Source organism: Dipteris shenzhenensis, chromosome 14 (genome assembly GCF_047967505.1).
Source record: "Dipteris shenzhenensis isolate YYH24624 ecotype China chromosome 14, Dip_SZ_1.0, whole genome shotgun sequence".
Lineage (NCBI taxonomy): Eukaryota > Viridiplantae > Streptophyta > Polypodiopsida > Gleicheniales > Dipteridaceae > Dipteris > Dipteris shenzhenensis.
In genome coordinates, this window is record NC_141609.1 from 44,422,132 (window position 1) to 44,494,220 (window position 72,089).

At 46.0% G+C, this 72,089-nt stretch overlaps 2 protein-coding genes across 3 annotated transcripts in view; one reads left to right on the top strand and one right to left on the bottom strand.

Annotated features, from left to right (window-relative positions):
* The first annotated feature begins 905 nt into the window (after positions 1–905).
* On the top strand, positions 906–52,074 carry LOC147894687 (Ribosomal protein L18e/L15 superfamily protein). Its single transcript, XM_087384917.1, has 4 exons — positions 906–1,436; positions 51,100–51,183; positions 51,333–51,422; positions 51,703–52,074. Exons 1-4 carry the CDS (start codon positions 1,071–1,073, stop codon positions 51,955–51,957), a joined length of 795 nt encoding a protein of 264 aa, XP_087241043.1. The 5' UTR covers positions 906–1,070; the 3' UTR covers positions 51,958–52,074.
* Positions 52,075–69,979: 17,905 nt separating this feature from the next.
* Positions 69,980–72,089, bottom strand: part of LOC147894688 (uncharacterized) — a 5,325-nt gene continuing 3,215 nt past the window's right edge. The window contains exons 7-8 of one of the 2 annotated variants that reach the window (XM_087385055.1): positions 70,438–70,534; positions 69,980–70,238 (exon numbers count right to left, since the gene is read on the bottom strand). In XM_087385055.1, coding sequence (XP_087241181.1) covers positions 70,452–70,534 — 83 coding nt within the window. In that variant the 3' untranslated portion in view covers positions 69,980–70,238; positions 70,438–70,451. The remainder of the gene's footprint in view (positions 70,239–70,437; positions 70,535–72,089) is intronic. The other variant, XM_087385056.1, reaches the window with a different exon arrangement.

Genomic DNA, 72,089 nt, shown 5'->3' on the forward strand with positions numbered 1-72,089 from the left:
TATTGTAGCCATCTCATTGACATTGAGAACAACGAAGCATCCTAGGGCTTGTTGACATTGCAAAATAAGCTGAATAACCATCTAAGGTCTCACACACACACAACTAATGATATTCACAAGCAAAAGAAGGCATTTTGTAAAATTTGAAATATCATGTTAAATTAGTTTAGTTTCTAAATGCAACTTCATTTGTTTATGCTAACTGCATCGGTTCACCATCCAAACACGAGCTGCCAACCAGATCGTAAGCAACAAACACGAACCAGGTAAGCAACAAACACCATCTTGTTTTCAAGGACATCTCTTCCTTTCTGACTATATCAATAGATAATTATAAATGAATTCAAATTAAATTTCTCAAAATAGAGCTACCCTTTCATTCTTTAAACACACGTTTGAAATTCAAAAACATAGTGCAGGGAGGTCTAGTCATGTGCTACTAATCTCTCCAAACACACACACACACACACACACACACATGGCCATCTATGAGGGGGCAACTCAAGGGATTCAAATGCAAGCAACAAGCTAAGATGGATGAATGTCCAACCGGTTGTGCTCCACATCGAGCGGTGGCCATCCCTCTAACTGATATGTGAAGGGATGCCATCATAGGTGGACCAATGAAGCGCATCACTTTACACGTTGCAGACAACTTAGGCAAAAAAAGTTGGGCGGCCGGGGGGGGGGGGACAAGGGATGGGTGTCGATTGTGATTGGTTTACCTTGCTGTTGCACACATTACAGATGAATCAATTGTCTGATGAAAATGTGATGGGCAGGATGGTCTGTGAACAACAGCCATTCGTATTGCTCATCGCAGACGGGTACTTGGCGGTCTGAACCCACCCTATTGCGAAGGTTGAGTCACTCGACTCGTTGGTTAAGTTGACTTGAGATCGTCTTCTCTCCTTAAACTCTACCTAAACTCTTCCTGTGGAAATGAGGGCTTACTCCGAATAATTCTAAACCTCACAAAATTTACAGATTTCTCTGTTCGAGTACCTGTTGGAAGGAGATATGCCAACAAGATTTCGAAGCTAGAATGCTAAGAATTCAAACACGCAACAATGAGATCATGGTTGCAGCGGCAAGCTTGCCGAGCAGTTCGTGCTTTCTCTGCAAATCTAGCTTCTCAGCAGCTTTCCACAGTCGCAGACTCCACTGCTTCTCCTATCGTTGCTCATTCGAAGCCCTATGGCATTAGACTTTTGCCTCTAAATGACCTTCGTGACAACAAAGGAGCCACCAAGCAGAAGAGGCGCGTGGGTAGAGGCATTGGTTCAGGTCGAGGGAAGACTTGCGGGCGCGGACACAAGGGGCAGAAAGCCCGCGGTAGTGGCAAACCTAGACTCGGATTCGAAGGTGGCCAGACTCCACTTCGCTTGCGCCTTCCACGTCGTGGCTTTCACAACAAGTTCAGCTTGACATTCAAGGTATTTCTCTGTCCTTTTTGTCCATGCATTAATACACGCGTGCCGAGCTCTCTTTTTGTACACTGTAGCCTCGAAATGGAAAGATAGCATGCAAGGGAGCATTGCGATACAGTAGTGAATCAAATTTAACATAAACATTCGACATTGCACGCATATGTTGCAACCCGCGTAGGAATAGCCAATAGTCCGTGACGATCGTAGGATTTTCCAACGTGAATTTAGGGCAGAGGACAGGCCAAGGGAATCTTCGCTCCGCATTCACGAGGTAGCCTGCAATAATTCAAGCTATTCATGTGAGAAAAGGAAGTGTAAATGGAAAATGGGCTTTGTTATAGCTCGTTGTGTCTGGTCCAATTTTGGGAAATATGATGTCTATTTCATTAATGCAGGATAATCAATCAATAATGTCAATATGAAATAATTTATAGGCGAACAGCCAAGCTTCATGTCAATTTCAGTGATAGGAGCTGACAGACCATATAACTCTCTGTCTTCTGCACCATTTCTTATGTCTTGTAAGAATTGATTTTAATCATGCGACCATAAGATCGGATGGTGCGGACTGGTAATGATCTGAATGCCTTAGACATCAAGTTTGTAGTGAACTGGAAAGGCTTAACTTCGTTCTATGGACACGGCTCCAGTTGTTATTGGGCAAGAAGCCATATCCACCACTGAAGTACCCAATGAAAGGAGGTGCTTTGGATGCAGAGGAAAGCAGATTGGAGTAGCTTACACAATTGATCTACTTGCTCTTGAGAGGTTTGTGGGTTTCTCAGGTCTTTAGATAAAATCCAGAGGTGATATGGGAAAAGCTCTGCTATATACACATGAAGGGAGAGGTTGGATGACTTAGAAAAGGAAACTGATCATTTGAAGACAATATTAAGCATCATGTCGATTGAATGCTGGGCAGAATAGAGATGGTGAAGGTGGTGGGGGCAGCAGTATGTGAGGATATTCTTGCAATTGCACCTATCTTAAGATGTTTCTTGGAGATATCCAAATGAATAAATTTGCCTATGCAATACCTTATTTCTGCCGTATTAGCGGACATGCAAATTTCACCTTGTGAAGTTTTTGTCCATGTTGGGGCCTGCTGATATTGCGATAAATTCTTTTTGTCTTAAGTGGTGCGTTGCCCTATTAGCTAGATGGTATAAACAATTTTTTTGCTTAGATGCTCATTTTGGGGGAGACTAAAATGAAATTGTATAGTCTTCACAAGCAGTTGTAGCTTGAATGAAGAGAATGTGGACTACTTTTTTATTAGCCTTCTCCTTTAGTGCTAGCCTTTGTCACGGCTGAGTCTGCCCTTCACCTCCGGAGTGCTGACAGAAACTCATTAGGAAGACCTTTTGTATAAATGGATTCTCAAGTATGTGTGGGCATGTGGATTTGTGTGTTTGAGCATATGTTTATAGTATGGTCTACACCCACTGTTGGGCGCTGATGACGTCAGTGGGGATGTCAAGTAGCTAGTCCCTGCTATACTTGATGGAGTTTATGATTTTCAACCTTATGAGTGACTATCATGAGATTGAAACTGCACTGTCTTATATATTTAAAGGATGAGTTTGGGCATGTTCCTGGATTCATCTAGATAGCTGCTTCTGCTGTATTAGCGGACATGCACATTTCAAAGTTTTTGTCCATGTTGCGGCCTGCTGATATTGCGATAAATTCTTTCTGTCTTAAGTGGTGTGTTGCCCTATCAGCTAGATGGTTTGAAGCAAATTTTTTGCTTGGATGCTCGTTTGGGAGAGACTAAAATGAAATTGTATAGTCTTCACAAGCAGTTGTAGCTTGAATGGCGAGAATGTGGATTAATTTTTGATTAGCCTCCTCCTTTAGTGCTAGCCTTTGCCACGGCTGAGTCTTCCATTGACCTCCGGAGTGCTAATGGAACTCAGTACGAAGACCTTTGTATTAATGGATGCTCAAGTAAGCGTGGTGTGTGGATTTGTGTGTGAGAGAGCATATGTTTATACTATTGTCTACACCCACTGTTCGGCGCTAATGACATCATTGTGATGTCATAGTAGCTAATCCCTCATATTTTAGGGGCCAATTGTGAGAACAAGGTTGGGGCAAAGAGGGCATTAAGAGAAGAGGAGGGAGAGGAATCCTGAAAGGAGGAAGAGGAGGAGTTCGTGGCCTTTATTGTGGCTGAATCTACCCTTCATTTTTGACTCATGTTCTCTTTCATTACTGGCCTTTATTGTGGCTGAATCTATCCTTAATTTTTGGACAGGAAATTAGTTCGAAGACCTTTGTATACATTTATGCTTGCTTGTCCATGTGTATGTATGTAAGAATAATCATGGCATTCATGTCAGCTGTATGTGTAGCTGACAACTTCGGTAACGGGCAAATTGCCTAGAACACTCTCACATTAACTGCGTGTTGGAAAGGTCACCTCCCCATTTGTAAGCCCCCAAATGAGGAGAGCGTGGGGGAGGGAGACCTAGGGCAGGATGTGCCCAAAGAGAGAATACCTGGATGTGTGGATCTGGGACAGATCTGGAGCATTCATGGTTGGCGGGTTATCCCAAGGTACACAAGCCTACATGGAGAGCTATTGAGCGAGGTTTGTGGGCAGGCACATGGCCTGCAACATGCTCTGGATATGGCGCAATGAAGGCAGGTGTGCAGCAGCAGGGTCGGCCTGTGTAGATAGGCTGATTGGACTGGGTATAGCCAGCCAGACAGGCCTGGTTATGGGCTGGCCAGTGGAATGCCCCCTGCATAAGCAAATAAGGCAGTACCCTGCCCTTTATATAGGGCTAGCAGGCTGGTCGGCTGGCCAATCAAAGTCGGCCAGCACACAGCCCCAAAAGGGCAGCCCACAGCCCCATAAATGGGGAGCTGTGGGGTTGGTTGATGGACAGACAAAGTCGGCCAGGAAGCCCCTTCAAGTCGGTCAGTTTTGAGTCCCTTTGGGGCCTATAAAAGGAGCCCTTCGGCAGGGCATTCAACATCCAACAGTTCAGCAAAAGCAGGAGCAGACAGGAGCAGCCAGAGCCACTTCCTTGGGCCTCACACTGGGGGTGAAGGAGAGTTGAAGGTGAGCTGCAGACTCAGTTCCTAGAGGCTGGACCTTGGCTGTCTTCTAGGGCAGCAAGGTGTTGTGATCACATTCTCTGGAGCAGCCCTCTGACAGCAGACAAGAGCAGCAAGAAGGCAAGCCTTGGGCCTATACACAGCAGGTGAAGGTGACCCTGAAGGAGCTGCAGACTGAGCTTGAGTGGCAGCCCACCTAGGCTGGTTTCCAGACAGCAAGGTGGAGAGGATCGTTCTGGACGGAAAGTCTACAGACGCTCGAGGTGGAGCACGCGGACTCAAGTCTAGAGATAGCCGGCAGATAGGATAAGGAACTTGTGGTTAGATGAGAGGACCACACCCTTGGTGGGACTCTGGATCTATCTCTTTTGTATTGTCCATAGTTTTGGATGGAAATATATGAGTTTTGGTGTCTTCTATATCTGGCTGGTTCATTGTCTATTGATGAGTCTGCACACCTATTTTATGCACATTAAGTAAAGAAGTTTGTGATTCCACACCCACACCACACTGTGTGAGCTCCTGGGCATTACTATAAGTCTTCCGCTGTGTGTACCCTCTGTTGGGTAATTTCTAACATTGTGCCCGTCCTAACTCTTGAGTGCGGAAGTGTGGAACGCTGACCATAGAGAGTGCAACAGAAGGTTGTGGACAACATGGTTATGGTAACAACTATCTTCATTCCTTATATTGGGGCCTGGCAATCAGTCCCATTATGTAATGGGCAAGGTGCCTAGAACACTCTCTCACTAACTGCACCTGTCCCAACTACTGAGTGCAGAGCGTGGAATGCTGACTAGGTTGGGGCCTGGCAATCGCCAGTGATACTCCTATGTACAATTGCTGGACCCTCATTGAAGAGGGCATGCATCTGAATCCCCACTGAAGGGCTACGCTGGAGCTATGGGACTATCCATGACTGAGGCTATGCTACAGAGGCTAGGGGAGAACTGCCCCCATGAGAGGATGGAGCTATGGGGGCTGCTGCTGAAGGATTGTGTACTGCTGTTGGTCCATGGCCCGCGGTGGCTTTGGACACGAGCTATGGGGCTACTGCTGAAGGACTCTGTATTGCTACTATCCATCTGCCTGTGGTGGCTCTTGGGACAGGAGGAGCTGCTGCTCTGATGTTGCTAGAACGCTGCTGTGCTGACTGTGGCTGGAGGTGGAGGTGGAGCTGATGGTACGTTTGCTGCTACTTCTGAGGGTGCTGCTGCTGTTGCTACTGGGACCCCTACTAGCTTGGATGATCCTGGAATGAGGGAGGGATGCCCATTTATACATACATAGGGCTGCTGAAGGGCCGGCTCAGTATGGCACCTGCAGAGTGCCATAGGCTGCCCCGATGGTACTGTCTGGCTGCCGATGCTGCCACAACAGGATTGGGTCTGCAAGGTCCTGACCAACCTCATCTGCCACGTGGCTATCAGGGATCTACTGCACCTCTCGTGCTTGCTGTGTGCATCCATCTGGCAGTCTTGGAATGACTGCCATACTGTCCTGTCAACTGCAAAGACTGGTGCTGACCTGTTCCACTGACACAGCAGGGACAGGATGACATTAGTCAGTACAGCGGCTAATGTACTGTTGGCTGACTTGCTGTTGTGGGTTGCAAGGCTGCAGACCTGCCATGTAGGCAGCCATGCTATGGGCTGCAGTAACGGATCTGGCAAGTCAAATACTCACATAGGCTCAGACCACCTAGCTGTCTTGCTCCTTAGGTCAGAAGTATTGTAAAAATACTCCAGAGAAGAGTTATCCACATAGACCACAAAAGTAAATCCATAAGATAATTTTGTTAGAAATGACCCAATAGAGGGTACACGCAGCGGAAATAATGCCCAGGAGCTCACACAGTGTGCGGTGTGGGTGTGGAATCACAAACTTTTTTACTTAGGTGCATTCAATAGGTGTGCAGACTCATCAATAGACAATGAACCAAACTAGATAGAGAAATCACCAAATAATATATTTCCGTCCACAACTATGGACACAATACAAGAAAGACAGATCCAGAGTCCCACCAATGGTGTGGTCCTCTGATCTTACCACAAAGTCCTCCTCCTATCTGCTTGCTGTCTGGAAACCAGTCTAGGTGGGCAGCCTCCTGCAAGCTAAGTCTGCAGCACAAGGTACTTCTTTCTCCTCCTGACTGTAGGCCCAAAGGTAGCCCTGCTGCTGGTGGAATTGCTGCTCCAGATGACATCAGCAACCTTCTGCCCTAGAAGACAGTCTAGGTTCAGCCTCTCCCTGAGCTAAGTCTTCAGCACCTCAGCACAGTTCACCTCCTGGTCATAGGCCCAACTGCTGCTGCTCTGCTGCTCCTTCCTGCTCCCTGAAGTGCTGCTAGGCTGGATGATGAAATGAGGCCTGAGCCTCTCCTTTTATAGGCCCTGAGGCCTGCTGTAGAAAACCGACCAGTCTGCCCTGACTGGGCCGACTGGACAGACTAGGTTGGCTGGCCCAACCGACCTGGTTGGCTCAGCCCAACCAGCCCTATATAAGGGCCCTTTGCTGGCCCTTTGTTCCATGCAGGGTCCAGCTCCTTTGCTGCTGTCCTGCCACCTGCCAGCCCTGCTTGCAAGCCATAGACCTGCCCATAGACCCCCACTATACTGCACCTTGCTGCAGCCCTTTGCCGGCGCCTTGTCCTTCCCGTACACGTCCGTACTATTGCTGATGTCATCGTGCCTTTTACCTGGGACACCCCGCCATGTCTGCTGTTCCAGATTCACCTCTTCCCGGCCAGATCCTGATGCTGAATGCCTCGCCATCTGCTCCTGTTGTTGGCGCCATCTGTTGCAGCCACCTTGACTACAGGTGTGTTCCCTTAGCTGGCTGCCCACATGACAGCCTATGTGCTGCCCATGTGGCAGCCCCCCCTCTCTCTCTTCTCTGGACATATTCTGCCCTAGGTCTCCCTCCCCCACGCTCTCCTCATATGGGGGCTTACAGATGGGGAGGTGACCATTCCAACAAATTTCTCCACTTTTTTAACGCATGAATACTAGTGCACAGCTCCTTTTCATGCTTTGGCCTCTTATACTATGGCTCGGCTAGCTTTTTACTCTTAAAAGCTATTGGTCTCCCGTCTTGGAGGCTGGAACAATGCTGCATCAACAGCATAGTCACTTGCATCCATTTCAACCCAAGTGGTCTACTATGATCCACGATTTGAGCATAGGAGCTGATTACTTCTATCGAACTTGTAAAGGGGTGGAAAAAGAAAAGCACAACAAGTACTGGCCATCTTGTGGATTGAAGATCTTGATGCATAATTGAAGCAATTGGAACATTAGGTGACAATGCTATCCTGGCATAATTCTAGATGAAAGTTTGGAAGAAATCGACGAATTTACGAAAGGATTTGACCTCGGTGATCATTCTCAAAATAGGCACCTCACATATCTTTCTGATTTCTCATCACACCTCCGAAATGACATGTCCAAGGTATGTGTGTCACTGGCCTTCGGAATTCCAAAGGGTGGTAGATGCAATTACTGAGCAGTTAACAGAAATTACAGCCACTTAGAAAATTCAGATTTGCAAGAAAGAAACTTTGAACAACAATCCCAGAGCTAGATTGCCCCGGGGTCGCACCTAACACCGTATTGGCCGCAAAACATGGTGCCCCTTGCGGTATTTCTTTAATATTATCAGAGAGATCAATTTTAAAACAGAGCCATAGTCTGGCCAATATCTGATAGATCAATCAATGAATACCTGTTGGAAATAGAGGATAGAATCACTCACACCTCACTTCCTATCTAGCGCATACAACACTCAGAAAAAACTGAAAGAGAGATGGGACAAGACTCAGATATATTCCTCCACAATCGTGGGCAACAAAAGCTCAAGGATGAGCGTGTACAAATAGCCCGAGATGCTGTCAATGATGCTGAGCCTATTCCTCTCCCTCTGCGCTTGCCTGTGTGCAAGGCAGTCTGTGCAGGTGATGAGGAATGAGGGGGGAAGGGAGGCGTTTTATAGGAGGGGCTAGGCCCCCTCAATCTGGCCGACCAGGGAGTTGGCTCCCTGCCCAATGCACCGACCTGCCAGCCCACCAACCGACCAGACTGGTTGGCCTTTGCTGGCTGATCAGGCCGGCCTGGGCCAGGCCTATATAAGGGCCCATAAGCTCTGTTTATGGGCTGCTGTTGCAGCTCCCAACCATAGCTGCATCTGTACGTGTACGGCCCTTTTTTCCGTACATACGGACGTCCGCATGTGACTTTTTTGGGGGGGGGAAATCGGGATGCATACCTTATAGTATTACTTGGCTCCTATTTTCTAATCCGTACGACATCCTTGTGAAGGCTCCCAAATCCCAAGAAAGGCCGTATGTACTACAGTCTACGCCCATGAACCGACTCTCTGCTTGCACACCGACCTTGCTGCCTCAAGAGCCTATTTAGGCAGCTGTTTGCCCTCTTCTTCAGCACCTTGCTGCCCTCTTCTTCAGTCCGGACTTCCGAGTCCCCTCAGCCCTTCACTCTTCTTCAGTTTGCCCTCTTCTTCAGCACCTTGCTGCCCTCTATTTAGGCAGCCCTTTGCCCTCTTCTACTTGCTTTGGAGGTGAGTGGTCATCGTATAGTTGCAGCCCGCAGCCTGCCACGCTTTGCCTGCTTTAAGCGTCAAGGTAATTGCAATGGCTGCTCTTTTTTCCCGTTTTGCAGCAAGTGCTCTCTCTTTTAGTTGATGCCATCTAATAGGGCAGCCTGCAAGGGCTTCAAGCCCTCTTTGGAAATTGTTCCTTTGCCCAATGCCTTATTTGCCCTCTTTTGCAAATTTGCAGCTTGCAGATCTGCAAATGGGAAGACAAAAAGGACCAGAATTTGTAGAGGCCTTAAAGCCTTTGGGGAAGGGCCAATACACTTGTAAATGTAAATATTGCCCTCATTCATGGGATGGAGGACTGACCCGTATAAGGGCACATTTTCTTGGGCTCACAGGCTTGGGGGTTGACAAGTGTACCGTATGAGAGGATCACACATGGTTGACTATTCAAAGGGCACTCTCTATATAAGAGGCCTATCATGTATTGTTGAGCATAAGAGAGAAATGCACATTCACTCAAGATTCTGTTTATGAGTCTAAGCTAATCTATCTTGGAACCTAATTGACTTGAGGTACATGTCATGAGCATTCTCTTCATCATGTTTACACACATGTTCCATCCCTCTTAGAGCGCTCCATAGATTCTGAGGCACACATGTTTTGTCATGGTATCAGAGCATGGTTCTGCCTTTCGCTGAGGTGCCATCCTTGAGAGAGTGATCGAGAGATTGAGTGTTCATTTGTCATTCCGTTGAGTGATAGAAATTCTGTTCATGTGAGAGAATTTTCGTTCGTATATTGTGAGAGGATTCCTTTGAGAAGCTTTCGTTCATTCCACTTGGGAGATTCATTGAGAAAGATAGGGAGAGTTCTGTGATATTTCTGAGAGGAAATCTTGTCTTGAGAGATTCCTAAGAAAGAGAACAAGTGACCTCTCCAACTACTCCAAGGCCTCGACTTCAACAACTGCAAAGTGCTCAGCCCAGCTGCTTCTACATCGACAAGAAACCAGCTGCTGCTGCTTAAAGCGAGCTCCAGTCTTGGACCTACAACGACCATGCAACATAATTTTGTGGAGGGATCGGAGCGAAGTACTGCCTTTTCGAGTTCTCAATGTAGCTACCACTCTGAAAATCCGCAACAGTGGAATCTGGTTCGACACACCTAGCGGATGGGATTTCCATGTCGTATATGAGGGAATTGTGTGCAAAGATCTCTACGACTTCGTCACGTACATTTGTAGGGTGCTAAAAGGGGATTCAAGATCTAGAATTGATCACCAGTGTTACAGCAAAGCAACAAACTAGAGCAGTCTCCATTCGATGCCAGCGGACGGGCACCTACGTCTAGCCACAGCAGAGTGCAGGGACTCCAAGCGCACTGGCTCCTCCAATAGCCTCCATCAGAGCCTCTATGCACCAGCCTCTACAACGATTGTAGCTTCATCCAACCGGCCTCACCCTCCACGCATTGCCAAGCAACCTCCAGCACTCAGCCTCGACGGGATACCGGATCTCCTAGCTTCCTCCACAGTCAATGGCTGCCTTCCAAAATGGCCTCTACGGCTCTCCAAGCGACCTTACGAGCTCATCTCTGATCATTTGAGGCACGAAGCGACTCACAATGCACTCCTCTAAGGCTCCTTGCATAGCCAACGACCTCCAAGGCCTTCTACACAACAACTGGTAAGCCTCCACGAAGAGCTTGATGCAAGCGAGCCGCGAGACGAGTTGCGACTCCTAGCAAAGCAGCAATGTATTGTACAAAGTCGCCCCGTTGAGTAGGTGATCTACGTAGAAACGATCCCGGACGAATTGATTGTTATTGAGGACGCAGAATCAACGATCAGCGAAGCGGCGATCTTCTGCGAAGGCAACCATTATCTCTCTCTACACAAGTCCAAGGTTGAACCTTAAGACACGTGGCAGTTCCTTGAAATGCCACGTGGTAGATAGATGTAGTCAAGGTAAGGTTGGATTAGGTAAAGTTAACCCATGGTTTAGAGGCTTGGTCAGCTTCTTGCCATATGGCAGATTGGAAGTAGCTGTGGGTAAGCATGCTTAACCTTGGTTGACAGAATCTGGTTCAGTTTGTGGGTAAGCATGCTTAACCTTGGTTGACAGAATCTGGTTCAGTTAAGTCACCAACAGTCAAGTTTACCACAAGCTGGTTTAGGTTCAGGATTGGTTAACTGTCACATCACCAAGTGTCACCTAAGCACATAGCTTCTTGCCAAGCACGATTTGCAAGTAGCATGTGAATCTCTGTGCCACATCATCAAAGGTCCTTCTTGAGCAAAACTTCGACAAGTTGTAACTTCCAATCTAGGAGGAATTTGCACATGCTCCAAAAAGGAAAAATGATCGTCTTTTCGAACTCTACGCGCCTATTAGATCAGAATCTCTGTATGCAATTAGACACTGCCATTGAAGCAAAACGAAACTCATGGTAAGACCTTTGCAACAAATGGAAAAGCAAAGCATGAATGCACATAAGTATGCCAAAAGCGCAAGTGCATGAGATGACCATAGCACGAAGCATGGCATCCACACATAAAGCATCAAGGCACATGGAAGAACAAAGCATCATGCATGAAACTACACAAGGAAGAAAATTGCAGATTGAAGAATCAACAGGTCGACTACGTGGAGTCATCATCAAGCCATGAGCAGAATGACAGGAACAACATATATTGAGAAACAACAACCTTGCCAACCTTGCCTATATTTTGTAAAACAAGCCTGACCACCTGAGAGTAGCTATGAAAGCACCTAGGGGAGGTATTGACATGTAAAAGCCACACTTGACTACCTTAAGTAGCAATGCATGCACTAAGGGGAGGCGATGGAATGTAACTCACTTCTGACCACCTTGCAGTAGCCAAAGGATCATGGCACCAAGGGAAGGTGTTGAGAGTTGTGGTGCCATGAGCACATAGATTAAAGGGCAAAGGTATGTGATAAGGAATGTATTAAAGTAGCCACCCTAAGATGTGGACTACATGATGTGGAGATGTGGATTGAGGATATCCACAAGGAGAGATGTGGATGAGAGGATCACACATGGTTGACTATTCAAATGGCACTCTCTATATAAGAGGCCTATCATGTATTGTTGAGCACAAGAGAGAAATGCACATTCACTCAAGATTCTGTTTATGAGTCCAAGATAATTTATCTTGGAACCTAATTGACTTGAGGTACATGTCATGAGCACATAGATTAAAGGGCAAAGGTATGTGATAAGGAATGTATTAAAGTAGCCACCCTAAGATGTGGACTACATGATGTGGAGATGTGGATTGAGGATATCCACAAGGAGAGAGGTGGATGAGAGGATCACACATGGTTGACTATTTAAAGGGCACTGTCTATATAAGAGGCCTATCATGTATTGTTGAGCACAAGAGAGAAATGCACATTCACTCAAGATTCTGTTTGAGTCCAAGCTAATCTATCTTGGAACCTAATTGACTTGAGGTACATGTCATGAGCATTCTCTTCATGATGTTTACACATAGGCTCCATCTACCTTAGAGCGCTCCATAGATCCTCAGGCACACATGTTTTGTCATACCGCTCCTCCCGAAAATGTGAAAGATACTTGTCGAATATTGCAGGCAAAGGCGGCCTTGAAAACTGCTGCAAAACAGCTTGTTGAAGATGTGGCTGATTTGGGAGATGCCTCAGTGAGTGGTACTGCAAGTGGAAATGCATTTGGCAGTGCATATGAGCCAAAGCAAAAGAAGTTGAAGATGTCAAAGGGAACCTTGGCCAAGGCATGGGAGTCAGAGGCACGGAAGGATGCATACATTGCTCTCCATCGTTTTTTTTTTGTAGAGGATATTCCTCATTGGAAGGTGAGGAGCCCTTATTTTTTGGAGATGGTTCGTGCCATTGGCCAAGTTGGGCCTACCTTCGAGCCTCCATCCCACAATGTTTTGCGCACAACGGAGCTAACTAATGAAGCAGTATGCATAGATCAAGAGATGCTACAATTCTGGGATAAGTGGAAAAAATATGGCTGCACCATAACTTGTGATGGCTGGTCTGACACTCGGCGCCGGCCTATAATGAATATTATGGTCTCATGCATATTTGGTTCAGCCTTCTTGAAGTCCGTGGACACAAGTGGGCAGTATAAGTCAAGGGAGTACATCTTTGGGATACTGAAAGATGCCATTCTTGATGTTGGGGCTGAAAATGTGGTGCAGGTGTGTATGGACAATGCATCTAACTGTGTGCGGGCAGGAGAATTGGTGGAGGAAGAGTGGCCAAGAGGTGAAATGGAGGGAGACATTTGGGGCTCACACACCAAATTTGTAGTGGTTAGCTCTTCGAGTGCTCTCGCAAGGCACATGTGCCTCTCCTTGTGAGAGGAATTGGAGCACATTCTCTCTTATCCATACTAAAAGAAAGAATAGGCTGCTTCCAAAGAATACCGAGAAATTAGTATACATCCATACTAATTTGCGCCTCATTTCCAAAATCAAGGAAAGGGGATTTGAGAAGATAGAAGTGACCCTAGAAATGATCAACAAGGAGAAGGATGATGATAGGCTGCTAGCGAGGCAAGCAGAGACAGAGGGAGAAGATATTGCAGCCCCTATTGTTATACTTACAGGAACGATGGATGTTGCAGCTTCAAGCAGCTCTAGTCTTTTGGAGTTCCATGGCGAGGCAGATGAGGATGATAGTGATGATGAGGAGGGGGGTGCGGGCACTGATGCAGATGATGATGAGGATGAGGATGAGCAAGAGGATGAGGATGAAGATGCAGCTTGAGTTGAGCCTCATTGGTTGTGAATTGTCATGCATGCTTTATTTCCAGGCTGTGACACACTGGCAGCCTTTTCTTTAGGATGTTTTGCCTTTCATGTTTTGGTGTAGTTACTAGTACCTACTTCCTTTGATCATGATGTTTTGGTGTAGTATTGATTATTGATCTATGATCTATGATTCCATCATTGACAGTGGACACTATGTATGATGTATCCAAATCTAGAATCCAAATGACTATGGTCTCTGGAGGCTGGAGTCTTTCATGAATGATGAATCACGATTCACGACTCATGAGTGATGACTTTAAAATTAATATAAGTTTCAAGTTTCAGTTTAATACCTCTCTGTCAATTTAATGTGTACAATGATCAATGATCAATCTATTTTTTTCTGAAAAATTTTGGGTAAAATTAGGGTCACGTATGTTTCAGCCCCAGGGGCTGAACCATACTCCAATCATACTTCCGTACTCGTATGACGTATGTGTATGGTAACGTATGGAAAAAACTATGCTCCCAGCTCCGCCCGTGTGCAGGTCTAGGAGGCGCCTAGGATGCCTTGCCATCTTCTTGCTGCAGCGCGGGTTCCCTGCCAGGTAGGTCTTCTGCCTTTTGCCTTCCCCTACCCCCTATGGTCTCCTGCCTCCTTGTCCCCTCAAATCGGGGGCTCATTTTTTGGGACAGTGACTTTCTAACACCCCCTCTCAATGTCACAACTGTGGGCCGATCCCCATTTGTCGAATGAGGTGCTCTAACTGCTCCCTGGGAAGCACCTTCGTGAAGACATCTGAGATGTTGTCGTTGGTTAGACAGTATATCAACTCTATGACTTCTTCGTCTATAAGTTCTCGAACAAAGTGGTAGTGGACCTCGATGTGCTTCGTTCATGCGTGAAACATGGGGTTGTTGGCGATCGCTATGCAACTCTAGTCATCTTCTTGGGCCACATTCATGTCCTCCAAGAGGGTCGGTCTGTTTTATAGACTGGTTGGCCTACAACCAGCCTATAAAAGCCCTCCCTGGCTCATTTGCCAGGGGAGTTTTTGGGCAGTCTTTGCAGGCTACCTTCCCTGCTTCCCTGTCCAGCCTTTGGGGGCCCTAAAGGGGTCCTAACCTAGGCTAAGACCTAGCCTATAAGATGGAAACACTTAACCTACTGTTCTCCAGTGGGCACTAGTGAACAAGAACTGAATTACTGACTTGACCTAAGGCTGAGAGACTGACCTACGTAGCTTGTGCCTGACTGTCCCTGGACAAGGGCTCACAAAAGGGTCACAGCATACGACAAAATCTCCTATCTGGGAACTAAAATGCACTTGTCGATGTAGCCAGTGTGTCACCTTGCACCCAAGTGCAGGGGTGCATGTGACATTCCCTCCTTAACTTGGCGGTAGGTTGATTGCTTCCAAGTAGTCCGCCAATATCTGGGGAAACTCCTGGAAAAAATCTTCGTCCAACCACACTGCTTAATGGGTACCTCGATCATGGAACTTGGTGTAAAACTCACGGATGGTGCATCCTGACCCTTGCTTAAATTCATGAAGAAGGATCTGTTCTGGCTGCAAAACTTCGGCTTCATCAAGAACTTCAGGTTGTTGCTTGTCGGAAATCTCTGAAAGAGAAGGTTCAAAATATGGCTTCAACCAAGCTACATGGAACACGTTGTGCATAGTCCAACTGTCTGGTAGGCGTAACTTCATTGAGACATCATTGATCTTTTGAATAATAGAGAATGGTCCGAAGCTCATGAAGGATAGCTTAGGGCATCGCTTGCCCACCTGCTTCAATCTTTGGTTGATAATGCGTAAATACACCCATTGACCCTCTTTATACTGGACATCTCGTATGGACTTGTTAGCCTGGTGCGTATACAATGCTTGAGCTTTGGCGATGTGGCCTTTCACGGACTCCATAATCTCTGCCATTGATTCGGTGGTTTTATTGGCTTCAAGAAGTGGAGACACCATCCGGGTGAGGAGTGAGATAAACCGCCGTCCAAACGCCGCTTCATAAGGTGTGCGACCAATACTTGAAGAATAGGTATCGTTTAGAATGGCCTGCACAAGCGGAAGAAACTGCTCCCACTTTCCCTGAGCATCATGACAATATGATTTCAAAATATCAAATGCCATACCATTATACTTTTCCGTCTTGTCATTTGATTGTGGATGGAAAGCGTTGGACATCTACAGCTTCGTACCAAAATTATCAAACAAGGCTTGCCAAAAGTTAGACGTTAACTTTGAGTCCCTGTTGGATGTGATGGTCTTTGGCAACCCTCCAATGGGATACCAATACTTGATAAACAAACGAGCTACATCTTTAGCGATGGTTGTCTATTTGCAGGGAATAAGCATACAATATTTACTAAAGCAACAAATAATAGTAAGACATTGAGTATTATGCGTACGTGCGGATGTTGGAAGTGGCCCCACGAAATCCATACCTGTGTCCTGAAAGAGACCGTCGGGGATTGGCAATGGCGTAAGTAAGCCCGCCACTTTCTTGTGGGAAGCCTTGACCTTTTGGCATATTTGACAATTATGCACATAGCCGTATACGTCCTTCCGCATCTTTGGCCAATAGAAATAGCGCTGTAACTTCTCCCAAAGTTCCATTGATACCTCTGTGGCCATCGGTAAGGGCGTCATGGGCATCATGAAGAAGCAACTGCCGTTTGTCTTTGAGCACACATAATCTTTTCTTATAGAAAAGCCATCCGTCCTCTAATGAGTAATGGCCTGGAGCAAGCGTCGTGGCTAATTGGAACTGCATGCCAAACTCTCCTGACTCCGCTTACTGTGCCTTCATGCTATCAAGATCCTTTTCCTTTGATTTCGAGTCTAGATGGAACCTTTCCGACTGAGAGCGTCTACAACGGGGTTGTTTTTGTTGGGAATGTACTCGATCATTCCCCCAAACTGCTTGAATATCTGGCTCCACCGTTGTTGCCGATCGCTCCATTGCGTACTAGGCATTGTCTGAAGCCACTTAAGGGCTTGGTGATCTGTCTTTACCGTGAAAGTCCGTCCGTAAGGGAAAGGCTCCCAATGTTTTAATGCCTGAATGACATTGAGGAGCTCTCTATCATACACTGAATAGTTCTTTTCGGCATCTTTAAGCTTTCTGCTGTAGTATGCCATGGGCCTATCCTCTTGTTGTAAAACTACCCCTATGGCGACATTGCTAGCATCTGTGATTACCAGAAATGGGATCATCCCAAGAGGCGATCTTCATAATTGGTGCTGTCGTGGCCAACCGTTGCAAGTTGTGAAAAGCTTGCAAAACTTTGCCTGTGACTTGAACTTTTTGTCTATGTGTCTTTACCCCCTCGAGTAAATCTGTAAGAGGGGCTGCGTATGTTGAGAAACCCTCCATGTGCAAGCTATATGCTTGACAAAAACCCACAAAGGATCGGATCTCTTGGGCCGTCGTGGGGACAGCCCAACTTGTGATAGCTTGGATCTTCTCAAGGTCCAATCGAATCCCTTGAGCACCAATGATGTAGCCCAAATACTAAATTTTCAGCAATCCGAATTCACTTTTTTTGTGTTGAGATATAGTTGGTTATCACGTAATAACTGTAGGGCACATCGCACATCCTTAATATGTTGCTCGGCTGTCGCGGAAAAGATAAGGATATCATTGAGAAAGATGAACATGCACCCAATATACTCTACGAATACCCGGGACATCATCTTGTTGAATGTTGGTGGTGCATTATTCTGATCAAAGGGCATGACGACGAACTCGTAATGAGCTCGCTCAGTACGGAAAGCTGTCTTTGGGATGTCAGCTTCAAAAATCCGGACTTGATGGTGGCCACTCTTGAGGTCAATCTTTGAAAAAAATCTTGCACCATTGAGTCTTTCCAAGATGTACTCGATGCGGGTAACGGAGAGTGTGAGGGAGAGATAGAGTAGGGAGTAGAGAGACACACTCACAGTAGTCACACACCAGTGGGTGGGGATAAAAGAATGAGTGGTACCTCCCCAAGTACACACAAGTATATATATATATGGATAAGACTAGGGTCACTAAGTACCTAAGTAGAATGTGTACTTAGTGTACTTAGTAGTACTAGATTAATACTGTTACAAGGGTGGCCAGTGCCTTTACCCCAACAACCTCCCACTTAAAGGCAGTGTGCCCATAAGAGAGAGTAAAAGAAAAAACAGCAATATACATCATTATGTACAGGACCAGTTGGTCTGCTTATCCAATACCCATAAGCCGTCTGCAGTGTGCAAACCGCTCAGCAGCCAATCCTTTTGTCAACAGATCTGCTGGATTGTCATCAGTGTGAACTTTCACAAGCTGAAGTTGCTTGTTCTCAAGCACCTCCCTGATAAAATGATACTTCACGTCGATGTGCTTCGTTTTTGCATGAAAAACAGGATTTCGTGCCAACTGTATGGCACTCTGACTGTCACAATGCAACAATGGAGTATCACTAGAGTAGCACAAATCTGCCACTAGCCGAGATAGCCATATAGCTTCCTTGCACGCCTCAGTGGCTGCAATATATTCAGCTTCTGTAGTAGACAAAGCAACGCATTGCTGCATTCTAGATACCCACGACACTGCACCTCCAGTGAAAGTGAAAACATAGCCGGTAGTAGACTTCAGGGTGACCGGCATAATCAGAGTCTGTATAACCCTGCACTTTTGCATCTTGACTGCCGAAGCATATACACAAGTCCTGTGTACCCTTTAGGTATCTCATGACACCTTTCACTGCATTCCAATGCTTCTTGCCAGGTTTAGCCATGTATCTGCTAACCACTCCCACTGCAAACGCAATATCGGGCCTGGTTGCAACCATAGCATACATGAGACTGCCACAAGCTGATGCATACGGAATCTTTGACATCTCAGCTCTCTCAGCATCTGTCTGAGGGCTGTCCAAAGCGCTGATTTTCACATAAGGAGGTAATGGAGTACCAATACTCTTCCCCCCCTCCATGTGAAATCTCTGCAAGACCTTGCCAATGTATTCCTTCTGAGACAAGTATAGCAACCGCTTTTCCCTATCCCGAAGTATGCGCATACCCAATATATGGTTGGCATCACCAAGATCCTTCATATCAAAGGTCTGGTGCAATCTCTTTTTCAAGGCATTCATTTCCTTATGAGATTTTCCAGCAATTAACATGTCATCCACATACAAAATGAGGATAAGTAAACTGCCATCTGAAGCTTTCTTGGTATATAAGCAGTGATCAATGTCACTTCTCCTGTAACCCTGGGTTCGCATGAATGTATCAAACTTATGATACCATTCCCTGGGTGCCTGCTTTAGACCATAAAGACTTTTCTTCAGTCTGCATACAAGCTTTTCTTTGCCCTTCACTGTAAAACCCTCTGGCTGCTGCATAAAAATCTCCTCATGTAAATCACCATGAAGAAATGCTGTTTTGACATCCATTTGGATCAAATCCATATCTGCATGTGCAACCAATGCTAATACAGTTCTGAGAGTTGTCATCTTGACAACGGGAGAGAATATCTCCTCAAAGTCAACACCATATTCCTGCTTGAACCCTTTGGCAACCAGTCTGGCTTTATGCCTTGGCTTTTCACCAGGTGTGACTTTAAGTCTATAAACCCATTTGCATGGCAGTACCTTCTTACCAGGAGGCAAGGGTACCAATTCCCAAGTGCCATTCTTGTGAAGACTGTCCATTTCAGACTTCATAGCAAGATCCCATTGAACCTTGTCTACCCTCTGCCTAGCCTCTCTGTAGCATGAAGGCTCTCCACAATCAGTAAGCATCAAATAATCAATGCCTGGAACAAATCTTTCAGGCTGCCGCGTCTGTCTGGTTGACCTTCTAACCCAAAGGCCATCATCTTGAGCTGGCTGTCCAGCCTGTTCATCACCCAGATAAGGTGGCTGTTCCATGATTCCTGGCTGCATTTGCATGTCAGGAAGATTACCTAACTGTGCCTCATCCATTGGGATGTTTTCTGCCATAACTGGCTGTCCATTAGGATCTGCTGCAGCATCATTTAATGGCTGATTATGCTGCTGTTGTGGCTGATTTACAGCCTGTCTGTGTTGCCCATGATGCCTGTCATCATCAATAGTTACTTTTAAAGGTTCCTGCTGTACAACAGGTTCCTTGAACATGATGGTTTCATCAAACACGACATCATTGCTGCGTATAAGTTTTCTGTTCTTGGGATCCCAAATCCTGTAGCCCATCTCACCTTTGTCACCGTAACCTAGGAATATGCATTTAAGAGACTTTGGATCCAGTTTAGTTCTGTCCTCCCTGCGTACATGCACATACGCGACACAACCAAAGACCCGTAGGTGTTTGTAAGACGGAGGCTTGCCCGTCCATGCTTGTTCAGGCACACCACCACATAGTCTCTTGTTTGGTGACCTGTTAATAAGGTGCACAGCTGTCTTTACAGCTTCAGCCCAAAATGTGTGGGGCAATGCAGCATGTGACAACATGGATCTGACTTTCTCTTGAATGGTCCTGAACATTTTTTCAGCTGTACCATTCTGTGGAGGATCATATGGTGCAGACAAAACTCTTTGGATACCCTTTGCCTCACAGAATTCTTGAAATTCTTTGGACAAGTACTCTCCACCATTGTCAGATCGTAAGGCTTTCAGTTTTTTGCCTGTCTCATTTTCAACTAGTGCAACAAACTTAGTGAAAGCCTTGAACGTATCACTCTTCTTTCTGAGAGTGTAAACCCACACTTTGCGGGTGGCGTCATCTATGAATGACAGTATGTACTTTGAACCTCCTAAAGAGAGTGTAGGCATCTCACACACATCTGTATGTACTAGCTCCAAGAGCTGTAATTTCTGATTTGACCTTCTCTTATGAGGTATCTGTACTTGACGACCGTAGAGACAAAATTCACATTTCTGCAAATCTGAATATTTTAGACTCGGCAAGTAACCAAAATGAGCCAATTGCTCCATTCCCTTAATACTCATATGGCCAAGCCGGCTATGCCACAATGAAATCTTTGGCAGCTCGGTGGCATTTACATCAGAATGCGGACAATGTCCAGCATGAAGTGAGTACAAAGTATCAACCTTAGGACCCCTGGCAATAGCCATTGCCCCTTTGCTGATTTTCCATTTCTGATTACCAAAGGTGGTAAGATAACCATCATCATCCAACAACCCTGTGGAAATCAAGTTCTTCTTCACCTCAGGAACATGCCTGACCCCTTTAAGCATTAACTGCTGGCCATTTTCAAGAACAAGCCTGACATCACCTATACCAATGATAGAACATGCATGGTTATCACCAAGAAAGACAACTCCCTTCTGCCCTCCTGCATATCTGACAAACAGATCTCTGTAGGATGTCACATGAAAGGAAGCACCTGAATCTATAATCCAGGAAAACATATTTGATCCATCACCAGCATGAAGTGTATGAGCCTCCAGTGAAGAGGTGAAACATATCTCATGTCCACTGTCACTGTCACTAACATAAGTAACATTCAGCTCTTCTTTTTCTTTGCCCTTAGACTTGCCTTGAGCCTTGCCTTCTTTGGCTCTCTGGTCATTCTTCTTTTGAAAACACTTTTTCTCAATATGTCCCTTCTTGCCACAATAGTTGCATACAAGATCACTCTTAGAGCGGGACTTGCTCCTCTCTCTTTCTTTGTCTTTACCACGTGTTTTGGACCTGCTGCGTGCATTCAAAGCATTTGACTTCCCAATAGCATTGTTCTTTCTGTTCATCTCTTCCTGTAGAAGAGCACTCTCCACATCTGCAAATACCAGAATGGTTTTTGAGTTGCTGGTAGAAGTCCTGAATGTGTCCCATGACTCAGGTAGAGAACATAGGATGAGTGTAGCTTTCAGCTCATCATCGAGCTTCAACCCCTGGTTGATCACCTGGCTGAATATGCTGTTAAACTCAATAATATGAGTGGACATAGCTGTCCCCTCCTTCATTTGAAGACCAACAAGCTTTTTTAGCCAGTAAGCTTTTCCCGTGGCACTTTTCTTGGCATAAGTATCCTCAAGACGTTGCCACATCTCCCACGCAGTAGGTTCATCCCTGATGCCTACAACCAGTGAATCAATAACTGTAAGCATAATGGTCGACCTGGCCAAACCGTCCATCTTCTCCCACTGCTCATCAGTAATGTTGGAGGGCTTAACACCCTTCTCCTTTATAGGTTTGTACTGGTCCTTCTGCATCAACACATTGTAGCATTGTGTCCTCCATATGTCGTAATTTTTAGCTCCTTCGAGCTTCTTTATCTGAAACAAGGACGACACATCACTGCCGGAACTCATGGTAAAGAGAATAGAGTTTGACTCCCTGTAGTCGTGCAATTAAGCACTAGTTACTCCAAGAAAAATTCCCCCGCAGCGGAAGTACGATCAGAAAATGAACTTGGTACTGTTTCAGTGGCATAAAACCGACTGAAAGTCTTTCTTCCACTTGCTGCAGAAACAGTACAGCAATCTGTTCCTGTCTTTTTTGCTGGCGAAAGTGCGGTACAGCTCCTTCAAAGGGCTCCAGAAAAAATTCCAGAACTATTTTCTGAAAAATAGCAGTACTTTTTTGACCTTTTTGACAGTGAAATCTGGTCAAACTTGCTGGTTGACAGTCCCGGACTGTCAAAAAAAAGGTGAATCTCAGATTGTGGATGAAGATCTCTGATTTTAGACCTCCATATGCTCCAGAAACTTCCCCCCCAACTGAATTCACAGTTTGGAAGTGAGATTGCTCAAAAGCCCTTCGAAAGCATGAAGAAAATCAGAGATTTGACCCCAATTAAAAGATTGACCTTTGACCAAAAAAAAACTGTAAGTCAAATTTGCACTTTCAAAGCATAGTAGTGCTGTACAAGATAGCCTGATGCATGTAGAGTGCTCCCACTTGACAGATTTCTGGTCAGGCTACAAAAGCCCCAAATTTGACTAAAGTCAAACTTGGTCAAAATCGACCAAATCTGTACCAAATGTGGATGTACTTGCAGCAACAAACTAAAGCATTTGTCCCAAGCATAATAGCATCAAAAGCCCCTTGAATTGCTGCACATTCCGTGCATTAACACAGTAAATGGCATCAACTGCTACTGCTCACAAGGCATGTGCGGGTACACACTGACAAAAGCATAAACCTCTGCCCAAGTGTCAAGCATACACACTTCTAGCACAGAAACTTTGGTAAGCTGCTCTGCAAATCCACAAGAACCTTCACAGCATAATCACCCTCTTCGGGCTGTCCCAGCATCAATTCCCAGACACAAAAGGCCTGCACACAACCCGGAGCTGTTACTGGAAGCCCAACTCAGTCACACAGCTCTCACAGGCTGTCACTAATGCCAAATCCCTGAAGTTCTGGTCTGCGCAGATGCAGCCCTTGGCTGCGATGTGCAGCCACGCCCTACGTCCTGCAGCTTTGGCTCTGGTCGACCTGTTGGTCGTCGTTCGCACGCTGTGACTTGCAGATGCGCCGCAGCCCGCGCTCCCACCTTGCAGCAGCCCTTGGCTGCGTAGTGCAAAGTCGCGCACTGGCTACGCCACACGCGCTCTTTCTTGCAGCAGCCTTTGGCTGCGACGTGTAGCCACGTGTTGGCTGTCGCGCTCCCGCCTTGCAGCCACCGCACGCGCTCCCGCCTTGCAGCAGCCCTTGGCTGCGCGCCGCCGCTCCACGCTCGCGCCTCGCCTTGCAGCAGCCCTTGGCTGCGACGTGCAGCCACGCGTTGGCTGAGCGCAGCTACCACTACGCTCCCGTGTCCTGGCTATCGCTGCCCGAACTCCTGCCTTGCAGCCGTTGACTGTGTTGATGCGATCCGTCCGTACGGCTGTACGGACGATGTACGGCCGTACGGACTTGTCCGTACGGGAGGGAGTAGGCTAGGGAGAGAGGGAGTGGAAGCAGAGGGAGAGAGCCCGTTGGCTGAGGGAGAGAGCCCGTTGGCTCTGATACCAGTTAACGGAGAGTGTGAGGGAGAGATAGAGTAGGGAGTAGAGAGACACACTCACAGTAGTCACACACCAGTGGGTGGGGATAAAAGAATGAGTGGTACCTCCCCAAGTACACACAAGTATATATATATATGGATAAGACTAGGGTCACTAAGTACCTAAGTACAATGTGTACTTAGTGTACTTAGTAGTACTAGATTAATACTGTTACAAGGGTGGCCAGTGCCTTTACCCCAACAGCGGGGCATAGGAAACTTGTTGCTTACCGTAAGCTTGTTGAGTGCTCTGTAGTTGACCCATAGTTGTGCGGACTTATCCTTCTTTGCCACAAATAGAATGGGTGCAGCAAAAGGCGAAGAAGGAGGTCTAATAAACCCTGCGCGCAGTAATTGCGATAATTGCTGCTCTAACTCCCCCTCCATAGATTGTGAAAGTCAATAAGGGAACTTACTTGGAGGTGTCGAGTCCGGAAGTAGATTGATACGATGGTCTTCCGGTCGGTTGGGAGGCAGTTGGGTGGCAAATCGTCCCGAAGCATGATGTCTTTGAACTCTTGGAGTAGATCCACCATTGCTTGCCCCATCGGAGGAACAACTTGAACTGCAGTGATTTGGCACTAGACGTAGACAAGTGCACACATGGCACCCTTGCGGGTGGCGCGACCTGCTTGAATGTGAGAGATTAACGGAATCTTTGGTATGCTCTGATCACCGCGTATTACGGCGGGCGCAGGTAAACCTTCCACAATCGTGAAGGTGTCTTGCCATCAATTAGGCGTCGGAACATGCTCATGGAACCACTAAATCCCAAGGATCATGTCGCACCCCATCATAGGAGTCAAAATAAAATCCTGGCCTTCTGAACTGAAAAAGTGAAATGGATGGCTTTATGCGTGATGTGTGTGCACAAGTTGGGCGTGAACCCGTCCACTGTTAGCTCGTGAGGCACCAGGGTGCATCCCACTGTCTTGGCAAGTTTGAGGGGAGACGGCATCTTTTGAACTCCCCATATCAAACAAGACAATAAACTGATGCCCGTTAGCTGTGCCGTACACTCGAATGAGCACCTTCTTTTGATCTAAGAACTCGGCCTCCTTCTTACCTTGAAAGACCACCGTGGGAACGACGTTCAAAGCAGGAAGACGGCATTCATAAGTGATGATGGAGGCGGGGTTGGGAGAGCCAATACATTGGCGACGGACGAAGTGTTGGAAAGGTCACCTCCCCATCTGTAAGCCCCCATATGAGGAGAGCATGGGGGGGGTGAACCTAGGGTTTGAGTGTCTGTCACATGGGCATCTGATTGGATGCCATGTGGGCAAGCATCAAAGAGATGGAGGGTACCTGGAGCTAGGATGGATCTGCAGTAGCAAAAGGCGAAGCAGTAGCCAGCACAAGGAACCCAGAATAAATAGCTATCACATGGCGCGGTACAGGCGGGTCAGGACAGCAGGATGTACAGGACAGTACGGTGCAGGACACGTGGCTGGGAAGGGCCTGGCAGAGGCGCAGGAAATGCAGGCGCAGATGTGGAGCAGCACATGTGACTGTCAGTGGGCAGAAGGCATGCCTTATATAGGCTGGACCCCTGCCTTGAATGGAGGGCCAAAGGCCCTGGAAGTTTGGGCCATAAAAGCCCCGGGCTGTGAGCCCTTATAGGGCTGGACCAGCCACAGACTGGTCGGCCAGTCTGCTGCAGGCTGGTCGGTTTTTTTTTTCAGCAAGGCCCTAGGCCTATAAAAGGAGAGGCTCTTGCCTCATTTCAGCATCCAGCAGTGCAGCTTCCAGCAGAGCAGAAAGGAGCAGCAGAGCACAACCCTTGGGGCCTACATCAAGAAGCTGAAGGAGTACCAGTGTTGCTGCAGACTTAGCTCAGTGTGAGGCTGAGACCTTGGCTGTCTTCTAGGGCAGCAAGGAGCTGAGGTCAAAGGACGGAAAGTCTACAGAAGCTCCAGGTGGAGCACGCGGGTTGAGTCTAGAGATAGCCAGCAGATAGGAGAAGGACCTGTGGTAAGATCAGAGGACCACATCATTGGTGGGACTCTGGATCTGTCTCTTTTGTATTGTGTCCATAGTTGTGGACGGAAATATATATTTTGGTGGTTTCTCTATCTGGTTGGTTCATTGTCTATTGATGAGTCTGCACACCTATTGCATGCACATAAGTAAAGAAGTTTGTGATTCCACACACACACCACACTGTGTGAGCTCCTGGGCATTACTATAAGTCTTCCGCTGCGTGTACCCTCTGTTGGGTCATTTTCTAACATGGTATCAGAGCCCAAGTAGGAGGCTCACAGGTGTGGGAGCCTAAAGGCAGGGGCCTTGCTGAAGGACGACCGTGATTCAGAAGCTCTAGGGAATCGACTTCCATGACTGGAGGATTGTGCCCTTGCGAGAAGGAGGGTGACTCAGGTTCAGTCAGGTGCGTTCAAAGTTCTGGTTTACTGAAATTGAGTTTGGTTGACTTTGCTGTGTGGTATAAACAGCAGAGATGTCGACCTCTACAGCCTCTTCAGCCCTTGCTTTCCCTTCCTCCTCCCCCAGTTTTCTCTCTTTCACTATCCCTAACTTTGGAGAGTCTGGGAACCTGGACGGGACTAATTACCTGATCTGGAAAGTGAAGATCCGGAGTCATTTAGTGGCTCGGAAGTTGTGGAAGCTGACCACGGGAGTGGAGTTGAAGCCGGAGGATAGGAAAGGGGAGATACTCATGGCAGTAGACAGAGAGGAGCTTGAAGCTTGGGAAGACAGAGATGCCCATGCCCTGCCAATAATCATAGGGACTACGGCGGACTCCGTTCTTCCACATATCCAGTTGGCTGAGACGTTAGTAGAGGCATGGGCCACCCTGAAGGATCTGTACGAGACGGACAACACCTCTCGGATTGTGCTTCTTCAGCATCAACTCTACAATCTTGATATGGAAGAAGGAGATATGGTACATAGCCATTTGACGAAGGTCAAGGTGGTGAGGGATCAGCTGGCAGCAATTGGTCAGAAGACAGACTCATGCCATTTGGCCTTGATGGTACTGAGGAGATTGCCTCGGAGTTTCAAGAGCTTTGTTACGGCTGTGACAGTAGGACAGAGGACCAAACCTCTGACGTTTGAGAAGTTGGGTCCGTTACTGCTACAAGAGGAAGCTCGGGAGAAGCTCTATAACGAGGACAAAGACGACAAGGCGATGCTGGCAAAGGATTCCGCTGGCAAAGGAAAGGGCAAGCCTAACGGTGGCAAGTCCAAGAAAGACGACTCTGACGACGAGGGGACTTCGAAGAGGAAGCATAAGAAGAAGTGCTTCTACTGTGATACGCCAGGATATTTTGGAAAGGACTGCAGAAAGAAAAAGGCGGATTTGAAAAACAAAAAGGAGTCTGACTCAGATTCAGAGGGAGAGGCCAAAGCAAATGTGGTAATCAAAGAGTTGTTCCTGGTGACATCACCGAGTGTTACCGAGGTCAGATATGTTGATTCAGAAATCACAGTGAGGATGTCTGACATAGAGATGTGGGTCGACGAGGAGTCAGATGCCTTTGTGAAGGTGAAGGACAGCATGGAGCGCTTGGTACCTTCCAGGTGTGTGGCTGTTGACACTGACACGAGGGTGGATTCCATGGAAGGCCCTCGGGTCTCATGGTGAGATGGATGCTGGAGTTCAGAAGGGGACAGTAGAGGATTACACAAGCGCTTGTGGGTGCCTCAATGAGAGTTTGCTTTCAGAGCGAACATTCAGGCAATACAACAGTCTGGTATGTATTTGATATTCTGCATTTGAGCCTTTATAGCATGCTGTGGAGAGACTTTGCTCTTCATTTGTCTCAGGTGATAAGAGATTGGAAGGAATTGGCCTTCTTCAAAGACAGAAGGGGAAGTATTGGTGCTTCTTCAAATCTTGGACGCAGATTGCTAGAAGGTGATGGACAAAGAGTATTGAAGCCAGAAGAGTACCTGCTTGAGAACTCAGCGAGAGTTCATGGTCCAGGTTATCTGGAAATATTCATTGGTTGCAGACCTTGCCAAAGGAAGGACGGGTTGAAACAGACCCTCAGAGCATGGTGCCTGGAAGACTTCTGGTTGTTCACTCATCATGAGGGGGACGACTCGAAGATCGTGACGGCTGGATTGCTCGAGTTCAGAGGCGGGAATGTGACTGAAGGAGATGGTACCAGGAGGTGCTACCAAAGATGGACCTGTGTACCAGGATGGTGTGCGGAAGCGGAACTGGACCTGGTGGAGCAGGAGCCACTGGATGAAAAGCAAGGAAAAGATTTTGACGCCGAAAGGTTCTAGAGGACTACAACCAGGGAGTTACTAGAGCATCGTCATCGACGTGTAGGCATTGGGCCGAGATGTGTCGGTGAGGGGGGGTGTTGGAAAGGTCACCTCCCCATTTGTAAGCCCCCATATGAGGAGAGCATGGGGGGGGTGAACCTAAGGTTTGAGTGTCTGTCACATGGGCATCTGATTGGATGCCATGTGGGCAAGCATCAAAGAGATGGAGGGTACCTGGAGCTAGGATGGATCTGCAGTAGCAAAAGGCGAAGCAGTAGCCAGCACAAGGAACCTGGAATAAATAGCGATCACATGGCGCAGTACAGGCGGGTCAGGACAGCAGGATGTACGGGACAGTACGGTGCAGGACATGTGGCTGGGAAGGGCCTGGCAGAGGCGCAGGATGTGCAGGCGCAGATGTGGAGCAGCAAATGTGACTGTCAGTGGGCAGAAGGCATGCCTTATATAGGCTGGACCCCTGCCTTGAATGGAGGGCCAAAGGCCTTGGAAGTTTGGGCCATAAAAGCCCCGGGCTGTGAGCCCTTATAGGGCTGGACCAGCCACAGACTGGTCGGCCAGTCTGCTGCAGGCTGGTCGGTTTTTTTTTTCAGCAAGGCCCTAGGCCTATAAAAGGAGAGGCTCTTGCCTCATTTCAGCATCCAGCAGTGCAGCTTCCAGCAGAGCAGAAAGGAGCAGCAGAGCACAACCCTTGGGGCCTACATCAAGAAGCTGAAGGAGTACCAGTGTTGCTGCAGACGTAGCTCAGTGTGAGGCTGAGACCTTGGCTGTCTTCTAGGGCAGCAAGGAGCTGAGGTGGAGCACGCGGGCTCGAGTCTAGAGATAGCCAGCTGATAGGAGAAGGACCTTGTGGTAAGATCAGAGGACCACATGATTGGTGGGACTCTGGATCTGTCTCTTTTGTATTGTGTCCATAGTTGTGGACGGAAATATATATTTTGGTGGTTTCTCTATCCGGTTTGTTCATTGTCTATTGATGAGTCTGCACACCTATTGTATGCACATAAGTAAAGAAGTTTGTGATTCCACACACCCACACCACACTGTGTGAGCTCCTGGGCATTACTATAACTCTTCCGCTGCATGTACCCTCTATTGGGTCATTTTCTAACACGAAGTAGGTGCTTTCACAGCCTTTTCAGCAAGCCACTTGAGACAATCCTTCTTGCCATGCCGAGCGATGTGGTGGCAATGAAAACAATGATGTTCTTGGTGGTACCGCTTCTGTTCGTCGGGCTGTAGATAGCCTCACGTAATACCCACTTTAGCCTTCTCATTCGGAGTCCTTTGGCTTGGACTCCTTCTGACTAGAAGCTTGGCCGTCTTTCTTTTGGAAGTGGTTGTCTTTCTGATGATCCTTACCCGCTGTGTTGTTTGACTGCTGCAGGGCTTTGGAATCTTTCTGGACCTGCTTAGGCTTTCCCCCGTTCAGCATCATCTCCTGATTTTGTGTGAGAGTCAGCGCCCGCTCGTAATCCGGCGGGTCGAAGTTCCGAATGGTAAAACGTATGTTCGTGTCCAATCCCCGAATAAATTGCTTCATCTTGGCGCTCTCCATTATGCCCAACTGGTGCGCCAACGTGATGACCTTGTTACTGTATGTCAACATAGGCAAACCATTTTGGGAGAGATGAGCGAACTCATCCTCCAGGTTAATCATATATTGGGGTGGGAGAAAACGGGCTTTGAGGTCGGCCACAATTGTTGCCCAAATGAAATTCGTCTTAAACGTTTTTGGTCAGTATGCTTACTAGCCCAATGCTGTCACCAAGTCACCACCTCACTTGTAAGATGAGGGGCTGCAAGGTGGACTTTATCTTGCTCACCTTGAATCCGTGCTAACGGAAAATGAGCTACGAACTGATGAGTAAATTGCAAAATTGCTGAATGGTCACACTTACCATCATACTTAACAAAATTTGGAGTGGACCGAGTGAGTGGTGCTACCTTTGTCTATGGCAAAGCTGTGGGGGAGACAGCTGCTGCGCTCAAACTTGCCTGCATAGTGGCTAACATCTGTTTGTGTTGGAGAAGCATCGCCTCTCGGTCTAGCTTTTGTTGCCTCTCTGTCACCACAATGTAAAACTCTGATTAAGTAAACCTGACTTCGGTCAGGGAGACTTGGTTTATTACCAAGAGGGTTAACTGCGGTTAACCAGAGAACCATAGAGTTGACTACGGTTAGAGAGTGTTGACTTCGGTCAACGAGACTTGGCATGTGCCAAGAGGGTTAACTACGGTTAACCAAGATGTGCCAACTTTCTTCGGTTGGAGAGACTTGACTATAATTAAGGCGCCTCGACCCTTGGTCAAAGCCCCTTAATTATAATCAAGAGTGTTGACTCCGGTGAACCAGAGAATAAATATATTTATATATTTGTTATGTGTGCACATGTGTTCAGTGGGGACGCCCACCGTGAGTAGAATTAGTCCACAGTGTGTTATTTGCATGCAAAGCGCTAACAATTAATGGGTACCATGGTGGTGCGCTTTAATTAATTGTTGCAGGTACTAGGAAGAGTGATTTTCCTAAGCGCAATGGAGCCTAACAAGAGTCTAGGAGGCGGTTCGCGTGACCAAGTGCTTCGAAGACTCGAGAGTTGCCCTTAGTGGCATGTAATTAGGAAAGTAATGTAGAAATTGACAAGTGGCTTGTTGCCAAGAAGGGGAGCCTGAGAGCTCATGTAATTTGAATTCACGTTTGGATTTTGTATGAACAGCTTTCACGCTGAACTCGTACTGCATTTTCTCTCTGATGAATAAAAACCTTTGGGGGGTTCCTGCCTGACGATTGTCTTGGGCCCTAGTGTATGTGTTGAGAGAGAGAGAGAGGGAGAGAAAATGAGAGTGTCTTTGCTGTCTTTTACGAAGTGGGATTTCATTGGTATCAGAGCCTGTTATCGAGGCTTTTTCAAGCTTTGACGATCGGGCAGACAGAGTGTTAAGCAGTAAATGTGCATTAGATTAACTTTTGTGCATAGGTTGCCTACAATGAACAAGGGACTGCTCCGCTACGTGTGACGCCAAAACGGTGAAAAAAGGGCCAAGGTGTAGGCTTGGCATAGGAATGCTGAGGTTGTGTGGTAGATTGTCCCTTACGCATCAGAAGGGCTCATGAGAAGGACGTGATGGCGACTCCAAGGGTTTGTGCTCTCTGTGCTTCGGGGTAGATCCAAGAGGCGCCTAACGGAAGAATTCGAAGCATAATTTAAGCATAAATTTAAGCGTAACCGATGGATACGTCACGGGGTCATGCAACGTGACGAATCTTTACGCAATCCTTAAGTTTAGTGCTGTGAAGGTGCCGGCCTGCGGGCATAAGCCAAACTACTTCTGTAGCTAGTCTGATATGTTGACGGAGCCCGCGACGGACGACACCGGCCAGCCAGCCAGGGACGCTGACGTCATCTGCTAACGTGGCACACACGTGGCAGAGGGGGTCCTGACAAGTGCTGACGTGGCATTGACACATGGCAGGGTAGTCTTGACAGGTCAGCAAACACGTGGCACACAAGTGATGTGGCGGCCACACGTGTGAGCTGACGTGGCAGCCAAGTGGCATGCATGTGGTGGCACACGTGTGGATGACATGGCAGTCCATGCTGGCAGACAGCTCAGTGGATGACGTGGCAGGACATGTGGCAGCTGACCTGGAGATCCAGCTAGACAGCTGAGGTGGTAGACTTGAGGTTAAGCTAACCTAACTTTGGTTAGTCGATTGGTTAGAGGTCCAGTTAGTTGACCCAACCAGACCAGTCTGGTCATTGTAACCAGACTGTGACCAGTCCAGTTAGTCTAGTTGCAGACTAACCAAACCAGAACCAGTCAGTCTGGTTAGAATAACCAGTAGTTACCCATCTGGTTACTGTTAAAAAAAAAAAAAAGACAGTTGCAGAGACTGTTTCTGCTAGCAGTTTTCACCTATCTGAGAGAGTATTTATTGTCAGAAAAAGCAGAAATCAGAGAAAAATCAGAGATTTTCACAAGTAAAGGAATACATGCCTTTGTGCTTAGGAAAAGGGAATCAGATGCATACTCAGTGCTTTTTGCAGCAGCCAGAAAAGGGGCAATGTAGTTGTTGATGCCTTGGCAACTTTGACAGCCCGGTGCTTGGTATAGATTGTGAATGCAAGACACCTCTTGTTGAGGTAATTTTTCTCTTTGAAAAGCAAAGGTTGCGTGCATCAGTTGCATACACAGTGTGTGTGAGAAACTTGCAGATCTCAGACGAGTTGTAAGAAAATGGCCCAATCACCTATCCAGTGGGATTCACAAGATAGGGACATCCAAGACAGAGAAGTGTGCAGCAAAATCAACAAGTTCAAGTAGAAAATATGCCTAATGCCGCTTATGATGTGCCATGCCAAAGGCACACTCTTGTGTACAGCCAGAGAGAGAGATCTCATAGGGGACGGTCTCATAGCAGGAAGAGATCGAAGCATCATCACTGATCTCCCAGTCCTTCACCGTTTACCTCGAGCTCGACTTCTGTATCTTCTTCTTTATTAGATAAACCATCCAGGAAAAGAAGGAAACACAAGAAGTCTAGGAAGAGTAAGTCTTCCAGAGAGACCAAGGAATTCAAAGAGGGAGGTAAATCTGTCAAGTTTATGACCTATAATGGACAATATGGTCATACAAACAAAGCATTGCAGTTCATCAGGCAGTTTGATGCTACATTCAGTACAGAAAAGTTTTCAGAATCCTCCAAGTTAAGAATGGTCAGTTTGCACTTGACAACGACAGCAGTGTATGGTGGAGTGCACAGACCACAGATGGGTCAGCCCTAAAGAGGTGGAAGGACTTCAAGAAAGCCTTCTACCAGCAGTTTATGCCTAAACAGTTTAGAGATCATGTTCTTCAAGATTGGGACAGTTTGCATATGGATGCAGGAGATACAGTGAATGTGTACAACCAAAAGTTTTGGGATGCTTATTTGCAGGTTGCACCTTTCAAAAAGATCTCCAAAAGAACCCAAATGAGAAAGTACAGAGCAGGTCTCAGTCCAAGAATTCAGGCAGTAGTGAATGCTTTGGGGGCAAAGAACATTCAAGACCTTATGCATTTAGCTTCAGTGGCTAGTCTTGTGCCATTACAAGATCCATCCATGGTACTATCCTTGCATGTAGGAGGTGCTGAAAGAAAGAAAATTGAATTTTCAAAATCAGAAAAGAAAGAGTATCCCAAGGTTGAAAAGAAAGGGTTTCAGCCTCAGAAGCCGAGGGGTACTCAGTTTTCAAAGTCATATAAAGGCAAATCCTCATTCACTCCTGAACAGATAGTTGAATTCCGCAGAGATGGAAAATGCTTTAGATGTGGGAAAGAGGGGCGTATGGCTGCCCAGTGCCCTAAGAAGCCTTTGGGTTCTAAGGAGCAGAAAAAGCCACAAGTACCACCGAGGCCAATGGTGGGAGCAGTCCCAGATGTTTTGGGGAGTACCTCAGACCCAAAGGAAAAAGAGCTTTTGCTATCATGGGGAAAGATAAGAGATCAGCAAGCATTAATCCTATTTGATCCAAGGTCTATAGACAATTTCATATCTGAAGATTTAGCCTTGAATAGGGATAAAAACTAAAGAGAGCTCTGGATGCTGATCAAATGTTCCAAGGGAATCCAGTGCAAGTTACTCCTTTGATTGGAAAGCTTCGTGTCCATGTGCAGAGCTATGTAGATCAGGAGGACTTCTTAATCTCTCCTCTCAAGCAGCATGATGTTGTACTTGGTACACCGTGGTTCCATCGAAAGGAAGTAACAATAGAATACCCTGAGAGGGTGCTGAGTTTTATCCATAGGGGAAAAAACCAGCATTTAGTTGCTAGGAATAAAGGGGAGACTATCCCCATTGTATCTGATGTTACATGTGGTAAAGCAATAAAGTCTACAATTTCTGCGTACAGAGAATGATATGCATGTTGAAATGAATGATGCAGACAAAGATAAATTTCAGTTTCTTATAAACTTTAAAGATTGCTTTTTCGATGCTTTGCCAGGGGAGTTACCCCCAGAGAAACCAGAAGATCATCAGATAGAGTTAATGCCTGGTAGTGAGCCACCAAATAGACCACCTTATAGAGTCAGTGCGACTCAGAGAGAGGAGATTATGGCTCAGTGCGACTCAGAGAGAGGAGATTATGGTTCACGTACATGGTTTTTGTAAAAGAAAAAGAGAATGATATGCATGCTGAAATGAATGATGCAGACAAAGATAAATTTCAGTTTCTTGTAAACTTTAAAGATTGCTTTTTCGATGCTTTGCTAGGGGAGTTACCCCCAGAGAGACCAGAAGATCATCAAATAGAGTTAATGCCTGGTAGTGAGCCACCAAATAGACCACCTTATAGAGTCAGTGCGACTCAGGGAGAGGAGATTATGGCTCAGGTACATGACTTGCTGTCCAAAGGGTTGATTCAGCCCAGCTTGTCTCCTTTTTGCTCACCAGTACTTCTAGTACAGAAGAAAGATGGTTCTTTTCGAATGTGCATTCATTATCGTGCATTGAATAAGATGACCATCAAAAATAGATTTTCGATACCCCACATAGATGATGTGCTTGACCAGCTTAGAGGAGCAACATCTTTCAGCAGGATAGACTTGAAGAGTGGCTATCATCAAGTCAGGATACAACCGTAAGATGTGCATAAGACAGCTTTTCGCACTACATTTGGGTTGTATGAATCTTAGTGATCCTTTTGGGTTGACAAATGCTCTAGCCACATTCAATAGAATGATGGATCACATCTTCTGAAAGTACAGGCATTTCACGGGTAGTTTCTTTAATGATATCCTAGTCTTTTCAAAGATAGAAGAAGAGCACAGGGAACATCTTGCTTTGGTATTTCAAGAACTTCGAAATCATCAGCTTTTTGCCAATAGCAAGAAAAGTGAATTCTTTTTGGAAGAGATCCACTATCTAGGGCATATAATATCCAAGAATGGGATACAGATGGATCCTGCAAAGATCCGAGCCATCTAAGAATGGCCTGAGTTGAAAACTGTGCATGAAGTCCGTAGTGTTTTGGGACTTTGCTCCTATTACAGGACATTCATCAGGCATTTTGCTGATATCGCAGCTCCATTACATGACCTTACTAAGAAAAATGCAGCCTTTACATGGGGAATATCACAGAAGAAAGCATTCAATACACTCAAGGAGAAGTTGACTACAAAGCCTATTCTTGTAGTCCCGGATCTTTATCAACCTTTTGATGTTGATTGCGATGCTTGTGGAGAGTGTGTTGGGGCTACATTACATCAGAATGGACATGTAGTAGCATACGAGAGCCGAAGATTGCGTGATGCTGAAAGATATCTGGAAATCTATGAAAAAGAATTGTTGGTTGTAGTTCATGTTGTGAACACATGGAAGCACTACCTTTTGGGTGCAGATTTTACTGTTAGAACAGATCACCAAAGTCTAAGATATTTTCTAACTCAGACAAAACTTTCCGAGTAGCATATGAAATGGGTAAATATGCTGTCAATGTATCATTTTCAGATTGTCCATACCCCAGGAATTCGGAATAGAGTGGGAGATGCCTTGTCCCGAAGACCCCAGGTCAACAATGTGACTATTGCTTATCATCAAGACCTGGAAGGCATGAGGTAGCAATATGCTAATGATGCAGATTTTGGCGAGATTTTACAGCAAATGCAAGAGGGGCAGTCCACGAGCCACCATTCCCTGAAAGATGGGTATCTAATGAAAGATGACTGCCTATGCATCACCCAGGAGATGAGGATTTTGGAGGAATGCTATGCACCTCCCTATGCTGGACATAGAGGAATTACAACAACAACTCTAGCACTAGAGAGGTATGTCTTTTGGCCAGGAATGCGGAAAGATATCCATCAGTTTGTTACTGAATGCCTTACGTGTCTGAAAGTGAAGTATGATAGGAAAGGCACTTGGCCTACTTATGCCTCTTCCCATGCCTCAGGCATCGTGGGAAAGTATTGCAATGGACTTTATTTTTAATTTGCCAAGATCAATGTCAGGGAATGATGGGATTTGGACTATCATTGATAGATTTAGCAAGCAAGCTCATTTCATTCCGGTTCGCAAAACCATTAAGGCAGATCATATGGCTAAGCTTTTCATGGCACAGATCTTTAAACGTCATGGTATGCCTAAATCCATTGTCAGTAATCGAGATCCTAGAATGACCAGTCTATTCTAGAGAGCTTTATTTGATAATATGGGGACGAATCTGAATTTTTCTTCTTCTTTCCATCCCAGACAGATAGTCAAAGTAAAGTAGCAAATTCTACAGCATTGGATATGCTGAAATGCTACGTGGGTGACCAAGGTTCAGACTGGGAAAAGTACCTACCATTGGTAGAGTTTGCTTACAATAATACAGTACACAACTTTACAGGGAAAGCCCCTTTTGAGGTCATTTATGGGAAGGTAATTCTGCCACCTATCCTGAGAACCAAGGATGAAATATTTGCAGCTGATTAGTTTGTGAGAGACCTCCAGACAGATTACAGCCAAGTCCGGACAGTAATTGAAAGGTCTCAAGAGAAGCATAAAAGAGCTGCAGATAAGCATAGGAGACAGTTAAATCTCAAGGAAGGGAATTGGGTAACTTTTGAAGTTCGAGAAAGCTAGGCTCCGCAAGTTTAGAGGCAAACGGAAAGTGTATGCAAAGTTATCTTCCAGATATTATGGCCCTTTCAGGGTTACAGAAAGAATAAATGAGGTTGCATACAGGTTAGCATTGCTAGAGCATTGGAGGATTCACAATGCATTCCATGTGAGTCTTCTAAAGAAATTCTAGGGGCCAGAGCCTACAGAGCCAATATCAGAGGATCCACCAGACTTGGATGAGCTGGAGGAAGTCCTTCAGCCAGAACAGATTGTGCATCATACTGTACGCAAAGGCCCTCAAGGCAAGGAGTTTTACAGGTATCTTGTAAAATTCAAGAATTATACAGCATTGGATGCCAAGTGGATGGATGAAGACATGTTGTCCGATGATCCACAGCTTTTGGATGTTTACAAGGAAGCTTTTCAGTTGAGGCCAATTGAATAGAAGCCGAGGAGATGTCATCACAATGTAAATATCCTAAGTCAAAGTACAGCTGACCATTTATGTGATCATAATTAAAGAGTTTTCATATGTGTTAATTATGGTCAAAGAGTTCTTTTAATGGTTAAAGAATTGACTACGGTCAAAGATACTTGACTCTGGTCAAGTAAACCTGACTTCGGTCAGGGAGACTTGTTTATTACCAAGAGGGTTCACTATCGTTAACCATAGAACCACAGAGCTGACTACGGTCAAAGAGTGTTGACTTCGGTCAACGAGACTTGGCATGCGCCAAGAGGGTTAACTACGGTTAACCAAGATGTGCCAACTTCGGTTGGAGAGACTTGACTATAATTAAGGCGCCTCGACCCTTGGTCAAAGCCCCTTAATTATAATCAAGAGTGTTGACTCCGGTCAACCAGAGAATAAATATATTATATATTTGTTATGCGTGCACATGTGTTCAGTGGGGATGCCCACCGTGACTAGAATTAGTCCACAGTGTGTTATTTGCATGCAAAGCGCTAACAATTAATGGGTACCATGATGGTGCGCTTTAATTAATTGTTGCAGGTACTAGGAAGAGTGATTTTCCTAAGCGCAATGGAGCCTAACAAGAGTCTAGGAGGCGGTTCGCGTGACCAAGTGCTTCGAAGACTCCAGAGTTGCCCTTAGTGGCATGTAATTAGGAAAGTAATGTAGAAATTGACAAGTGGCTTGTTGCCAAGAAGGGGAGCTTGAGAGCTCATGTAATTTGAATTCACGTTTGGATTTTGTATGAACAGCTTCCACGCTGAACTCATGTACTGCATTTTCTCTCTGATGAATAAAAACCTTTGGGGGGGTCCAGCCCGACGATTGTCCTGGGCCCTAGTGTATCTGTTGAGAGAGAGAGAGAGAGGGAGAGAAAATAAGAGTGTCTTTGCTTTCTTTTAGGAAGTGGGATTTCACTCTTTGCCTAGGCGAGCTCTGTGCATCGCAGTGCCTCCTCATTTTTATGTTCCTCACGCATCAACAAGAGCAATTTTTTTCAAAATTTGTGGTTCCTCTTTCTTCCAGTGGCTTTTTTGCTTCTTTTTCCTCCAGACGTTGTTTTGTCTGGTCCAGTTGTCTTCTGCTTTCTTCCAGCTGGGATGAATGTTCTTCGAGTTGCTGCAGGAAGACCCGATTCTGCTCTAGAAGGTTCGCCATCACTTCTTGAGCATTTGGCGGAAGCGTATCTTGTTGGTAGTCTTTCTCCTCTTCAAAGTCTTCAAGGTTGAAATCTTTTCCTGACCCGTGTGTCCTTTCCAGATCTCAACACAACCATACACTCGTGGTAGTCAAGCTAGGTATAGACCGAAGCTCTGATACCAATGTAACATGCAACAGTAATCTGATCGTGTTATTCACAGCAAGACCTTTTTTAAACCTTTAGCGAGGAATTAGCGTTGTTTACCATAGAGAGAGAAAGGAGATGAGGGTAGAGAGAGAGAGTAGAGTCGACAACCGATTGGGTCCCTGTACCCGTTGACGGCCCCCTCCCCCAATCAAGGGAGAATTTGCTTTATACTTGGAGAACTGAGAAATACAAAGAACACTCTTCGAGAGAGCACGGAACGCGCTTGTGAAGAGCTCATTGTGCACACTTATAGCGACCCAAAGACTTGAGAGGCAACGCCGACCAATACCGAGACCTTGATGTTGTCCACAGTGATGGTGTAGGACGCTTCTGCAAAGCAAGGAAGAGGCTTGTGCTGGCCACCGGAATGCAGGGTTACTCCTTGAGTGAGAGAGTGAAAACTAGGAGTGATAGATCCTATAAGAGAGCTGAGAGATGACTGAAATATAGAACTGAGAGTGAGCTGTGTAAACTGTAAAAGAGAGCTGAGAAAGCTGACGAAACAGTGTCCAAACCTCTCTCCGTTTGCTGGTCCAAACCTCCGACTGTAGTGCTGCGTGGTCACCTTCAGATCGGGCTGAACTGATGGCCAAGGGACTGAGGCTAGAGCAGGGCCAGATCTGAGGATCTCAGGGGCTGCACAGGAGGCTGAAGTGGAGCTGTAGGAGAGCTGAAGGCAGGAGCAAACTGAATGGTTCAAAAGGGCAGCAAGGGGGCCCTTTTACAGGGCTGGAACTGAGCCAATCCTGTCTGTAAACAGCGGACTGGGTCGGTCTGTTTTACAGACTGGTTTGCCTACAACCAGCCTATAAAAGCCCTCCCTGGCTCATTTGCTAGGGGAGTTTTTGGGCAGCCTTTGCAGGCTGCCTTCCCTGCTTATCTGTCCAGCCTTTGGGAGCCCTAAAGGGCTCCTAACCTAGGCTAAGACCTAACCTATTAGATGGAAACACTTAACCTACTGTTCTCCAGTGGGTACTAGTGAACAAGAACTGAATTACTGACTTGACCTAAGGCTGAGAGACTGACCTACGTAGCTTGTGCTTGACTGTCCCTGGAAAGGGCTCACAAAGGGGTCACAGCATACGACAAAATCTCCTATCTGGGAACTAAAATGCACTTGTCGATGTAGCCAGTGTGTCACCTTGCACCCAAGTGCAGGGGTGCATGTGGCAGTCCTCCACATATAGAATCAATACCAGCCACAAATCCCCCTCTGTGTCGAGATAGAGATTCGCAAGTGGATGCAAGGGATCCACTCTGTGACCATCATCTCAACATCAGGTGGAGCACATCAAGCACTTTGTGCAAAAGCACGCATATGACCGCTCCATTTAGCTCCATCTCTAAATGCGACTCTATTCTTCTACATATTATACTATGTTTGTGGGCAGACCGTTGATACCGCTCTTGCGCTTTTCGCATATGATCCCTGACTTGGAATAGAATGTATTGCATTTCTTGAACCAGTTGATCAGCTAGGGCCACTCGATGTTGAAGTACGAAATTCGTTGGTACAATCGGAGTGTGTCCATAAGTTGCTTGGAATGGAGTCATGTTGATGGCACTATGGAAAGAGTTATTATAAGCAAACTCAAGGAGTGGTAGATACTCTTCCCAAGCTGCTAGGCGTGACTGAATATAATGTCAAGCATTTCTTCCAGAACTTGGTTGACTCCTTCAGTCTGGCCATCTGATTCTGGGTGGTAGGCTGAACTGAATAGTAGAGTTGTACCCAAAGATTCAAACAGTGAAATCCAAAAGTGACGGGTAAACTTAGGATCTCTGTTGGATACGATATTCTTGGGCAATCCATGGTGTCGGAAGATGTGTTGTATGAAGAGTTTGGCGATGTCCGGAGCCTGTGCACTTCTTTTGCAAGCAACAAAGTGTGCCATTTTGGACAATCGATCAACAATTACCATAATTTGAGTGTTACCTTTGGAGGATCGTGGTAGTGTTGTAATGAAATCCATGGAAATACTTTCCCACCTTTCAGTTGTTGGAAGTTGTCGGCTTGCTTTCATTTGTTGACAAGATAAGCAAGATGTAACCATTTTGATGACATCGCTTTTCATCTGAGGTCAGTAGTATGTTGCACTGAGTAACCTATAAGTATTGTTGATGCCTGGATGGGCAGCATAAGGAACTACATGATGCTCTTTTAACAAAGACGTCGAACATCCTCGTCATGTGGTAGACAGACGCGATCTTGATAATGCAGAAGGTCGTCCGTATAAGAATAGGATGAGAAAATCTTTTGTTCGGAAGTCGAAGGTTGATCTTTTGAAAGAACTTGTACTACTGTGCCGAAGTCTTTATCATTGAAATACTTCCCTTTGAATGAATTCAGAACATCCACAGATAATGTAGAGATTACCATAGCTGATGCTATAGTTAACCTGCTGAGAGCATCTGCAACTACATTGCGGAGTCCTGGAATGTACTCAGTGGTCATGTGAAAGTTGGCCAGAAACTCAACCCAGCGTGCTTGTCGAGCGTTCATGACTGGTTGAGTAAAAATATACTTTAGAGAGTGATGGTCTGTCTTGACCACTGAGTCGGCTCCCATGAGATAATGTTTCCAAGAGCGATAAGCATGTACAACGGCAAGAAACTCCTTATCATAAACCAGGTATCGGGTTTGGATATCGGAATGTTTATGGCTGCCAAAAGGAATAACTCTGCCTTCTTGCATCAAGACTGCTCGTGTAGCGATGTCGGAAGCGTCGGTCATGACCTCAAATGGAAGGTTTGGGTCAGTAATAGCCATAATTGGTGTGGTAGTGAGTGCTTGCTTGAGTTGTTGAAAACTATACTTTGTTTCGGGAAGCCACTGAAAAACTGCAGTGCTTTTCAATAATTCGGACATAGGAGCTACGATTTCGGAAAACTGATAGACCTTTGTATAGTAGAAGTTTGCCAATCCGAGAAAAGAGTGGACATCATGAACATCCTTAGGAGTAGGCCAGTTTCGAATTACCTCGACCTTCTTGGGATCCAGAGAGATGCCTTAAGCTGAAATAACATGTCCCAAATATTCGAGTTGGGTCTTGAAGAACTCACTCTTCTCAATGTTGATGTAGAGAGAATTTGCGCGGAGAACTTCAAAAATTTGGTGAAAATGTTGTTTGTGCTCATGTAGGGATCTGCTGAAAACGAGGATGTCATCGAGATAAACGATGACGAACGAGGAAAGGCCTAAAGATGTCGTTCATTAGTGTCATGAATGTGGCCGGGGCATTGTTTAACCCAAAAGGCATGACCAAATATTCATAGTGTCCATACTTTGTTCGAAAAGCCGTCTTGTACTCATCGCCTTCTCGTATGCGAATTTGATGATAACCTGAATGAAGATCAATCTTTGAGAATTGTGTTGCGTGTAGAAGTTGATCGAAGAGGTCATCAATGCGAGGCAATGGATGCTTGTTTTTTATAGTGAGCTTATTGAGGGCTCGGTAGTCGATGCAGAGGCGCATTGACTTATTCTTTTTTTCCACAAGTAGTACAGGAGATCCGAAAGGGCTGTGACTGGGCGGAATGTGACCTTTGTCGAGTAGTTCGGTCACTTGTCTTTGGATTTCTTCATTTTGAGTGTAAGAAATCCGATAAGGAGGTTTTGACGGTGGATTATTGCCGGGAACAAGTTCGATTGGGTGATCCACTGGTCGTCGAGGTAGTAACTGCTTTGGCAATTCCTGTGGAAAAATATCCAGGTAGGGCTGGAAAAAAGGTTGGTTGAGGTATTCAGGAGGATCCTTTGTTGGTGTCTCCTCTATTGCCGTAACCAACAGAAGTGAAGTCTTTACTTGACGTTTACGAACCCACTTCTTTACTTATAGGACAGAGGCAACTGGGGTTGAAGGAGAGTCCCTAGAACCAGTTAGCTCCATAAGTTTTCCCTGGTGGACAAACTGGATAGTATGGCTGCGAAAACTGATTAATGGATCATAGTCGTAGAGCCACTGTTGTCCGAGTATGACATCGTACCGAGAAAGAGGCATGATGTCGAAGTTCAACTTATCCGTATAATGTTGAATGCGAAAAGACAAGTTTTTGATCTTGGTGTTGCACAAGAAGGTAGTTCCATGCAAGTTCAATCTGGTAGTCCATGGGACTAGGACGAGTGGTCAACCGAAGTTTGTCGACTGTAGAACTAGCTAGGAAGTTATGAGAGCAGCCACTGTCGATGAGGATAGCGATCGTTGTTCCACGAATCGATCCTTGGACACAAAGTACTTGAGTGGCCAGGGAAGGTTCAGGGTTGTTGGCAAGGCTCATGTGGATGGTATTTGCCATTCGAACAGCTTTGCCTTTCTTGTCTTGTGCTGGGGTAGTATCTTCTGTTTGGGAAGTGCTAGGTTCCAGATTGGAATTTTGCTTTGGTCGCTTGGGACAATCGAACTATCCATGGTGGCCTGTACAGATGGTACAAAGTCCTTTGGTGCTGGAGTTGTTCTTCTTGTCAGTGGCCGCACCTTTATGTTGGGGATGACGGTGATGACTTTGTGAAGAAAGGCGCGATCCTTGGAGGAGTGCTTCTGTTGGAATCCAGCATACAATTTCTGAGACTTGTGGGGATCTTGAGACTGTCGCTGACCTTGATTACCCGAGTTTTTTCTAAACTTGGGCTTATCTTGAGGGCGAGCACCGTTGGCCATAGTAGAGTTCTGTGTTCTATTAGCACTCTGCTTCCCTGTGTTTTGGAAATCAGTAATGCGCTCTCCGTAAGCAATAGTGCCAGCTGTGGTGGTGATGTTTGCTTTGAGGACATCAATGCGTAATGAGGGATTTAGGCCTGAGGTGAAAGCATAAAGGCAATCATCATCAGTTAAACCATCAATCTCCAGCACCAATGTGGTGAACTGAGAGATGTAGGAAGACAGGGAGCCTGTTTGCTCCAACTGTATGAGTTTTGAACGTGCCTGGAAGTCCGCATTGGCAGGTATGAACTGCTTACGGAGCACATGTTTAAAACGTTCCCAAGTTAACACACTTTTGCCGTCCTTTAAGCATCGTTGCCACCATAGGAAGGCTGTATCCTTGAGGAGGGAGGCTGCCAAGGCAATCTTTTTGCCTTCAGTGAGGTCAACAGTATCAAAGTACATGCGTAGTTTTGCGAGCCATTGGTCAACTGTTCGGCAATTTCGTTGACCAGTGTAGGCTTTCGGAAGTTTAATGTCAAGTCTTTTAGTTTTGGAAGCTTGGAGTAAACGGTCGAGGATGTTCCCAAAGGAACTTCCCTACCGTCTCCCTCCTAAGACAAATGTTGACCATAATATCAAACTAGTGCTTGGCTTGTAGCCTATGTTTAGACAACCTTACAAGGTTAGTTCAACAAAATTGTGCGGCAACTTCAAGAATACCTCCGACTAGGTGTAGTGCGAACTAGTAAGTCACCTTGGGGAGTACCAAAGCTTCTAATTGAGAAGAAAGACACGTATATGCACTTGTGTATATTATGAGTGTCTGAATAGACTCACAATCAAGAATAAGTATCCTTTGCAAGGATGGACAATTTCATCAAATCAGGTCTACGGCGCCAAGTATTTCACAAAGATCGAATTGAGAATGGGCTACAACTAGATAAGGATATTGTCACGATCTGTGAAGTATTCCTTTCTCTATACCTTAGACGTATGGATGGTTTGATGAATGGACACTTGTGGAAGGGTATGCCCTTTCGATAGGACACTTCCTATGAGGCACAACCCTTCACAAGAGACATTCTATGGAAGAGACACTCCTATTGTAATGTACCCTCTCATCAAGGGTCACACCCTTCACAAGGGGTACACACCTCTTCATGCACATACACTTTGGAGTACACACCTTTTCATGTGTGACTCTTCACTCTCTATATAAGAGAGGCCCAATTGTATGGATGACACACTACAGACACTCAAGCAATACAAATATTCCTTGTTCTCTGCTATTTCAGTCTCCTTTCTATTCCTTAGCACATTTCTAAATATAGTAAATCTAGGATTTCTTACAGTGGTATCAGAGCAAATTTCGCTCCTGCCTGTAGGAAATGCCCCCCCACCTTCTAGCGCCTATCTGATACATCTCTTTCTGCTAGAAGGATATCCGTGCACATTGTGCATGGAAGAGATGGAGAGAATGAGTGTAAAAATTTTTAGTGCCAACCCCACCTACATCACGAGTTGATGTGAATGGACACCACAAAAATCGTGTCTTTTGATGTGCTTGGGCTGTCCCAAAACCAAGGGACGCACCTTTTTCACCATCGGACGTACCTTTTGATGAAGAGTTTTGACTCCTCACCCAAGGGACACACCCCATCGTGGAAAAAAGGACACATCTTTTCGTGTGGGGACACCCCTTTTTAAAACAGGGTCACACCCCTTCATGAAAAGGTACAGCTATTCCAAGGGTCACACCCCTTAGAATAGGCACACCTTTTGGCACCAAGCACCCTACAAAAGGGTACCTAGAGGGCCTAAAAAGGGGAACCAGCCCTATACCCAAGACCTAACCCTAGACTACCCAAGGGTTCTACAAATCCACGTTTTAAATTTTGGCAACCACCAACCAGCAAGAAAAAAAAAAAAAGCGAAATCCAATTACGATTTCACGTCTGCTTTCTTTGCTCCAAAACAGCCGTACGTGTTTGCGCCATATCCTTGCAGCAAGCCATGCACTTCGTCAAGCCTCCATCTTGCGTAGTTCTCGATGGCCTGCATCAGCCGGCTCTTTTGCATACCTGCCTACACGACCTCGTGATCGAACAGATCCCCTTTGCAGCCTCTATCGTCACCTTGCTGCCCTGATTTCTGCAAACAGCGTAGGTGCCAGAATTTCGCCATCTTCTTCTACCGCAAATCAGCCTTGGAAGCAAGCAACAAGCAACGCCAGATGCAAGCAGGCTGCGCCCTTTGTCAGGCTTCCATCCTACAATCTATTGGATCGTTTTTGGCAGCCGGCCCTCGCTAGAGCATTGCCACCATAACTAATTGGCAGATCAAATCTATGCCAAGTGGATTCTTTCCATTCTCTTTCTAAGGATTCTCTTTCATATTGTTATTTGACGCTCATTATCAAATTACAGCAAATGAAAGCCGCCTCCTTAAAGCATGGAAACCCCTGGTAATTCCCCAGTTCCTTCAAGGACACCTCAGGCATAATCTACCACACAATATCGTGTTCAGATTGCACAACCAGCCCATTTTGGAGCTTTTGCATCGTGGGTCTTCTGTGTCACGTGCCCTTCCAGTGACTTGGACCACGTCCTATACCTTCTGCGTGAGGCACCTCAATTACATTACTTCCTCAACACAGTGCAGGTTGCGTTCCACGAGACACGTAGATACCCAAAACCCGATATTCCTCCGAGTTTCCTGTCCATCTTTGGAGACTTTTACCCCTCAGCTTCAGCATCTCCAGGGTACTCTCCACCTCCTTCAGCTCCCAGATATCCCCCTGCACATGTTTTACCTTCCCCACGACAGTATTTACACTCTGAAGGTACTCCTCCTCTTGGATATCCTCCACTCCCGACAGCAGCTTCTTATCCCTTCTCAGATCCGTGGACTGTGCAACCTATCCCTGTACTCTCATGAGCAGTAACACCCATTTTGGCATCACCAGTGTTACCTCAGACAGGACCTCCTTTACCAAATTTCCACAGCTGGTTCCATCCTGCTTCTCCTACCCCCTCCAACATGAGCAACCTCAGGGAGCAGCCCGAATCTTCTTCCAGGAATGGTACAAACTAGAGTGCAGGTTCATGCTTTTCTCACAGGGACCTCAGGTATGTCGCAATGCTCGCGTGCAGCCTCTCCGAAGATAAGCGACTCAAGTCCAAAAAAGACCCCTGAAGTTAACTTACAAGGCGAAGCACTACTTCAACTTCAAATTTATCAGCTTCAAGACAACATCTCCGACTTGGTTCAGAAAGTCCAACAACTGCAAGATTCTCGCAGTACCACACATACAAAAGGAATAGATGAACCCTATATGTGGATCTCAAACCAAACTCAGCTAACCTAGGTGGCATACTAACTGAGCCACTAACTAGAGTACATAAAGATAGCTGTCATCCAGCTATTATTCATGGGTAGTATACCAACTGCATCTGCAGCTAACAAGTCGGTGACATAAATGCACAACGGTCACCCTGGCATATCACAAGTGGAGCTCGATATCTCAACAGAGACACAAACTCTTGGAAGTCCCCCTTATGTTATGTTGTCAGGAGTGGTGAGGATATGGACTCCGCATGCATAAGAGGAATGATTTGAGGCATTGGATCTTTAATCCACATTCTCTCTTGCTTGTGTTGGTTGCATACACACCATTGTAGATCTTGAAATCATAGGCATAAACTTTCTCCAAAGTGTTATGTATCTTTTCCTTGTTTTCTTTATTGACAAAAATGAAAATATTGCAAACTTTAGCTCTACTAATGGTGGTATAAAGTTTTCTATTGATGAATTGGCGAATACCATTGGAAAAAACCTCATCAATAAAGAATACTTGGGGCTTATCCCAACTTGTTTCATCAAGTAAAAAGTCCTAATCTAAAATGCCCTTGTACACTACAAGTTTTCCAGGTTGTGAAGTGATGTTCACTTTGAATCGAAAGCTATGGTTGACTGCACTTGTTATGCTCAATTTATGCTCATTCACAAGCTTCTCAACATATGCAATCACGTGTGGTGGGATTTGGGCTCTCATGAATGAGGTGACTCCTTTGGACCCATCTTCTTGATTCTTCATAAACTTATGTGCCCATGCCTTTTCCTTAACTGTGGATAAAGCGGCTATATGCTTCAAAATATTAGGGTTAATATTGCATTGACCAGTAGGGATATCTTTTTTTATGAGCAACTATCTAATCGCACTATCCATTGCATCATGTTTCACCTGTAAGTTGATGCACTCCTCCATGCAATGATCTTTGTCCTTCCTGCCAAAAAACCATTCTTTTTGGAGGAGTTTCTGTGCTGCCATTGTTACATAGATCTCTGGCAAATTTTTTACAAGCCTCCACATTCTTGCTGTCACCTCTTTTTTCTCAACCTTTGACTTTTGTGATAGTAACAAAGGATCATAAGTAACCTCACCCTTCTTGTATGCATGGCAAACTACCACAACTTGCTCAAACACCTCATTAGGTTAAAACATTATACTTGTATAGTTTGCATATCTATCTCTCACAACCTTGAATCTTGTGAGAGATTCTTCCCATTCTTGACTTCCTCTTGGTACAACTGCACTTAAACATGTATAAAAATTACTAATGTGTCTGCATCCACTTTTGTGGCAGTTCTTTTCAAATGTGTTGCTAGAGAACCAATTGTCGTCCATAGACACCTCGCTTTCAATAGGATTTTTGATGTCAAGGTTATCTTATGTTTTGCAAAAATATCATGATTCAGTCTTTCGGACTCAATTAAATATTTTGTTGGATGCTTAAAAATAAATATTGCGGCCATATAAAAATTGAAGGGGAGTTTGAGCTTTGCTTTGCAGCAGTGAGTCTTTTGGAGTCCCTTGCTTGTCTAGCAAGCTCATTACAGGCATATGCATAATGATGACATCAATCGGCTCAAATTTACAATGCAACAAAAAATTTCTCTTCGCCTCTTTCAAAAATTTCTTGGAATTTGCCTCTTCACCCTGTTCATGCAGAATTTGTTAAAGGCTTTGTGTGAAGAATTTGCTGAAAGTCTCCTCAAAATGGGAATGCCCTTCAAACATAATTCCATTGTCACTCACGGATATCTATATTTACCTCAATTGCTCTGACTAACTGAGTCTATCACCTCAGTGAGTATAAGTTTCAGTCAGCTTATAAGGATACGAGCAGTGAGTAATCCATCCACACATTGCTCACCCAACATTGAAGCATGAATGGGTTAACATAGCCATGGCCATAGTATTATTATTAGTAAAATTACAATTAGAAAACTTTCGGTGCATGGAGTATTTGATGCCTTGAACACTTTGCTTGACCCTAGGCTAACCTGACCTCTGCAACACTAGTGCACACGTGGACATAACATCGATGACCATTGATGTCGTTATTATGCTAACTACTATCTTCATTCCTTATGTTGAGGCTTGGCAATCACTAGTAATACCACCTTTGTACAACTGTTGGTCCCCTCATTGAAGAGAGCCTGCATCTTGAGTCCCATTGAAGTGCCAGGCTGAGGCTATGAAACTATCCACGGCTAAGGTTGTGATTGTGACTATGCTGTAGATGCTAGAGAAGAGCATAAACTGCCCCATGAGAGTAGGGTTCCTGGAGAAGCTATGTGGTCTGTTGTTAGAAGGGCCTTTGGGACAGAAGGAGCTGCTGTGTCTACTGTTGTTGGAATTGCTATGCTGACTGCGGTGAAGCCACTCCTAGAGCTGATGTACTTTGTTGCGATTGATGATGGGGCAGTTGCTGGTGCTATTGGGACTCTTGCTAGCATGGATGATCTTGGAATGAGGGAGGAGGGCCGACTTAGTCTGTGGCTGCCACAGACTGACCCGACTGTACAATTTGGTTGCTGACCCGGCTGTGGCCGTAGGTCTTGACAAACCCCAACCTGCCATGTGGTAGTTGGGTACTTGTTGCACCAGTCCTGCCTGCTGTGCATCTATGTGGCAGTCCTGGAATGGCTGCTGTAATTGTACTGCTGACTTGCAGAGGCTGGTGTGGGCATGCTCTGCTGACATCAGCTGCCGGCATACAGGCCATAGTTCCCAAAAATGTCGTTTCGACAGGTTCGAAATGGTACAACGTTTTGGGGTCATTTCCGAAACACGAAACGGTGTTTTGGATAGGCTCTTTTTCCTCCCCTATTTCTCATGCATGGCATTCGACGGACCATTTTCTTGCATCGGTGAATCACAATTTCTGCGCCCGCCCTCTCTTCTTTGCTTCGTGCCCGCTCTCCTTTGCTTCTTCCTCCTCTACTTGTCCTTTTCCTTCACCTGCACCACTTCAGCCTTCTCTCCCTGTCCTTTTTCTTCACTCCATCAAGCTTGGAAGCTGGTGAGCTGTCACAAGTGACATGTCTCCGGATCCATTTTGGTGACATGTAGAGAAATTGGGGAGCTATAAAGGGTCTAGTGAACTTGATCAAAGATGTATCTTTCAAGCTTTTGTAATGTTTTCATTAATGATATATGTATGTATAATATATATACATTCTTAACCTTAAAAACTGAAACTCTATTTCCTGTGGCCGAAACTCAGAAACACCGTTTCCCGCCGTGCTCCGTATCACTGTTTCCAAAACTTCTGGGAACTATGGTATAGGCTGAGGTCATCCTGTCCCTTCTTTGCATCTTGGCTGGTTTGCTGTTGTGGGCTGCAGAGATGCCACATAGGCAGCCATGACATGGGCTGCAGATGCCCCTTCTACTGAAATGCTGAAGACCCTTGTCCAAGAACTGCCTGTACCCTGTGGCTGGTGCTGGCCGAAAGGTTGGCCACTAACTTTTGGTGGGTCAGGTTTGGCACCGTGAAAAGCACCCAGTCCTTTCTGTCTATATCCTGAACTGAAATAGTAGCTAGTCCCTGCTATGCATGATGGAGTTATGGTTTTCAACCTTGTGAGTGATTGTCATGAGATTGAAACTGCACTATGTTGTGTTTTTAGAGGATGAGTTTGGGAATGTTCCTGGGTTCATCTAGGTATATATCCTGGACTGAAATGGTGCGGTCTTGCCAATTGATTGTTGCATGGTGGTCAACTAGACATGGTGCACCCAAGATGATGTCTGCTGGGAATAATTGGGTGACATTGATCACCTGGTACGAACTGGTGGCTGGGCATTCCAAAATGCATTGTGAAGTTGGAGCACCCTTGCTGACTGTTGTTGGAAGACGGAGCTTGGTGGCAAGGGACTTGTCCAACAAATCTTCCGAACTGCCACAATAAAAAAGGACTTTGACTTTATTTCCTGCTACTGTCCATAGCATCCTGTGAGATTGCTGAGACGTCTCCTAAAGTTGTCGACCAATTGTGGTGGAAACTCACATGCTGAATTCTTGATGGTGACGGTGTTGTCCTCCTAATCAGTCTTGGCTGTACAGTCTATGTGCTATGTTACTCTCAGAGTGTTCACATAGAACTCCTCAATTAGTCCACCAAGGTGCATCTTGACATCCAGAGCTACTATGCAGGTAGAAACTGGTCACTACATGACACATGTGGCCAAATATATTTTGTATCTTGATCAAATCAACTGTTGTGTTTGTGGCCAAATGTCATTTTCAAAGGGGACAGCTACTCATCCTCCAAAACTTAGTGTGAGCACATCGGAGCTCCTTGTATTTGAACTGAAAGAATTGTCATGTTAGAAGTTCGCCAATTAAACTGTGTGTTTAAATGGTGTTCCCGAATCATTCTTCTGATCTTCAGCCTTCATTCGGATTGTGGACTCTACCTATATATGCTGCATCGTTTCTTGGCCTTTTTTTGGCATTTGTTTTCCTTTGTCTTCTACAAGCTCGAGTATAGATTCTACTGAATGGTACCCATGAGGTAGAGCATGTAGATGCTTGTCGTTGACACCGATCACACTCATTTGTTAAACTAATTCAGATCTTGTCTAAATAGTGTCATAGATGCACTTATTAATGCCTTCATTGTCATGCAGCCATTAAATCTGGACACAGTCACAGAAGCTGTGGCAAAAGGAGCTCTAGATCCATCACAGCTGATCACCATGAAGACCTTGAAGGTAACTGATTCCTTGTCACAGCTTGTAGAAGATGGAAAGAATAACAATGATTTTTTGAGGTAGTTTGGACGAAATAGAGTCATTTGGTCTCAAAGGCTGGGTGCTTGCACATAATTTTTAGTTTCAAATATTGTTTGTTGTTTTCGCAGGATGCGAATCTTGTTGGGAAGCAGATAAAGGATGGTGTGAAGCTACTTGGGAGGGGGGCTGATTCATTCCCTCTTCCAATGCACTTCGAGGTTATTTTTGTTTGCATCATTGCTTAATCTTGTATGCCACATTCAACAAATGGAAAAACAAAATATGATGTCATGTCTGAGGCACTAGTTGGCATGATGGTAACTGCTTCATTGACTTTCGTGAGGTTACTGCCTCAATGCTTGAAATAGGGTTGATTTCGACTGCCTGTTTTGGAATTTGTAAATTTTGACCTTCTGTGCTGTGTTTCTTTTGGTTGTCGGTGGGGGCGCGCGGGGGGGGGGGTGGATCTCTGATTAACACGTTGTTTCAAAATTCCAGGTAAGCAGAGTGTCACAAAAGGCCAAGTTAGCTGTGGAAGATGCGGGAGGGAGTGTAACTAGAGTTCATTACAACAAGTTAGGTCTAAAGGCTCTGATTGATCCAGACTGGTTTGCCAAGAAGGGGCGTCTTCTACCAAGACCAGCTCGGCCCCCGCCCAAAATTTTACCAAAAGTGGATGCAACTGGGCGTCTTCCAGCTCCCACAACTCGATTAGAGGTTCACGAGCCCTCCGTTGTAAATGAACCACTTTAAACAATTGTAAGAAAGGCCGGTATATCAGTACAATTTATCAGGTGCATTAACTTGAACAGGCATATTTTATTTTGGAGAAGCAGGTTTGTGCCTGGAAAACACTTTTTCATGAGTCAACATGGTAGCAAATGTAGAGAGATCTGCTTCGGATGTGTAGTGGTGTATGATAAAATGCATAGGCCACATATTGAGTGTAGAGCTATGGTGGTTTAACAGATGCTCGTGATGGGAACTACACTTTTATATGCAAGTTCCCAGATCATTCATTGATTTGGAAAGAAATTGTATGCAGTTTTTTGATGCTAAGATTTAAACTCTCAGCTAAACTGTCTTGTATAACGTTATGTATATATAAAATAGTTGGCATGCTTATGGGCACTAGATATCTTGTAGGGAGCTTCTACCTTCTAGGTTTAGCTGAATGCTTGCTTAAATAAGTTACCTTGAGCTTTGCCAAGAGGTTCACTCTTCTTGATCTTTCAAGCTCTCTGCTTTCTACATACAAATATGTGAATTTTGTATGTATCGTGATTCTTGTGACTTGATTGTACACGAAGTGGAGATGATTGCACCTTATTATATCTCATTATTTCACTTTCCTTAAAGCCTAAAAAAGCCCATGTTTGTAATAGTCAGGCAAGGGTTTGAATATGCTAGTGTAGAGGTCATAAGGAAGCCTCACCAAATGTTTTTATATGGCTGAAACCGACTAATTTTATAATTCTCGTGTCGTGACATGTGACAATGCTGCCACTGATTCTGGTTTGTCTCGGTACAGGCCACAATACAAGAAAACTTGAAGAAACTTGCTTAGTGTCCTCTGTAGTCTTTAGTTTTCTGGAATTTTGGCTATTTCTATCCTTGGTTGATTGGATACGGTATATTTGGTGCCATTTGCTCTCTAATTTCAAGTTGTCGTCAATGTCTTTAACACTCTCTCTCCTTCCTTTTTGTGGGACTGTCTTCCTTAGAAGTTTTTGCGATGCGAGGCAATTGTAAACCACAATCCGATGTGTCCACTTGCTTGAATAATATGTGAAATTGTATCTTTTTCAATGCGCTAAGATATATTTTGAGTGGTGGCCACATGCATGATCCATCACTTTTGAGCTCGACCAAGATAGCCCATTACCCCAAGGATAAAATGACACCATAGGTAGTAGTGGACGTTCTTAGCATTTTTGGGTGTGATGGGGAAATGCATTGCTTAAAGCTCGCAAGGTAAAACTAATAACAAATTTTATTGATATAGGGGTGAGGGACTTCAATGATATATTGTGGAGGCAGTTTGAGATATTTTTTTACATGAGAATTTTGCATATTTTATATTGGTCATACAAAATGATCTACTTTTTAGCTTCACGAGTTACTTCCACTTATCTCTTGCACCATTGCCAAATACCATAATGGAAAACGTTGATCATATGATGCATTTTAAATGTTGCACCACATATTTTAATATGATGTTGCATCATAACAAATATTGTACCATAGTTGCATCTTTTGTCTTATGCAATTGTCAAATATTAAAGCATGCGTTAAAAAGTAAAAATTAAAATGTTTATGCTCCATGCATTGAGAATGAATCCACCAATGTGAGTTTATGAAATAGGATATTGTGTTGATTTTTCGCAACCGTGCATATGCTTTCATAATATTATGCAAGAAGATGCCAAAAGGAGGCCTGCACTCATGCATGCATGCACAATTTTATTGCCTCCAAAGAATTGCTATTGCGCCTCAAGAACCTAGTGTTCAAGGAGGATATTTTATCTATATAGTCGGTGGAAGCAGGGGAGGATGATGATGTTGCAAAGGGAAGCCAAAGGAGATGAGGGCACAAGACCAAAGGAGATGAGGGCACAAGACCTTAGGCTTGCCACCATAGGGGGATCGGGAACTAGCCATCTAGCTAGTTAGGCACCAAAGGAGATGGAAAATTGTGCAGAGATGCAAGCAAAAGCATGTGATATCTACCTCGAATGTACATCATAGAGAGCCTCATTATGGGGATGTGCCATGGTACTTTGCAAACATGTCATACATGCTTTTCTACTTAAAACAAGGGGCACTTTGGAAAAGTGTTTTGAAATTATAAAGAGTTTTTTAACTCAACAGGTTTGAGATTATACTACTATAGGAGAGGAGGAACCTTTGGGATAGGGAGGCCATGGCATGGAGGTATACAACCACCATACCCTAGAGAGATGGTTGGGTAAAAAAAGAAAATTTCCTAGTTCCTATCAATGTGGACTTCCAAGAGGATCTGATATCTCACATAAATAAAAATTGGCATAGAAAGAGACTCAACAGAAACTTGGGTACTCATATTTGAAAAAATATGGCATGAAGGGATTCCAAAAAAGCAAGCATACCTATTGTGGATAATTTTGCATAAGTCTGTGGACAACCAATAGGGCTAGGATAATAGGATAGGGGGATGGAAGATGCCAAACATGTCAATGCCACACATTTTATGAGCTGATCTCTATCTGCTTGTGTTAGAATCCAAGTCATACATTTTCCCTTTCATTATGCATACATCCTACTGGGACATTCCTTCCAAAATGTAGGGAGATTGGACCATTATAAGAAGCAATGTCTTATAGAATATTTGGATTCAAAGATGTACTAAGAGGTGAGGTTGTGGATGCTGGATATGTTATTCTAACATGGTGGGTTAATTTATGCTCGAGCTAAAAACTTGAAGTAGGTGGACCATTAGGTACAAGAAGTGTAGGTTTGCCTCAAGAAAGAGGTGGCTATAGCTAAGCTCACAGCAAAGACATGGACCCTACTAGCAGATTTTTTCGACAACAACTCAAACTCTCTGGTCAAAGAAGCAGAGCATTGGGACACCAAGTTGCATGCTGCCTTGTGTGCATATCGTTCAACATTCAAGGTACACGAATCTAACTCAATTCAAAATGACATTTGGATCGGAAGTTGTGGGTGACTCTAGAATTTCTAGTCCTGAGTCTTTGAGTAGTAGTCATCATGGACATGAAGAAACCAAAGAAATCAATAGGCGATTGAAACAACTTGCTGAGCTAGATGAACTGAGGTTTTGTGCAACTTGGTCATGGCAAGTAATCCAAAGGATAAGGAACTCCTGGAAAGATTGGCACATTGTCCCAATGAATCTAAAGAAGGAATGCTTGTCTTATTGGATAATACCAGCTTAGGTCCACTAAAGCCAAAGCTCAAGCTTGGTTGGATTAGGCCCTACAGGTTCATCAAGGTTTTCAACAACTAAACATGATAGCTGAATACCTCCAAGCACAAGTAAATTTTGAACTCTTCAATAAGATCAGAGTTAATCTTTACCAAGCATTAGCTTGTTTAGTTGCAATAATCAGACCGTGTGTGCATGAATCATCTAAACGATCTAAATGAAGCATCATCATATAGCAGACATGAAGTTAAATAACGTTGAGGCCTTACATGCAACAATGAATCCGACGATGCATTCAATTCCTCAAGCCATCATTGCATGCAAGATAATGGAGAGATTCAAACTTATTTTCACCAGACTTCTTATACTATTTCCTCACAATTTATGACCTCGGAGCCCTTATCATCGTATCCTTCATTTTGTCAACAATGTCTTCGTTCTCAACACCCTTTTCATCAGCTATGGTTGCTTCAATTCTTGAGTAGCCAAAATAGAATCAAGTCCATCACAAAAAGCTGCTCCCCATGTTTTTGCCCTCCACCTAATGAGATCATCACTAAAACAAAAGTTATGCTCAAGCACAATGGATTGTCCTAGTTGACAAAGCTTTCATAGGAGGAAAACATGGAATGCATACACAATAAAAGAGATGCTCAAATTTTATGTCACTTCCAATCATAGCATTCTCATCGACAACCAATATGTTTGGATCAAGAAACCACACTTGGAGGCATTTTTGCTCCCCTCTACTCCAAAACCAATGCATGTGCCATACAACATGGATTGTGATAGGTATTGTGAGGATGGAAGCTACTCAACATCACAGGTTTACTTTGATCAACAAGAACTTGAAACCCAGATTGGTGGCCCTTCTTCAAGTTTTTTTTCAAGTGCATTGGTCTTGGCTTGGTATATTAGCTAAAAATTTTGATGGATGGCTCCAAGATATAAGAAAAGGCCAAGCACATTGTAAGCTTGGACCCCATTTATGCGTGTTAAGATGTAGGTTGACCACTGGCCAAGTCCCTTGGCTGGCCTCCATTGAAGCTTTTCTTGAAGGACCCTAGCACTTCTGCTGCACCACAACCTTGATTGGTAGCACCCTTGCCTTATACCTTGGCTACACTTAGGACAGCTTCTTGCAACCCTTCCTGCAAATTCTATAGAACAAACAATACCCCTTCCTTCTATCATGCAGATCAAATTCGTCCTTCCAAGCCTGCAGGACAATTAATACCCATGGATTTTGAGGATGGTCAACCACAAACTCCTAGATACTCACCTAAGGATGAAAACCACCCAAGTGATGAAAAACAATGATGGGGAGGGCAAATTTGGGGCAAAAAAGGAAGACAAGAAGGAGGCTTCAAAGTAGCCTAATGATGAAGTTGATCCTGAATTGAAGAGAAAAGAGAACTCCTGCGATCTTTGTGGACACGCCATTCACTATTCCCAAGGGTTTAGCCCGTGAATCATCGGCAAGGCGTATGTTGAAATTAGCCTTTTGCATTGGTGGGAGACCCCATTCTTCGTAAAGCTCCTTTGATAGGATATTTACACCTGCTCCACCATCCACTATGGCTTGGACTTCAGTATATGCCTTGTGGATCAAAGGCACAGTAATGTTGCATATGTCATCTCTCTCACTCATCCGCACAGGGATATCTTCAATGTCGTTCATAGGTGGAGGGGGATTTGCGAGTTCAATCCATCCTTTGAAACTCTCCCAGAGATTGGGACAATTCTGTAAGAGGATTTCGATGGGAATTGATACAGGGCAACTCAGGATGCTAGAGAGTGCGGCTCCTTCAAGTTGACGTGGCGGTACATTCTATTGTGGAGTCTATTGTTGGAACAAAGGCTCGAGTACAATATCAATACTTTGTGTGGCCAAGTCATGGATTGGGTCTTGAGCTTGTTTCTCAGCCTCAAATTGAGCTTGTTCATTTTGGACCCATTGCTGAAGTACCTGAAAACGAGCTTTCTCCACCTCTGCATTCGGGTATGGAGCTTCTTTTATTTGAGGCTCGAGAGTTGATGTGGATGAGCTCGGCTACTCATTGCTTGGCGGAGGTGGAGGCACTTGTGCTTTCTTTTTGAGAAGTTGCTTTGGTTGGATTGGGATGTTAGGGTCCTTGGTGGCCTCTTTCTATTGGTGTGTAATTACATTGACAGGTTGTGACTTTACACTTGCGGGACCTAGACTTTGATGGTCCACCCAATGATGCCGATGGGGACATCAGGCTTAACCTCTGTTTGTTCTGGGACCTTATTTTTCATGGGACAATCCATGCAGGCATGTCCTATGCCACAATCTCTGCAAAGTGAGAGGAGGCTGCCTCCCAGCAACTTGATGTCTAAGGCCATGCTAACAAGAAGCATGCCTTTGAAACTTGATAAACATGATGAAGAAGAAGATCCCAAGTGAATTGGTTCTGACTATGTAGTGCACCTACTAGGAACATAGAAAATTCCCATCCATGGAGGCATTAATGATCTATTCTACTTCAACAACAGTCTCCCATGATGAGCTTGAAGGCAATTGGTGAACACTAAGGGATGAAGGAGGTACTACTATACGAAACTTACTCTACATTATTTAGAAGTGGGATCCTTTCCAAGCATTGTGTTACAACTAATAGCACTAGAACTACTTACAATAGCTCAAGAAACATTCTAGGGTTGAGATAAATGCCAAGGATGCCAAGATCGATCAATTGCAAGGAGAGCTGTGCACTCTAAGCACGGACTTTAATACCTTCACCAACAAGCATGCAAAGCTAAAAGAGGATCATTGAGCTCTAACCCTTCAATTCTGGGAGAACTAGGACACCCTAAATCTTCTAGAAGCCAAGTGCATGGAAGCAAGAAAAAGACTAGGTGCAACAACAAGTGAAATGGCACCTTGACCACCGAGTCACATCATCTGTTGCTCCATCCCTTGCCAATGCTAGAGAACTCAACTGGTGGAGCCATGAGAAAATTTTGAGAGCATGTGGCCACCCTGATGTAGATCCAAGCACTATCACAAAAGCTATCAGTGGCCTGACAAGAACCCTTCAAATTAAGCTTTACCAATAAAGGGGCCTAGACGACGAAGATGGTTGGGCTAGACAAGGAGTCCCAAGATCAACATCAAAACCTCCCTTAAAGCCTCATATGACAACCAAATTCACAAAAATAGTTGGCTCAAAGATGGCAGCTACCAAGGAGGCCAAGATAACTAACAACAAGTAGGTAAATGGTAAAACTTAGATGAAAGGTCCATAGCCCATGCACGTAGAAGGGCACAAGATGACTAATACCAAGCAAGTATAAGTGTACAACTCATATGAATGTGGTCCATAGCCCAAGCCCTCTTTCTTCTAAACTATGAGCCTCACCCTTCTCCACTCCTTCCTCTAGGTTCCTCTTCCCCTGGTATTGGGCCAATGTAGCCATGCAAATAATCCCGAACAACTACTCCCAATAGCCATAACTCTTTCGATCTCAATTGATATCTTGCAAGCTATCCCTAGTAAGAGAAACTTGCAAATTTTGTACTGCACATGAGAAGCACCACTGGAGGGAATTGGTTTTGGATTCTCTCCCTCACAATTCTCTTAGTACATACACCAAATGAAGCCATTGGTTGACCTACTGCTAAACTAAATGATCACACTTGGTAGTTTAGGAAAAATCCAAGCACCAACGAGCAATCTTTTGAGACAAGTGACCCACCATGATGGAAAAGGTGCAAGCACTCGCTAGACCAATTGCGGATGCCCTGTGTATATATTATGAGCAATGAATGAGTATTGCCATCACCTAGGTCAAAAATATGTGGAACCATTTGTTGGACATCTATAAAAGCCCAAATTTCTAAGTGGAACAAGTCCCAAACGTATTTTAAGAGGTATAGATATAAATTTTAGTAGTTGGGTATTATAGACCTAGTGGCAAAATGATGGGAAGAAGATTGACAACTTCACCCTAATAGATTAGAGAGTAGTCAACCTTAGCACTCTCTACGCTTGGCCACCCGACCCATCTCCTAGGCAACAAGATCTACACCACCTCCTTCACCTCCATTGTCTCTCTGATGCCAACGTCTCGTGCCGAAGCATTGAAAAACCTCTATAGAGCCTTGTCACAAAAAACACTCTATCTGGCTACTTAGTTTTGAGGAATGACTTGTTTTGTTAGCCCAAAACCATAAGGACATGTAAATGAAGATAAGCTGAGGTGAAATGTTGACCTCTGGTCAACTTGGCCAACCCAACTTTTAGTAACCAAGCACAAGTAACCAGGGAGCCATCCACCAATGGACCAAGTGGAATGATATTGAGCGACTAGGATGGGCCAATGGTATCTATGTAGGCAAGCCAATCTATAGCAAAAATTTTGAGAAGTCCCTCTGGGCTAAGTATAGAAGATGAATGAAAGGGCATCTTCCATGCAAAGCACCAACGTGTACCAAGCACTATGCATGCACTGGGCATTATGCAAATACTGAGCACTAAGTATCGGGTTCATTGATCAAGTGGGGGGTGAGAGAAAAGTACCATCAACACAAAGCAAAATGGTGTTCCATCCTTTGTTATGCTTTTGCTAAGGCACAAGCCCTCCTTATGAGGCATCTTCCTTATTTTTTGACTCACCTTGTAAAGATCCTTCTCATTTGCATTTTACTTTTGAAGGCTCTGAAACCTTGTTGACTCACCTTGTAGAGATCCTTATCATCTGCATGGGAAGTTTCTAAGAGAGTTTGAGGGTCGTGATGAAGGTTTCATTATTGTCTTGTTCATTATCATTTGGTTTGATAACCAACTTGCATGCTTTGAAAGCTCCATTGTAGTTTCATGACTTTGTGAAGGTCATCACCTGCTGCCATCATCTCAACCATGGCTACCTTCTTCACTATATTCATGTTCTCGCACCTCAACCCACAATCTAGTCTACTAGGGTGATGCCATATCCTTGCTACTCAAGACCTCTTCTGCTACCCACCACAAGAAAATGGAAATAACATAGTAGACAAAAGTAGTAGCACACAGCACTAGCGTAGGTTACAAGCACACAAATACAATACAATACACAAGCAACAACTCAAAAAAACCTATCTACAACTGTAAAATAGAATATAGTGATGCAAGAGATGGTAGCAAACACAAAAGCAACAAGCAATCGCCTAGAAGTAGCAAAGGCAATGCAACCTTCAAACCCACACATAAAATAAACAAAGGAAAGGAAATATTTTGTTATATTTCTTATATTGATGTGTAGCCTAGTTGTAGAGTAGCACATCTTTCAAGGAGATCAAACACCATAAATCCAAGTGATGCCTTGGTTAAACACACGAGTAGTTCCTCAATCCCACTCGGATCTATCATCGATTTATGATGATGTTTTTGATACTAGGTATCGTATGTTGCAAGGGATTATACCATAATGAGGCCCTCAATTACACCTTAAGGGGACTGAAAGGTTCATGCATTCATCGGAATGAGATTAGCATGATTAGGTCCACCATTACCACTAATTCTTGGCTTCTATGTAATTCATTTGGATCTTTCACTATTGCTAGAATGGGTACTATACACTAGGCACTAAACACATGTTTCTTGGGATTTATTTATTGGTGCTTTTATAAATTTGGTCAACGAGAAGAAAGAGGTTTGGATTGCTAGAGTGGATGCAACCATTTTGTGGAGTTAACTATAGCTGAGTGAGTGAGGGAAAGATTAGGAGTGATGTGAGTTTTTGGATATGACATTGATATGCTTCCATGGGGAGTTATCCTCATGGGGTTCCAATTCATCTTAATGGATTACAAATCATAGTGCACTGAAAGAGAGACTGTGCACATGTTCCCTTGAACATTCACTCACAGGGAACCATGCAAGATGCATGCCACTTGATCCACTTTCATGCACACTGATAGTTTCCTTTAGGAGTATTAGATTTTTCCTATTGAGTATGAGGTCATGATAATGATTTGGGATCATGGTTCAAATTTGTTTTTGGTGATAGATATGCTAAAGGGTTTTCGGCCTACCTAAATGGGCCATTTTCTTCATATGGGTGATGTTTTGGCATTTATAGGCTCATAGGTGTCAGGTATGGAATCTATTTTGAAAGGATTGTTGGGCTTGTCAAAGCATAGAATTTTACCTCTTGGAGCTCTACAATACAAGGTTACAATGGGAGCTATGGCTTCTTGATGATTTGATAGGTACAAGATTGTATTGGGAAATTACTATTAGGCTGATCTCATTGAGACAATTAATTTTCATCTTTGAATTGCTACTTCTTAGTAGAGAGATATGGCTTCTTGATGAATATAGGATGAGATGCATGGTCATGGTCACGGTCATGGTCAATGAAATTGGACAAGTTAGAGCTAAGTAGACTAGTTTAGTTAGTGGCATGTGGCAATCTTCCTCATGGTTGGACCCTGCCTCAATCACAAGTCACCACTCCCTAACATACCTTCTCTCCACTCTTCATGGGATCAGATCCCTTTAATGTGAGGCTACTTCTTCTCTATGTGAGGCTTTGGGGATAGTTGCTTCTTTCTTCAACTGGTATGATGGATTTGGTTGTCTCAATTCCACTCACTATCTTTTCTCCTCTCATAGCCTATCTCTTCGCACTCAAACCCGTCCCCTTACTTTCATTATCCCCTTATCTTCTCTCCTCAAGCTTGCCCAACATGCTGCTTCCCCTAGCCCCTTTCACCAAAATGCAATCTCTCCCTCCACTCTACCAAGGTGCTCTTAGCTTGGTGACCATCCATCTAGCCCCTAGATTAACATATACCATTCCCAATCACTACATTCACACTCTCTCACTTTTCACTCACTCTACTAGACTGCTCTCAACTTGGTGACCATCCATCTAGCCCTGAGATTCACGCACACCACTCCTATGCACTCCATTGACTCTCTCTCACTATTCATGCACTTTTGCCCATCGGCTTGTGACAATTGTCCCCTGGAAATTATAATCACAATCACAATTCCCTTCCCAAGCACACTCCAAGCACACTAGGCTTGGCAACCCCTCCAACACAAGGGTATGGACACGTGAGAAATAGCTTTTCCCATTGAGCATGGCATAACATGCAATGTAACTATGGCTATAGGATATGGGCTATGTCTTGGATGTTGGGCTAGCTAAGTTGATAGACGGCAAGTGATCATAGAAAACAAGTCGACAGTGAATGGAGCTATAGCTACTAGTGGTGGGAGTTTGTGAGTTGGGATAGTATGGCCTAGTGGTGTGGTAGTTTTGATAGGAAGCATCATAGAGTTTGGCAAAACATTTTAAGTGAAGATTTCTTGATTTGGCGACATGGCTAGAGTCATGTGGCAAGCTATGATGTTTCCATTGGCAAGCCAAGCATTGGATACATGTGTAGGTGTGATAAACCTAACGTTTGATTGCCTTTTCAAATTTTAGTTTTTCTTTTATTTATGGACTAGAACTTGAAATGATGATATCGCTCAATGCAAAGTTACTTTGGAGATGAAATAGGAAAGGAATGTGTTTACATGACTTCCCCTCTTCTTCATTTGTGTGTTCATGTCCAAAAATTGGATGCATGATGATGGTATAACTCAAAAGCATCAAAACTTGTTTTTGGAATCATTGGCAATTTTTCTCAAGTTTTTCATATATTTTCATACATATTCTCTCGAGCAAGGTAAAAGGCGTAAAGGTGGAAAATGGTATTGCCTTGGCTTGGAATCGATCCCAAGAATTTCCAAGACGGAAAGGAGTGTAACAAAGATGGAAATGGCATACAATATGTCATGAGTCTTAAATCTTGCATCTCCCAAGGGTTATGTCAAAATGTGACAAATGAAAAGAATAACTATGTAATTTCATGTCCTCTACAAGGACATCATATCAAAATGGGAAAGATGCATGTGTGATGAGATTCCATTTGTTGTCAAAAGTTTCTACAGGTTTGTTGCCATTTAAAATTGATATAGGAATGAGTTTACATCTTAGGATTCAAAAGTCAAAGTGGCATGCTGTGAAAAGAGAATTGTGTGATGTTGTGGGCCTTCTTTTGGGATATGTGGTTTGATGTGACTAAAGTTAGATTATGAACCATTCTTAATGGAATGGTCTTATAGTTGATGAATATGGTGTCGCATTACTTCACATTGAAGTAAGGTGAATCCATGAATTGCACTAAAATGCCAAAAAGGATGATCTAAACTTTTCCCTTCCTAGGATATAATAGGTTGCATCATAGATGTCCACTCCCAATTTGTTCTGTCCTAGAACTTTTGCTACATGTTGTGAAGCATGGATGCTTTTGCACGCGTGCATTGAGGACTTTTAGAAATTTGGCTTTGATCTTTGCATTTTGTCTCAAAGGTGCCCTCCGCACTCATTGTTGCAAGCACCCAATGCAAAATGTTATTTACAGTTTCACCATATGTAACTTGTACCTTATCTTATTAAAACCCAAAACCCCAAGCAATATGCACATGTAACAAAGCTCCTGCGAGCTTCCCTCCCCCCCCACCGCTATCTCTACCTCCCCTCCCTAGCCCCCCCCCTCGCCGCGACCACCCCCGCCCCCTGCCTCTCCGCCCTCACCCCCCACCCGCCCTCCCCCTCACCCGCCTCCCATCCCCCGCCCCCTGCCTCTCCGCCCTCGCCCCGCGCCCGCCCTCCCCCTCACCCGACCCCCTCGCTCACCCGCCTCGCTCACCCGACCCCCTCGCTCACCCGACCCCCTCGCTCACCCGCCTCGCTCACCCGACCCCCTCGCTCACCCGCCTCCCATCCCGCTCCCCTCGCCCCCCGTGCCTCCGCCCGCCCCCACTCCGCCCTTTCCGCCCATTTCGCCCCCCCCGCCTCCATTCCGCCCCCCCCCCACCTCCATTCCGCCCCCCCCGCCTCCACTCCGCTCCCCCGCCCTCCGCTTCACCCCTCCGCCCCCGCCACACCAACCCCGCCCCCCCCGCCCTTCCGCGCCCCCCGCCTTCCCCGCACCCTTCACCCCGCCCCGCCCCGACCCCCCCCGTATGCACGACACTTTCGCCGACGCGGTGACCACGGCAGGAGCCCCCCGAGTCCGTGTGGCTGTGGCAGATCCTGCGACTCTCCCTGCACTGATCGAGATTGTGACAGATGCCGGCAGCATCACCCAGAGCATGATAGTCACCGGACAGCCAGGTCAGTGCCTGAGGTGCCACGGCTTTGGGCACTTGGCGGCTGCTTGTCCACGCTTCGCCAGCTCATCTCGACCCCCCCGCCCCCGCCCCCGCCCCCTCCGCCCCCGCCCCCCCCGGAGAGCCACGTCAGGAGGAGCCGAGGCAGTCGGAGCCCGGTCCAGAGTTAGTGGGTGGTTGGACCGAGGTTAGAAGGAAAAGAGGAAAGAACAAGAAGATCTCGGATAAAGGCAAGGAGGCAGAGGTTACCCTTCCTGCAGCAGCACCCCAGAGACCTGACAGGCAGCCGCCCCAGGGACCTGGGAGAGCTTCTTCGTCGACGGCAGCCCGCCCTTCACAGCCTCAGATCCCCCTCTCTCCCGCTCCCTCGCCCCTTTCCACTCAGTCCCAGCCCCTTCCCCAGTTTCCCCTCCCTTCGCCCGACCCGCAGCCTCAGCCCCCGTCTCTTCCTCCTCAGTCTCCTCCTCCCTCTCAGCCCCAGTTCCAGAGGCATCCCCATCCCCCCCCTCCCTCCGTTCCCCTCGACTCCTCTACAGTGTTAGCTGCACCTTCGGCTTCCCAGCCGAGGGCAGCCCCCGCTCCGCCTCCTCCACCTTCTCCGCCAGTCGCCTCCGTGGAGTCCGAGTCGCCTACCCCTCAACCTCCTCCCCCTCCCCCCCCGCTGGCAGGACACCCGGAGTCTACACCCCCACTGGAGCAGGCTTCCATGGCCGCTAGCCCCTCAGTGGCAGACTCTGATGGGTCTCAGCTTCAGGAGAGAGAGCTTCCTCGAGACTTTTACAGATCTGGCCCCTGGGACTATTTGGGCGTGGCCGACCTTGGGACCTTCCCGGCTTATCTCGACATCAGTATCTTCCTGCTTCGCAAAGGGGCGGATGGGAAGATTGTCGCCTTGGCCCCTAGGGATGGCCCTAGCTTCGCCTTCACGTTCCTCAGCGATGGCACCGAGACCTGGACAGACGACTCGATTTGGGAGGCGCTCAGAGAGCAGACACACGCCCAGGTCTGTTCCTGGATAGGCCCGTTCGGTGGGCAGCTTCTCGAGACTCAGTGGTCCGAGGGCGATGTGCGCCTGCGGTGGCGTTGCGCCGCCAAACGCTTCCGACTGATTGTGATCCTCAGACCTACCCTGTCATGGCCTCTCCCCCAGGATGTCAGAGCTTGGTCCCATCAGAAACTCCGAACATTCTATGGGATGACCACTTCAGAGATCTCGAGCTGGCTCGAGAAAGCATTTGTTCATGGCACCAAAGGCCTCTCGCCTTTGCTGAAGGTGTTGAAGAACGGGCAGGACGACCCCGTCTCCCCCTCCAAACCTTCTCATAAGCGGCAGCGCCTCCATTCCGACATGTCTGATTCTTCATCGACTTCGACCGCGAGCAGACAGTTGTTCGCAGCCCCCCATCCCTCTCCATGAGCCTACACCTCGTATCCTGGAATGTGAACGGGTTCCACTCTTCTGGCACCCGTGGTCCCAGGAAGCTCATTTTGCGACAGGAACTTCAGCCTGCAGTGATTGGTCGTTTGGATGTACTTCTGCTCCAGGAGCACAAGCTCTCTGCGGCTCATTCCCGTAGCTGCGAGAAGGTTCTCCCTAGACGTTCCTACACTTACTGGGAGCCCTCGATCGGCACACAGGGGAGGAGTGGGGATGTCTGTACCTCCGTGTGCGAGCAGCTAGCCCAGGGAGTTTTCGGTCATGGCACGTTGATCCCAGGCCGAGCCCTTTGGGTAGGCAGGGATCCAAAATTGGAATACTCAACATTTATGCTCCTACAGACCTCCGATGCAGAGCCACCTTCTGGAGGACACTTACAGGGATTCTTCCAGACATGGATTCCTGGATTGTTGGAGGTGACTTCAACAATCTGGAGACCTTGGAGGACCAGCAGGGCAGAGGTCCGGAGTTCACAGGTATGGCTCAGGCAGAGCAGTCACCTTGGGACTCCTTCATCTTCGCGACAGGAGGTAGGGACAGTTGGAGAGACCCGTCCTTCCGGCGTTGGCACGGGAGCCTGGACTTCTCTTGGGGCTTCCGCAAGGAAGGAGGCAAACTCCTGGAGAGGCTTGATAGATTTTATGTCAGTGATTGGGCCATCAGTAGAGGCGGTCAGGCGGGTATAGTTCCAGGGACGACACTTTCCGACCATGCGCCGGTGCTCCTTTCATTAGATTCGGCAGCCCAGACCCTTCCCCCCCGGTCATGCAGGATTCCCGACTCCATTTTCTCGAGGGAGGACTGCTCCGGGCCCTTCGAGCCAGAGCCCTCCTGGAGGAGACACTCCAGCGCCGCTCAGAGTTTTCCTATCACGCCTCTCTCTCCTTCTGGGCCCGGAAGGGTGACAGGATGTGCAGGGAGTTCTTCAGGACGCATGGCCAGAGAGCTGCAAGTGATCAGCTTCGGAGTCTCAGGACAGCGGATGGTCACATCGTTACGGATCCGAGGGAGGTCCTGGGGTTGGCCACTGACTTCTACAGGACCCTCTTCCAGCAGGAGCCGCTTGCCCCTCGTGCTAGTCGTGCCCGTGAGGAGGTGTGGAGGCACATTCCATCCCTGGTCCAGCCTAGCATGCAGGCGACGTTGGCGCCGTTTACCTCGGATGAGATGCTGGAGGCCTTGATGGCTATCGACGGACAGAAATGCCCAGGAGAGGATGGGCTACCCCGAGCATTCTTCACCTCCTTCTGGGACCAGATCCATTAGCCCCTCCTTGCAGCTCTGCAGGGGATTTTCAGCAACGGTCAGATGCCAGAGAGCCTCTCTTCGGGACTGATTTGCCTCATCCCGAAGGGAGGAGATAGACAGGAGATCCGCCAGTGGCGTCCGATCACTCTCCTTACCACCGCCTACAAAATCCTCGCCAAGATGATCAGCGCCAGAGTTCGGCCTCTACTCCCAGACCTCATTCATGACACTCAGACAGGCTTTGTCCAGGATCGCAGTATCCTGGATAATGTCTTCACCTTTTCAGAGGCGGCGGAGTGGGCTCAGCACAGTGGATCACACCTTGCCATTCTACTTCTCGACTTCGAGAAGGCCTACGATCGCGTGGACTGGTCCTTTTTGGAGGGGACTCTGGAGCGGCTAGGTTTCCCGGTAGGTTGGATTCAGGGTATCTCAGCTTTGTACAGGACAGCGTCTAGCAGGGTCATCATTGGAGGCAGGATGGGTGAGCGCTTTAGCTTGGAGAGATCAGTGCGTCAGGGCTGCCCCCTTGCTCCTTACCTGTTTCTTTTCTTCGCCGAGGCCATGACTTACTACCTTCGGGCAAGGTCTACCGGGATCAGGGGTGTTCGCCTTCCACTTCGGGAGGACACGGAGCTTCTGGACTCGGAGTACGCAGATGATACAGCCCTTTATGTCCAGGACGATGAGAGGATGCTAGAGAGGGTGCGGATGGCCCTGGAGGTCTTCTGCTCGACCGCTGGTGCGAAAATCAACTGGAACAAGTCAGTTGGTTTTCTCACAGACCCTGGGGCGTGTTCTCAGTGGGGGCGATTTCTGGGTTTCAGATGGATTCCACGGGGACAGACAGCTAGATACCTTGGCTTCCAGGTTGGCCTAGACATCACGCCAGCTCAGCAGTTTCTCCCGGTGCTAGACTCCATCCGACGGAAGCTGGCTTTCTGGAGCACTGCTAAGCTGTCTCTTGCAGGTCGTGCCCTGGTAGTTAACCAGGTCCTCCTAGCCACGGCTTGGTATGTGGCTTCCTGCTGGTGCTTCTCGAGATCCAGCGTGGCACAGCTCAGGAGGTTGGTTCGGAACTTCCTTTGGTCTGGGGAGGATGGTCTTAGAGATACCAGAGCCATGGTTGCTTGGCAGACAGTCATTCTTCCGCAGGCTGAGGGTGGCCTGGGGGTTATCGATCCAGAGCTTCAGAGTCAGGCCTTGTTAGGCAAGCTTGTCATCCGCGGTTTGACCCCGGGGGGGCAGACGTGGAAGATGTTACTTCAACAGGGAGTCGGCTCTTGTGTCCCGCGCCGAGGTGGAGAGTGGCTACCGTCCCTCAGGTGGATCTTCACTTCCGCCCCGCTCACTCAGCCCCGTTCCCCACTCGTTCGTAGCCTCCTCATGGTTTGGAGGCGGCTCCGTCTCAGTCTCATTCAGTCCCAGCCCAGTTGTCAGGAGGAGATCGATCGCCAGCCGCTCGCTTCGAAATTGGAGGGATACGTACAGACATCTGGAGATGGCTGATCTTGCAGACGCAGCTGGAGGTGCACGCGGAGTCCAGGCGAGACGCACGGAGATCGACGGTGCGATCCCAGCTGCTTGGTTGGTTCCACCTGAGCCTCAGGTCCTCATGCCTGGTGACACCCGCTGGCTGGGACAGTTCACCCCCCGTGGCATCCCACTGGTGGTCGCAGGACGTATCTCCTTCGCGGTTTCAGGGGATGGACGACTCAGGAGAGAGGATGCACTCATCGACCCCCTACTCCTGTGGCAAAGGGTTAGGGTCGTAGGCCTTTTGGGAAAGGTCTGGCGTACCGACCCTAGTATCGAGCAGGACCAGTTGCAGCTTTGGCGTCTTTGGCTCTGGGAGGGGCGGGCCTTGTCAGAGCTTGAGTGGGACCCAGGAGAGTGGTGGTGGCCAGAGATTGTGACAGGACAGGGGCCGACTTCCTTCTTCGCCTACAGCACGACTCTGGGCAGGCGAGTTCTCGGGAGGATGCAGAGCCGCCCCCCCACCCAGCGACCCAGCTGGTACGCACAGGGTATTTCCAGGTTCTTTTTGCAGGCATTCTGGAAGGCCTTGTGGGAGAGCTGGCGGCCGCGGAAGATCTCATACTTCCTGTGGCTTCTTGCCCACAAAGGTCTTCCAGTGGGGAGCTGGTTGAGGCAGATAGGCCAGGACGGATGCTGTCAAATTTGCCATGCGGATGAGGAGTCACCAAAACACTGCCTGTGGAGCTGCACGCGCGTCCAGGAAGTGTGGAGGTGGACTTTCGGGCTTCTTACTCGCGCAGCACCAGAGCTAGGAGTGATCACTTGGGGCGCGTTCTGTTGGTGCAGCACCGCACCTAGTCTTCATCACTTATTCGAGGCATGCCAGCAGGACCCCACTTTCCTTATCACACAGGGGACGTGGGGGCCGCTCGAGGGTATCCCACAGCACCTAGCAGAGGCTGATACAGGAGTTCGGGAGAGGCAGCCAGTCTGGGAGATTATCAGCAGCATTACAAGATGGCACATCTGCACCTCGCGCTGCGCGCAGATCCTCGGTGGCACCTCCTTATCGACTGCCCAGATAGTGGCGGAGATTTGGAGTGAGATTATTCATACCCTCGGAGGCCAGTGGGACCAGATTCAGGGAGACTCCCGGGCTGGTCGGGAGAAGCGGAGACGCTTCCTCCGGGCTTGGGACACACAGGGCCTCTTCTTCGAGCAGACTACGCAGGGCCTTCAGTGGCACTACTCACCACCCCGATGGCTGTTCATTCACACTCAGCATATCCCTCCGTGAGAGTATGGTTTATTATGCTACCTTTTAGGGCTGCGTCCGGTTTGTGAACGCAGCCCGTCAGCTATAAGCTGACCTCTTGTATCTTGTTCTCGAAGTAATATAATTAGCACTGTTTTTTCGGCAAAAAAAAAAACCCAAAACCCAAAGATGTCATGAATATAATACAGTATAGAGGGAAGCATCTTCAGAAGCATCTTCGTAACTTTTTTAAATCTTTGTTTAAATAGTACAATTCACCCCAAGCCATGGAATGCTGCCTTCTTTCTAGAAATCTAGCCGATGCTTGGAAATCTAAATGCCCATCGCAAGCTTTACTTTAGTTTCAGTACATGCCTTTCTGACCAATTCAACAATTGGATGACTTTAAATATGCATTGAATACCATCTGCAGGTCTTCTTTTGAAATGGTCAAGACAAAGTTTGTCACGCCAAGGTAGCTTCATTTGTCCTTTCCTTTTGATGTTTCATCTGTCAAAATTTTCAGGCATGTTAGTGTGTGCATGGGTGCACATGTGTGCTTCATTTTAGCGCATGTGTGTGTGTGTGTATGTGCATGGGTGCACGTGTGTGCTTCATTTTCGCGCATGTGTGTGTGTGTGTGTGTGAGAGAGAGAGAGAGAGAGAGAGAGAGATGGATTCTCAGAAAACGAAATCACTAATACATTACCTACATATGTAGCACTAGCAATTTGTAAACACTTGGTTGTTGCTGGTGTCCATGATATTCAAAAGAAATGTTCTCAAAATCTTCATGTGTTCCTCTCCTGTAAATAGAGCATCAAGTGCATAGCCTCAAATAAAGACTCTGACTGTATATACCTTTGTAAGACTAGAATAAGCCCAATCATACAAATTTAGATTTTTTATTATTCTAAAATAAAAAATCTACACAGAAAATGAAAAGGGAAATCGAAAGAGAATAAAAAAGAGGTAAACAAAAACTTTTATGAAAAACAAAAGGAATACATACTTAGCAAGCAAAGCAACACTTATGTTGTCATTAGTGCCAAGGCATAAGCAGCTATACTAGGTTTCTAAAGACCCGCGAAGTCTCTTGGGCAAACCCAGTGCTTACTAAAATACGTCAAAAAAACAAAAGAGAAAGAAAACAAGAAAGGAAGAAGGTGACTGAGCAAAAATAAACAAGCAAGTCAAGAAACAAAAAACAAAATCTTCCAAAAAATTGAAATTACCGCTCTCTCTCTCTCTCTCTCTCTCTCTCTCTCTCTCTCTCTCTCGTTTAAAACATAAAAAGCTAAATGGACCCTTTACACTTATGTATCGCTTCCTACAAAGAGGCTCTCTCTCGTTTAAAACATAAAAAGCTAAATGGACCCTTTACACTTATGTATCGCTTCCTACAAAGAGGAAAATTTACATTCCGAACTTAGAAAGCACAAGCATACTCAATCAAACTCTCTTTTAACTAAAAGAAAAACGGGCTATTCAGCTCCCCACTTTTTGTTTTCAGCTTATGATCAATCATTCTAAACATACCTAAGGCCGATATACCATACATAAAAGACTTCATATCTAAGATTGTGCGTACTTTTTCCATTATTTTCCTTGGATTATACCTCGTGTAATAGTGAAGTGATCAAATTACTATATTTAGTGATAAAACACTCCTTGGTTGTACAAAGGCTTTAAATCTATGGAATTGGGAAGAAATGACTCCATATTTTGCCAAATCAGAAATGTTTCGAGTCAATGTGAGGCATTTTTATAATGTGTAAACCACTATATTCAGGTTGTTCACGTTTTCAGCCTCTCATCCTATGGTACATTGAGAAAGTCTAAGATCTAAGAAAACACAAGAATCCCTCCTTGAAGTGCAGTTCTGTTCAAGTTAGGAATGTTAAGCACATTCACACATGGAACATGAGATTCATGATTACTTAGTCCTCAAAGACAAAGAGCAAGCTTTCCTCTCACAATTGTTCAAATTCTAGTAGACCTTCAAGACCCTTTGTTTTTTCCCTAAAGAAAAGAACCTCCTATTATAAACTTGAGAAAATGATATGGATCAACAATCCGTGGAATGCTTGACCCATCCATGGGCTGCCATGCAACCTACTTCTGAAGACCCCAGCTCATTGCCTAGACTGTCCCGGGAACTGGTGCCAAAAACCAAAGTGGGGGGGCTATACAACCAGCAGATTCCTGGATCCGCCTGCATGCCATGCCTTGCAGAATTGCTCCCACCTTTCAAGAGTCTTCATAGGTCCCTCTGTGCCTTACTCCCAAGGGGCCTGCAAGGTGTAGAGGACGTCATGCCATATGTTAACAAGGGTGGCTGCAAGCCAACTCTAGTGAGAG

What these genes read in the sequence shown, in the direction of transcription:
- LOC147894687 (XM_087384917.1), top strand. Translation starts at nt 1,071, where the DNA reads ATGAGATCATGGTTGCAGCGGCAAGCTTGCCGAGCAGTTCGTGCTTTC. An exon ending in AGTTCAGCTTGACATTCAAG is followed by an intron (nt 1,437 to 51,099) that starts GTATTTCTCTGT and finishes ATTGTCATGCAG; the next exon opens with CCATTAAATCTGGACACAGT. An exon ending in TCACCATGAAGACCTTGAAG is followed by an intron (nt 51,184 to 51,332) that starts GTAACTGATTCC and finishes TTGTTTTCGCAG; the next exon opens with GATGCGAATCTTGTTGGGAA.